Genomic DNA, 72,089 nt, shown 5'->3' with positions numbered 1-72,089 from the left:
TAACCTTTTACACTGCTTAATAGTTCTATATCATTCCCAATTAGTAATATGTCATCTACATATAATATCAGGAATGCTACGAGCTCCCACTCACTTTCTTGTAAATACGAGGCCTCTCCATGACACTTGTATAAACCCGAAGTCTTTGATCACCTTATCAAAGCGTCGGTTCCAACTTCTCGATGCTTGCTTCAGTCCATAAATTGAACGCTGAAGTTTGCATACTTTGTCAGCATTTTTAGGATCGACAAAACCTTTGGGTTGTACCATAAAAACTCTTCCTCAATGTCTCCATTAAGGAACGCCGTTTTGACATCCATCTGCCAAATCTCATAATCGAAAAATGCAGCTATTGCTAACAAAATCCTCACAGATTTTAGCTTCGCTACAGGTGAGAAAGTCTCATCGTAGTCAACACCTTGAATTTGTCGGAAACCCTTTGCGAAAAGTCGAGCTTTATAGACAGTAATATTACCATCAGCATCTGTTTTTTTCTTGAAGATCCATTTATTCTCGACAGCCTTGCGGCTATAAGGTAAGTCTACCAAAGTCCATACTTTGTTATCATACATGGATCCCATTTCGGATTTCATGGATTCTTGCCATTTGATGGAATCTGGGCTCATCATCGCTTCTTCATACGTCGCAGGGACTTCATCATTGTTGTCCACAATCATGACATTTAGACAAGGATCATACCAATCAGGAGTGGCACGTTCCCTTGTCGATCTGCGAGGTTCAGTAGCTATCTCATTTGAAGTTTCATGATCATTATCATTAGCTTCCTCTGTTGCCGGTGTAGGCGGCACAGGAACAACTTCCGATCTTGCGCTACTCGATCAACAAGTGAAGATTCATCAATCTCATCGAGTTCTACTTTTCTTCCAGTCACTTCTTTAGTGAGAAATTCTTTCTCAAGAAAGGTTCCGTTCTTAGCAAAAAAGATTTTGCCTTCGGATTTGTGATAGAAAGTCTACCCTATAGTTTCCTTAGGGTATCCTATGAAGACGCATTTCTCCGCTTTGGGTTCTAGCTTGTCCGGTTGTAACTTTTTTACATAGGCTTCGCAACCCCAAACTTTTAGGAACGACAGACTTAGGTTTCTTATTAAACCATAATTCATACGGTGTCATTTCAACGGATTTTGATGGTGCTCTATTTAAAGTGAATGCGGCTGTCTCTAATGCATAACTCCAAAATGATAAAGGTAAATCAGTAAGAGACATCATAGAACGAACCATATCTAAGAGTGTTCGATTACGACGTTCGGACACACCGTTTCGTTGAGGTGTTCCCGGCGGTGTCAATTGTGAAAGTATTCCGCATTTCTTTAAATGCATGCCAAACTCATAACTCGGATATTCACCTCCGCGATCGGATCGTAGAAATTTAATCTTCTTGTTACGTTGATTTTCTACTTCACTTTGGAATTCCTTAAACTTCTCGAAAGTTTCGGATTTATGTTTCATGAAATAGATATACCCATATCTACTCGGATCATCTGTGAAGGTTAGAACATAACGATAACCACCGCGCGATGCTACACTCATTGGTCCGCACACATCGGTATGTATGATTTCCAATAAGTCGGTAGCTCGCTCCATAATACCGAGAGAATGGAGTCTTAGTCATTTTTCCCATTAGACATGCTTCGCATCTATCAAGTGACTCAAAGTCAAGTGATTCAAGTAATCCATCGGTTTGGAGTTTCTTCATGCGTTTCACTCCAATATGACCAAGACGACAGTGCCACATATAAGTAGAATTATCATTCAGTTTAATTAGCTTAGCATCAATGTTATGTATATGTGTATCACTACTATCGAGATCTAACAGAAATAAGCCATTCTTTTCAGCTGCTCGACCATAAAAGATATTATTCATAAAAATAGAACAACCATTATTCTCTGACTTGAATGAATAACCGTCTTGCATTAAACAAGATCCAGATATAATGTTCATGCTCAACGCGGGTACAAAATAACAATTATTGAGGCTTAAAACTAATCCCGAAGGTAGATGTAGAGGAAGTGTGCCGACGAGCGATCACATCGACTTTGGATCCATTTCCAACGCGCATCGTCACTTCATCCTTTAGTAGTCTTCGTTTATTCTTTAGTTCCTGTTTCGAGTTACAAATATGAGCAACCGAACCAGTATCAAATACCCGGTACTAGTGTGAGAACCAGTAAGATAAACATCTATAACATGTATATCGGATATACCTTCTTTCTTCTTCTTGACAAGGCCGCTCTTCGGATCCGCCAAATACTTGGAGCAATTACGCTTCCGGTGTCCCTTCTCCTTGCGGTAATAGCACTCAGCATCGGGCTTAGGGCCGGTCTTAGGTTTCATAGGAGGCGTGGCAGCTTTCTTGCCACCCTTCTTGAATTTTCCCTTAGACTTGCCCTGTTTCTTGAAGCCTGGTGGTCTTGTTGACCATCAACACTTGGTGCTCTTTCTTGATCTCAATCTCAGCAGATTTCAGCATGGCGAAGAGTTCGGGTAACTCTTTGTTCATGTTCCGCATATTGTAGTTCATCACAAAGTTCTTGTAACTAGGTGGCGGTGATTGAAGGACACGATTAATCCCGATCCGTTAGGAATCACTATTCCCAGATCACTGAGTTTCTTTGCATGCCCGGTCATGGCGAGCATGTGCTCACTAACGGAGCCGCCTTCTTCCATCATGCAGCTGAAGAAGTGTTTCGATGCTTCATAGCATTCCACGGCCGCATGAGTTTCAAAGATAGCTTTCAGCTCATTGACCAACTCATGAGGATCGTGGTGCTCAAAACGTTTTTGAAGATCAGCTTCCAGACTGCACAGGATGGCACACTGAACTTGAGAGTACCGAGTTTTCCGAGTCTCGTAAACATTCTTTACTTCATCGGTTTCAGTTTCTGCCGGAGGGTGACCTAGTGGTGCATCAAGCACATATTGCGAGGCTTCCACCATTGAGGAAAATCCTCACATGACGGAACCAGTCGGTGAAGTTGCTACCGTTGCTCTTAAGCTTTTCTTTCTCTAGGAACTGGTTAAAATTGATTGAGGACGCCATATCTACAACATATATTTGCAATAGTTTAGACTAATGTTTATGACAAATTGAGTTCAAATTTTAATTTAACAAAATTAAAAATCTAGGTGAACTCCCACTCAGAACAATATCCCTCGCATTGTCTTAGTGATCACATGAACCAAATCCACCACACCTAAGTCCGATCATCACGAGACAAGGTGTAATTGTAGGGATTCGTTGCATAGAAAACAAAAAAATTTCCTACCGCGAACACACAATCCAAGCCAAGATGCAATCTAGAAGATGGTAGCAATGAGGGGATTATCGAGTCTCACCCTTGAAGAGATTCCAAAGCCTACAAGATGAGGCTCTTGTTGCTGCGGTAGACGTTCACTTGCCGCTTGCAAAAGCGCGTAGAAGATCTTGATCACGGCGCCACGAACGGGCAGCACCTCCTTACTCGGTCACACGTTCGGTTGTTGATGAAGACGACGTCCACCTTCCCGTTCCAGCGGGCAGCGGAAGTAGTAGCTCCTCTTGAATCAGACAGCACGACGGCGTGGTGTCGGTGGTGGTGGAGAAACCCGGCGGAGCTTCGCTAAGCGTGCGGGATGTGGTGGAGGAGAGAGGGCCGCTAGGGTTTGGGAGAGGGGGCGCCGGCCACTAGGGGGTGCGGCCACCTTGTGGTCTTAGGGTGGTCGGCCCCTCCCCTTGGCCCCTCATTATATAGGTGGAAGCCCCAAGTGTTGGACTACAAGTCTCCGAATAAGACCCGAACCCAAAACCTTCCATGTGATAGGGAAACCTACCCAAGGTGGGAATCCCACTTGGGGTGGGATTCCCCCTTCCATGTGGGGGGTGGCCGGCCCCCTTAGGGGAGTCCACTTGGGACTCCTCCCCCTTAGGGTTGGCCGGCCATGGGAGGTGGAGTCCCTCCGGGACTCCGCCTTCCTTAGTGGTTTCTTCCGGACTTTTCTAGAACCTTCTAGAACCTTCAGTAGAACCTTTCGGATCATTTTAAATCTTATAAAATGACTTCCTATATATGAATCTTATTCTCCGGACCATTCCGGGACTCCTCGTGATGTCCGGGATCTCATCCGGGACTCCGAACAAATATTCGAACTCCATTCCATATTCAAGTTCTACCATTTCAACATCCAACTTTAAGTGTGTCACCCTACGGTTCGTGAACTATGCGGACATGGTTGAGTACTTACTCCGACCAATAACCAATAGCGGGATCTGGAGATCCATAATGGCTCCCACATATTCAACGATGACTTTAGTGATCGAATGAACCATTCACATACGATACCAATTCCCTTTGTCACGCGATATTTTACTTGTCTGAGGTTTGATCATCGGTATCACTTCATACCTTGTTCAACCTCGTCTCCTGACAAGTAATCTTTACTTTCCACCGAGAGGGCCCAGAGTATATCTATCCGTCATCGGGGTGGACAAATCCCACTGTTGATCCATATGCCTCAACTCATACTTTCCGGATACTTAATCCCACCTTTATAACCACCCATTTACGCAGTGGCGTTTGGTGTAATCAAAGTACCTTTCCGGTATAAGTGATTTACATGATCTCATGGTCATAAGGACTAGGTAACTATGTATCGAAAGCTTATAGCAAATAACTTAATGACGTGATCTTATGCTACGCTTAATTGGGTGTGTCCATTACATCATTCATATAATGATATAACCTTGTTATTAATAACATCCAATGTTCATGATTATGAAACTAATCATCTATTAATCAACAAGCTAGTTAAGAGGCATACTAGGGACTCTTTGTTGTTTACATATCAGACATGTATTAATGTTTCGGTTAATACAATTATAGAATGGTATATAAACATTTATCATAAACATAAAGATATATAATAATCACTTTTATTATTGCCTCTTGGGCATATCTCCAACAGTCTCCCACTTGCACTAGAGTCAATAATCTAGATTACATTGTAAGGTACCTAACACCCATGGCATTACGGTGTTGGTCATGCTTTGCCCTAGGGAGAGCTTTAGTCAACGGATCTGCTACATTCAGATCAGTGTGTACTTTGCAAATTTTTACTTCTCCATCTTCGATGTACTCGCGAATCGAATGATAACGCAGCTTGATATGCTTCAGCTTCTTGTGTGACCTTGGTTCTTGTGCATTGGTGATGGCACCCATGTTGTCACAGTAGATGACTAGTGGGTCCAATGCACTAGGAACCACACCGAGCTCTACAATGAACCTCTTCATCCATACCGCTTCGATGAAGCCTCCGAAGCCGCTATGTACTCCGATTCCGTTGAAGACTTCGCCACCGTGCACCGCTTCGAGCTTGCCCGACTTATCTGCAGCACCATTCAATATAAACACGTACCCAGATTGTGACTTAGAGTCATCGGGATCGGTGTTCCAACTTGCATCGGTGTAACTTGTTACAACGAGCTCTTGGTCACCTCCATAACAAAGAAACATATCCTTAGTTCTTTTCAAGTACTTCGAGATATTCTTGACCGCTGTCCAGTGTTCCATTCCTCGGATCACTTTGATATCTGCTTGGTTAAACTAACAGCATGTGCTATATCCGGTCTAGTACATAGCATGGCATACATGATAGAGCCTACTCGCCGAAGCATAGGGATCCGACTCATCCTTTCTCTTTCTTCCGTCGTAGCCGGACCTTGAGTCTTACTCAAGACCTTGCCCAGTAACATAGGTAAAAACCCTTTCTTACTTTCGTCCATTCTAAACTTCTTTAGAATCTTGTCCAGGTATGTACTCTGTGATAGCCCTATTAGGCGTCTTGATCTATCTCTATAGATCTTGATGCCTAATATATACGATACTTCACCAAGGTCTTTGATACGTCTCCGACGTATCGATAATTTCTTATGTTCTATGCCATATTATTGATGATACCTACATGTTTTATGCACACTTTATGTCATATTCGTGCATTTTCTGGAACTAACCTATTAACAAGATGCCGAAGTGCCGATTCTTGTTTTCTGCTGTTTTTGGTTTCAGAAATCCTAGTAACGAAATATTCTCGGAATTGGACGAAACAAAGACCCAGGGGCCTATTTCGCCACGAACCTTCCAGAAGACCGAAGAGCATACGAAGTGGGGCCACGAGGTGGCCAAACCACATGGCGGTGCGGCCAAGGGGGCCCGCGCCGCCTCGTGGTGTGGGCCCCTCGTCGGCCCCCGACTCGCCCTTCCGCCTACTTAAAGCCTCCGTCGCGAAACCCCCGATGCGAAAAACCACGATACGGAAAACCTTCCGCAGACGCCGCCGCCGCCGATCCCATCTCGGGGATTCGGAGATCTCCTCCGGCACCCTGCCGGAGAGGGGATTCATCTCCCGGAGGACTCTACACCGCCATGGTCGCCTCCGGAGTGATGAGTGAGTAGTTCACCCCTGGACTATGGGTCCATAGCGGTAGCTAGATGGTTGTCTTCTCCTCATTGTGCTTCATTGTTGGATCTTGTGAGCTGCCTAACATGATCAAGATCATCTATCTGTAATACTCTATGTTGTGTTTGTCGGGATCCGATGGATAGAGAATACCATGTTATGTTAATTATCAAGTTATTGCATATGTGTTGTTTATGATCTTGCATGCTCTCCGTTATTAGTAGAGGCTCTGGCCAAGTTGATGCTAGTAACTCCAAGAGGGAGTATTTATGCTCGATAGTGGGTTCATGCCCGCATTGACACTCAGGACGATGTGACAGAAAGTTCTAAGGTTGTGTTGTGCTGTTGCCACTAGGGATAAAACATTGATGCTATGTCCGAGGATGTAGTTATTGATTACATTACGCACCATACTTAATGCAATTGTATGTTGCTTTGCAACTTAATACTGGAGGGGGTTCGGACGATAACCTGAAGGTGGACTTTTTAGGCATAGATGCGAGTTGGATGGCGGTCTATGTACTTTGTCGTAATGCCCAATTAAATCTCACTATACTTATCATGCCATGTATGTGCATTGTTATGCCTCTCTATTTGTCAATTGCCCGACCGTAATTTGTTCACCCAACATGCTTTTATCTTATGGGAGAGACACCTCTAGTGAACTGTGGACCCCGGTCCATTCTTTTAATACTGAAATACAAATCTGCTGCAATACTTGTTTTACTGTTTTCTCTGCAAACAATCATCTTCCACACAATCCGGTTAATCCTTTGTTACAGCAAGCCGGTGAGATTGACAACCTCACTGTTTCGTTGGGGCAAAGTACTTTGGTTGTGTTGTGCAGGTTCCACGTTGGCGCCGGAATCCCCGGTGTTGCGCCGCACTACATCCCGCCGCCATCAACCTTCAACGTGCTTCTTGGCTCCTCCTGGTTCGATAAACCTTGGTTTCTTTCTGAGGGAAAACTTGCTGCTGTGCGCATCATACCTTCCTCTTGGGGTTGCCCAACGAACGTGTGAAATACACGCCATCAAGCATATTTTCTGGCGCCGTAGCCAGGGAGATCAAGACACGCTGCAAGGGGAGTCTCCACTTCTCAATCTCTTTACTTTGTTTTTTTCTTGCTTTAATTTATTTACTACTTTGTTTGCTGCATTATATCAAAACACAAAAAAATTAGTTGCTAGTTTTACTTTATTTACTGTCTTGTTTGCTATATCAAAAACACAAAAAAATTAGTTTACTTGCATTTACTTTATCTAGTTTGTTTTATTTACTACTGCTAAAATGAGTAATCCTGAAGTTGAAGTTCGTTCATTTAAGCAACAAGGAGGAGAATGTTTAAAAGATGCTTGGTATAGAATTAGTGATGCCCATAATAGGTGCACTAAGAAACACTCCACCACTATCCTACTCAGGAATTTTTATGTTGGTATCTCTAGCTGGAATAGATATGTTCTTGATTGTCTCGCGGGAGGTAACTTCCTAGGTGCTCCCGTTTTAGAAGCTAGTTGAATTATTGAGAGTTTATTCGGAACACCACCTGTTAATGAAATTAAAATTGAAACCTCCCTTGAGGATGTTATGAAAAAATTGGAAACCATAGAGAAAAAATTTAGTGTTGAAACTAAGTTGGAGATGTTACTTGTTAAAACTGATAAACTTGATAAATCCTTAGGAGGAATTGATGAAAGAATTAGTGTCCTAGGAACTTGTGTTGACCATGATAATCAAATTAATAGGATTGGCAAACTTGAAAAAGCTATGGGAACCTTGGGTTCAACCTTTTCATCTTTACAATTTAGAGAGAAAGCTTATGTGGGAAAGGAGCAAAAGTTTAGGTATGCCTCTAAAGTGCCTAAACCAAAGAAATATTATTATAGGCCTAAAATTGACAAAGCCCCTAGTACCACTGCAAATAGGGAAGCTTATGATGTTGATGCTTCATCTCTCGATGTTACTTGAGATACACTTTCTGCGCCTAGCTGAAAGGCGTTAAAGAAAAGCGCTTATGGGAGACAACCCATGTTTTTACTACAGTATTTTTGTTTCATATTTGAGTCTTGGAAGTTGTTTACTACTGTAGCAACCTCTCCTTATCTTAATTTTATGTTTAGTTGTGCCAAGTAAAGTCTTTGATGGTAAAGTAAGTACTAGATTTGGATTACTGCGCAGTTCCAGATTTCTTTGCTGTCACGAATCTGGGTCTACCTCCCTGTAGGTAGCTCAGAAAATTAAGCCAATTTACGTGCATGATCCTCAGATATGTACGAAACTTTCATTCAATTTGAGCATTTTCATTTCAGCAAGTCTGGTGGCCTAATAAAATCCATCTTTACGGACTGTTCTGTTTTGACAGATTCTGCCTTTTATTTTGCATTGCCTCTTTTGCTATGTTGGATGAATTTCTTTGATCCATTAGTGTCCAGTAGATTTATGCAATGTCCAGAAGTGTTAAGAATGATTGTGTCACCTCTGAACATGTGAATTTTTATTATGCACTAACCCTCTATTGAGTTGTTTCGAGTTTGGTGTGGAGGAAGTTTTCAAGGATCAAGAGAGGAGTATGATGCAATATGATCAAGGAGAGTGAAAGCTCTAAGCTTGGGGATGCCCCGGTGGTTCACCCCTGCATATTATAAGAAGACTCAAGCGTCTAAGCTTGGGGATGCCCAAGGCATCCCCTTCTTCATCGACAACATTATCAGGTTCCTCCCCTGAAACTATATTTTTATTCCGTCACATCTTATGCACTTTGCTTGGAGCGTCGGTTTGTTTTTGTTTTTTTGTTTTGTTTGAATAAAATGGATCCTAGCATTCACTTTATGGGAGAGAGACACGCTCCGCTGTAGCATATGGACAAGTATGTCCTTAGGCTCTACTCATAGTATTCATGGCGAAGTTTCTTCTTCGTTAAATTGTTACATGGTTGGAATTGGAAAATGATACATGTAGTAATTCTAAAATGTCTTGGATAATTTAATACTTGGCAATTGTTGTGCTCATGTTTAAGCTCTTGCATCATATACTTTGCACCCATTAATGAAGAAACACTTAGAGCTTGCTAATTTGGTTTGCATATTTGGTTTCTCTAGAGTCTAGATAACATCTAGTATTGAGTTTTGAACAACAAGGAAGACGGTATGGAGTCTTATAATGTTTACAATATGTCTTTTATGTGAGTTTTGATGTACCGTTCATCCTTGTGTTTGTTTCAAATAACCTTGCTAGCCTAAACCTTGTATCGAGAGGGAATACTTCTCATGCATCCAAAATACTTGAGCCAACCACTATGCCATTTGTGTCCACCATACCTACCTACTACATGGTATTTCTCCGCCATTCCAAAGTAAATTGCTTGAGTGCTACCTTTAAAATTCCATCATTCACCTTTGCAATACATAGCTCATGGGACAAATAGCCTAAGAACTATTGTGGTATTGAATATGTACTTATGCACTTTATCTCTTATTAAGTTGCTTGTTGTGCGATAACCATGCTTCTGGGGACGCCATCAACTATTCTTTGTTGAATATCATGTGAGTTGCTATGCATGTCCGTATTGTCTGAAGTAAGAGAGATCTACCACCTTTATGGTTGGAGCATGCATATTGTTAGAGAAGAGCATTGGGCCGCTAACTAAAGCCATGATTCATGGTGGAAGTTTCAGTTTTGGACACATATCCTCAATCTCATATGAGAATAATAATTGTTGCCATATGCTTATGCATTAAAGAGGTGTCCATTATCTGTTGTCCATGTTGTCCCGGTATGGATGTCTAAGTTGAGAATAATCAAAAGCGAGAAATCCAAAATGTGAGCTTTCTCCTTAGACCTTTGTACAGGCGGCATGGAGGTACCCCATTGTGACACTTGGTTAAAACATGTGCATTGCAAAGATCCGGTAGTCCAAGCTAATTAGGACAAGGTGCGGGCACTATTAGTATACTATGCATGAGACTTGCAACTTGTAAGATATAATTTTCATAACTCATATGCTTTATTACTACCGTTGACAAAATTGTTTCATGTTTTCAAAATAAAAGCTCTAGCACAAATATAGCAATCGATGCTTGCCTCTTTGAAGGACCATTCTTTTACTTTTATGTTGAGTCAGTTCACCTATCTCTCTCCACCTCAAGAAGCAAACACTTGTGTGAACTATGCATTGATTCCTACATATTTGCATATTGCACCTGTTATATTACTCTATGTTGACAATTATCCATGAGATATACATGTTACAAGTTGAAAGCAACCGCTGAAACTTAATCTTCCTTTGTGTTGCTTCAATACCTTTACTTTGATTTATTGCTTTATGAGTTAACTCTTATGCAAGACTTATTAATACTTGTCTTTAAGTACTATTCATGAAAAGTCTTTGCTTTATGATTCACTTGTTTACTCATGTCATTACCATTGTTTTGATCGCTGCATTCACTACATATGTTTACAAATAGTATGATCAAGGTTATGATGGCATATCACTTCAGAAATTATCTTTGTTATCGTTTTACCCGCTCGGGACGAGCGAGAACTAAGCTTGGGGATGCTTGATACATCTCCGACGTATCGATAATTTCTTATGTTCTATGCCATATTATTGATGATACCTACATGTTTTATGCACACTTTATGTCATATTCGTGCATTTTCTGGAACTAACCTATTAACAAGATGCCGAAGTGCTAGTTGATGTTTTCTGCTGTTTTTGGTTTCAGAAATCCTAGTAACGAAATATTCTCGGAATTGGACGAAACAAAGACCCAGGGGCCTATGTCGCCACGAACCTTCCGGAAGACCGAAGAGCATACGAAGTGGGGCCACGAGGTGGCCAAACCACATGGCGGCGCGGCCAAGGGGGGCCCGCGCCGCCCGTGGTGTGGGCCCTCGTCGGCCCCCGACTCGCCTCTTCCGCCTACTTAAAGCCTCCGTCGCGAAACCCCCGATGCGAAAAACCACGATACGGAAAACCTTCCAGAGACGCCGCCGCCGCCGATCCCATCTCGGGGATTCTCGGAGATCTCCTCCGGCACCCTGCCGGAGAGGGATTCATCTCCCGGAGGACTCTACACCGCCATGGTCGCTCTCCGGAGTGATGAGTGAGTAGTTCACCCTCGGACTATGGGTCCATAGCAGTAGCTAGATGGTTGTCTTCTCCTCATTGTGCTTCATTGTTGGATCTTGTGAGCTGCCTAACATGATCAAGATCATCTATCCGTAATACTCTATGTTGTGTTTGTCGGGATCCGATGGATAGAGAATACCATGTTATGTTAATTATCAAGTTATTGCATATGTGTTGTTTATGATCTTGCATGCTCTCCGTTATTAGTAGAGGCTCGGCCAAGTTGATGCTAGTAACTCCAAGAGGGAGTATTTATGCTCGATAGTGGGTTCATGCCCGCATTGACACCGGGACGATGACGAAAGTTCTAAGGTTGTGTTGTGCTTGTTGCCACTAGGGATAAAACATTGATGCTATGTCCGAGGATGTAGTTATTGATTACATTACGCACCATACTTAATGCAATTGTCCGTTGCTTTGCAACTTAATACTCGGAGGGGTTCGGACGATAACTCGAAGGTGGACTTTTTAGGCATAGATGCAGTTGGATGGCGGTCTATGTACTTTGTCGTAATGCCCAATTAAATCTCACTATACTTATCATGCCATGTATGTGCATTGTTATGCCCTCTCTATTTGTCAATTGCCCGACTGTAATTTGTTCACCCAACATGCTTTTATCTTATGGGAGAGACACCTCTAGTGAACTCGTGGACCCCGGTCCATTCTTTTAATACTCGAAATACAAATCTGCTGCAATACTTGCTTTACTCGTTTTCTCTGCAAACAATCATCTTCCACACAATCCGGTTAATCCTTTGTTACAGCAAGCCGGTGAGATTGACAACCTCACTCGTTTCGTTGGGGCAAAGTACTTTGGTTGTGTTGTGCAGGTTCCACGTTGGCGCCGGAATCCCCGGTGTTGCGCCGCACTACATCCCGCCGCCATCAACCTTCAACGTGCTTCTTGGCTCCTCCTGGTTCGATAAACCTTGGTTTCTTTCTGAGGGAAAACTTGCTGCTGTGCGCATCATACCTTCCTCTTGGGGTTGCCCAACGAACGTGTGAAATACACGCCATCAGTCTTTCATTGAAAAACTGTTATTCAAATAACCTTTTACACTGCTTAATAGTTCTATATCATTCCCAATCAATAATATGTCATCTACATATAATATCAGGAATGCTACAGAGCTCCCACTCACTTTCTTGTAAATACGAGGCCTCTCCATGGCACTCGTATAAACCCGAAGTCTTTGATCACCTTATCAAAGCGTCGGTTCCAACTTCTCGATGCTTGCTTCGAGTCCATAAATTGAACGCTGAAGTTTGCATACTTTGTCAAGCATTTTTAGGATCGACAAAACCTTTGGGTTGTACCATATACAACTCTTCCTCAATGTCTCCATTAAGGAACGCCGTTTTGACATCCATCTGCCAAATCTCATAATCGAAAAATGCAGCTATTGCTAACAAAATCCTCACAGATTTTAGCTTTGCTACAGGTGAGAAAGTCTCATCGTAGTCAACACCTTGAATTTGTCGGAAACCCTTTGCGACAAGTCGAGCTTTATAGACGAGTAATATTACCATCAGCATCTGTTTTTCTCTTGAAGATCCATTTATTTTCGACAGCCTTGCGGCTATCAGGTAAGTCTACCAAAGTCCATACTTTGTTATCATACATGGATCCCATTTCGGATTTCATGGCTTCTTGCCATTTGTTGGAATCTGGGCTCATCATCGCTTCTTCATACGTTGCAGGGTCCTCATCATTGTTGTCCACAATCATGACATTTATACAAGGATCATACCAATCAGGAGTGGCACGTTCCCTTGTCGATCTGCGAGGTTCAGTAGTTTCCTCGTTCGAAGTTTCATGATCATTATCATTAGCTTCCTCTGTTGCTGGTGTAGGCGGTACAGGTACAACTTCCGGTACTGCGCTACTCTGATCAACGAGTATAGATTCATCAATCTCATCGAGTTCTACTTTTCTTCCAGTCACTTCTTTAGTGAGAAATTCTTTCTCAAGAAAGGTTCCGTTCTTAGCAACAAAGATTTTGCCTTCGGATCTCGTGATAGAAAGTGTACCCTATAGTTTCCTTAGGGTATCCTATGAAGACGCATTTCTCCGCTTTGGGTTCTAGCTTGTCCGGTTGTAACTTCTTTTCATAGGCTTCGCAACCCCAAACTTTAAGGAACGACAGGCTTAGGTTTCTTATTAAACCATAATTCATACGGTGTCGTTTCAACGGATTTTGATGGTGCTCTATTTAAAGTGAATGCGGCTGTCTCTAATGCATAACTCCAAAATGATAAAGGTAAATCAGTAAGAGACATCATAGAATGAACCATATCTAAGAGAGTTCGATTACGACGTTCGTACACACCGTTTCGTTGAGGTGTTCCTGCAGTGTCAATTGTGAAAGTATTCCACATTTCTTTAAATGCATGCCAAACTCATAACTCAGATATTCACCTCCGCGATCAGATCGTAGAAATTTAATCTTCTTGTTACGTTGATTTTCTACTTCACTTTGGAATTCCTTAAACTTCTCGAAAGTTTCGGATTTTTGTTTCATGAAATAGATATACCCGTATCTACTCAGATCATCTGTGAAGGTTAGAACATAACGATAACCACCGCGCGATGCTACACTCATTGGTCCGCACACATCGGTATGTATGATTTCCAATAAGTCGGTAGCTCGCTCCATCATACCGTAAAATGGAGTCTTAGTCATTTTTCCCATTAGACATGCTTCGCATCTATCAAGTGACTCAAAGTCAAGTGATTCAAGTAATCCATCGGTATGGAGTTTCTTCATGCGTTTCACTCCAATATGACCAAGACGACAAGTGCCACATATAAGTAGAATTATCATTTAATTTAATTCGCTTAGCATCAATGTTATGTATATATGTATCACTACTATCGAGATCTAACATAAATAAGCCATTCTTTTCAGGTGCTCGACCATAAAAGATATTATTCATAAAAATAGAACAACCATTATTCTCAGACTTGAATGAATAACCGTCTTGCATTAAACAAGATCCAGATATAATGTTCATGCTCAACGCGGGTACAAAATAACAATTATTGAGGCTTAAAACTAATCCCGAAGGTAGATGTAGAGGAAGTGTGCCGACAGCCGATCACATCGACTTTGGATCCATTTCCAACGCGCATCGTCACTTCATCCTTTAGTAGTCTTCGTTTATTCTTTAGTTCCTGTTTCGAGTTACAAATATGAGCAACCGAACCAGTATCAAATACCCAAGTACTAGTACGAGAACCAAGTAAGATAAACATCTATAACATGTATATCGATATACCTTCTTTCTTCTTCTTGACAAGGCCGCTCTTCGGATCCGCCAAATACTTGGAGCAATTACGCTTCCAGTGTCCCTTCTCCTTGCAGATAATAGCACTCAAGCATCGGGTTTAGGGCCAGTCTTAGGTTTCATAGGAGGCGTGGCAGCTTTCTTGCCACCCTTCTTGAATTTTCCCTTAGACTTGCCCCTGTTTCTTGAACTCGGTGGTCTTGTTGACCATCAACACTTGGTGCTCTTTCTTGATCTCAATCTCAGCAGATTTCAGCATGGCGAAGAGTTCGGGTAACTCTTTGTTCATGTTCTCGCATATTGTAGTTCATCACAAAGTTCTTGTAACTAGGTGGCAGTGATTGAAGGACACGATTAATCCCCGATCCGTTAGGAATCACTATTCCCAGATCACTGAGTTTCTTCGCATGCCCGGTCATGGCGAGCATGTGCTCACTAACGGAGCTGCCTTCTTCCATCATGCAGCTGAAGAAGTGTTTCGATGCTTCATAGCATTCCACGTCCGCATGAGTTTCAAAGATAGCTTTCAGCTCATTGACCAACTCATGAGGATCGTGGTGCTCAAAACGTTTTTGAAGATCGGCTTCCGGATCGCACAGGATGGCACACCGAACTTGAGAGTACCGAGTTTTCCGAGTCTCGTAAACATTCTTTACTTCATCGGTTTCAGTTCTAGCAGGAGGGTCACCTAGCGGTGCATCAAGCACATATTGCAGGCTTCCACCATTGAGGAAAATCCTCACATGACGGAACCGATCGGTGAAGTTGCTACCGTTGCTCTTAAGCTTTTCTTTCTCTAGGAACTGGTTAAAATTGATTGAGGACGCCATATCTACAACATATATTTGCAATAGTTTAGACTAAGTTTATGACAAATTGATTTCAAATTTTAATTCAATATAATTAAAAATCTAGGTGAACTCCCACTCAAAACAATATCCCTCGCATTGTCTTAGTGATCACACGAACCAAATCCACCACACCTAAGTCCGATCATCACGAGACAAGGTGTAATTTCAATGGCGAACACTCAAAGTGTTCATCATATCAATCATATGATTCATGCTCTACCTTTCGGTATCACGTGTTCCGAGACCATGTCTGTACATGCTAGGCTCGTCAAGGCCACCTTAGTATCCGGATGTGCAAAACTAGCTTGCACCCGTTGTATGCACTTGTTGATTCTATCACACCCGATCATCACGAGATGCTTTGAAACGACAAGTCTTGGCAACGGTGCTACTAAGGATGAACACTTTATTATCTTGATATTTTAGTGAGAGGGATCATCTTATAATGCTACCATCGCGATCTAAGCAAAATAAGATGCATAAAAGGATTAACATCACATGCAGTTCATATGTGATATGATATGACCCCTTTGTCTTTGCGCCTTTGATCTTCATCTCCAAAGCACGGACATGATCTCCATCATCAACGGGCATGATCTCCATCATCGTCGGCGTAGCGTCAAGGTTAATGGCGCCGTCTTCATGATTGTTCTCCATGTAGCAACTATTACAACTTCTTTAAAATACTACTCAACATGAAATTTAAAGACAACCATAAGGCTCCTCGCCGGTTGCCACAATACAATAATGATCATCTCATACATATTCATCATCACATTATGGCCATATCACATCACCAAACCCCGCAAAAACAAGTTAGACGTCTCTAATTTGGTTTGCATATTTTACGTGGTTTAGGGTTTTCAAGTAAGATCTAATCTACCTACGAACATGAACCACAACGGTGATACTAGTGTTGTCAATAGAAGAGTAAATTGAATCTTCACTATAGTAGGAGAGACCGACACCCGCAAAGCCACTTATGCAATACAAGTTGCATGTCGAGCGTGGAGCAAATCTCATGAACGCGGTCATGTAAAGTTAGCCCGAGCCGCTTCATCCCACTATGCCACAAAGATGCAAAGTACTCAAACTAAAGACAACATAAGAATCAACGCCCACAAAACCATTGTGTTCTACTCGTGCAACCATCTATGCATAGACACGGCTCTGATACCACTGTAGGGATTCGTTGCATAGAAAACAAAAAAAATTCCTACCGCGAACACACAATCCAAGCCAAGATGCAATCTAGAAGACGGTAGCAACGAGGGGATTATCGAGTCTCACCCTTGAAGAGATTCCAAAGCCTACAAGATGAAGCTCTTGTTGCTGCGGTAGACGTTCACTTGCCGCTTGCAAAAGCGCGTAGAAGATCTTGATCACGGCGCCACGAACGGGCAGCACCTCCGTACTCGGTCACACGTTCGGTTGTTGATGAAGACGACGTCCACCTCCCCGTTCCGGCGGGCAGCGGAAGTAGTAGCTCCTCTTGAATCCGACAAGCACGACGGCGTGGTGTCGGTGGTGGTGGAGAAACCCGGCGGAGCTTCGCTAAGCGTGCGGGATGTGGTGGAGGAGAGAGGGCCGCTAGGGTTTGGGAGTGGGGGCGCCGGCCACTAGGGGGTGCGGCCACCTTGTGGTCTTAGGGTGGCCGGCCCCTCCCCTTGGCCCCTCATTATATAGGTGGAAGCCCCAAGTGTTGGACTACAAGTCTCCGAATAAGACCCGAACCCAAAACCTTCCATGTGATAGGGAAACCTACCCAAGGTGGGAATCCCACTTGGGGTGGGATTCCCCCTTCCATGTGGGGGTGGCCGGCTCCCTTAGGGAGTCCACTTGGGACTCCTCCCCTTAGGGTTGGCCGGCCATGGGAGGTGGAGTCCCTCCGGGACTCCGCCTTCCTTAGTGGTTTCTTCCGGACTTTTCTAGAACCTTCCATAGAACCTTCCGGATCATTTTAAATCTTATAAAATGACTTCCTATATATGAATCTTATTCTCCGGACCATTCCGGGACTCCTCGTGATGTCCGGGATCTCATCCGGGACTCCGAACAAATATTCGAACTCCATTCCATATTCAAGTTCTACCATTTCAACATCCAACTTTAAGTGTGTCACCCTACGGTTCGTGAACAATGCGGACATGGTTGAGTACTTACTCCGACCAATAACCAATAGCGGGATCTGGAGATCCATAATGGCTCCCACATATTCAACAATGACTTTAGTGATCGAATGAACCATTCACATACGATACCAATTCCCTTTGTCACGCGATATTTTACTTGTCCGAGGTTTGATCATCGGTATCACTTCATACCTTGTTCAACCTCGTCTCCGACAAGTACTCTTTACTCGTACCGTGGTATGTGGTCTCTTATGAACTTATTCATATGCTTGCAAGACATTAGACGACATTCCACCGAGAGGGCCCGGAGTATATCTATCCGTCATCGGGATGGACAAATCCCACTCGTTGATCCATATGCCTCAACTCATACTTTCCGGATACTTAATCCCACCTTTATAACCACCCATTTACGTAGTGGCGTTTGGTGTAATCAAAGTAACTTTCCGGTATAAGTGATTTACATGATCTCATGGTCATAAGGACTAGGTAACTATGTATCGAAAGCTTATAGCAAATAACTTAATGACGTGATCTTATGCTACGCTTAATTGGGTGTGTCCATTACATCATTCATATAATGATATAACCTTGTTATTAATAACATCCAATGTTCATGATTATGAAACTAATCATCTATTAATCAACAAGCTAGTTAAGAGGCATACTAGGGACTCTTTGTTGTTTACATATCACACATGTATCAATGTTTCGGTTAATACAATTATAGCATTGGTATATAAACATTTATCATAAACATAAAGATATATAATAATCACTTTTATTATTGCCTCTTGGGCATATCTCCAACAGTAATTTCAATGGCGAACACTCAAAGTGTTCATCATATCAATCATATGATTCATGCTCTACCTTTCGGTATCACGTGTTCTGAGACCATGTCTGTACATGCTAGGCTCGTCAAGGCCACCTTAGTATCCGCATGTGCAAAATCGGCTTGCACCCGTTGTATGCACTTGTTGATTCTATCACACCCGATCATCACGAGATGCTTCGAAACGACAAGTGTTGGCAACGGTGCTACTAAGGATGAACACTTTATTATCTTGATATTTTAGTGAGGGATCATCTTATAATGCTACCATCGCGATCTAAGCAAAATAAGATGCATAAAAGGATTAACATCACATGCAGTTCATATGTGATATGATATTGCCCTTTTGTCTTTGCACCTTTGATCTTCATCTCCAAAGCACGGACATGATCTCCATCATCTTCGGGCATGATCTCCATCATCGTCGGCGTAGCGTCAAGGTCAATGGCGCCGTCTTCATGATTGTTCTCCCATGTAGCAACTATTACAATTTCTTTGAAATACTACTCAACATGAAATTTAAAGACAGCCATAAGGCTCCTGCCGGTTGCCACAATACAATAATGATCATCTCATACATATTCATCATCACATTATGGCCATATCACATCACCAAACCCTGCAAAAACAAGTTAGACGTCTCTAATTTGGTTTGCATATTTTACGTGGTTTAGGGTTTTCGAGTAAGATCTAATCTACCTACGAACATGAACCACAACGGTGATACTAGTGTTGTCAATAGAAGAATAAATTGAATCTTCACTATAGTAGGAGAGACAGACACCCACAAAGCCACTTATGCAATACAAGTTGCATGTCGAGCGTGGAGCAAATCTCATGAACGCGGTCATGTAAAGTTAGCCCGAGCCGCTTCATCCCACTATGCCACAAAGATGCAAAGTACTCAAACTAAAGACAACATAAGCATCAACGCCCACAAAACCATTGTGTTCTACTCGTGCAACCATCTATGCATAAACCTGGCTCTGATACCACTGTAGGGATTCGTTGCATAGAAAACAAAAATTTTCCTACCACGAGAACGCAATCCAAGCCAAGATGCAATCTAGAAGACGGGAGCAACGAGGAGATGATCGAGACTCACCCTTGAAGATTTCCAAAGCCTACAAGATGAGGCTCTTGTTGCTGCGGTAGACGATCACTTGCCGCTTGCAAAAGCGCGTAGAAGATCTTGATCACGGCGCCACGATCGGGCAGCACCTCCGTACTCGGTTACACGTTCGGTGTTGATGAAGACGACGTCCTTCTCCCCGTTCCAGCGGGCAGCGGAAGTAGTAGCTCCTCCTTGAATCCGGCAGCACGACGGCGTGGTGGCGGTGGCGATGGAGAACTCCGGCGGAGCTTCGCTAAGCGTTGCGGGAGAGGTGGAGGAGGTGGGGCGGCTAGGGTTTGGGAGAGGGGGTGGCCGGCCACTTGAGGGGTGCGGCCAAGCTATGGCTTTGTGGTGGCCGGCCCCTCCCCTCTCGCGCCTCATTATATAGGTGGAACCCCCAAGTGTTGGACTACAAGTCTTCGAATAAGACCCCAACCAAAACCTTCCATGTTGTAGGGAAACCTACCCAAGGTGGGACTCCCACCAAAGTGGGATTCCCACCCTTCCATGAGGGGGGGTGGCCGGCCCCCTTGGTGGAGTCCACCTTGGACTCCCCCCTCTAGGGTTGGTCGGCCATGGGGAGGTGGAGTCCCTCCGGGACTCCTCCTTCCTTAGTGATTTCTTCCGGACTTTTCTAGAACCTTCTAGAACCTTCCATAAATGCACCGGATCATTTTCAAACTTATAAAATGACTTCCTATATATGAATCTTATTCTCCGGACCATTCCGGAACTCCTTGTGATGTCCGGGATCCCATCCGAGACTTCGAAGAATTATTTCGAACTTCATTCCATATTTCAAGTTCTACTATTACAACATCAAACCTTAAGTGTGTCACCCTACGGTTCGCGAACTATGTGGACATGGGTGAGAACTCTCTCCGACCAATAACCAATAGCGGGATCTGGAGATCCATAATGGCTCCCACATATTCAACGATGACTTTAGTGATCGAATGATCCATTCACATATAATACCAATTCCCTTTGTCACGCGATATTTTACTTGTCCGAGGTTTGATCATCGGTATCACTCTATACCTTGTTCAACCTCGTCTCCTGACAAGTACTCTTTACTCGTACCGTGATATGTGGTCTCTTATGAACTTATTCATATGCTTGCAAGACATTAGACGACATTCCACCGAGAGGGCCCAGAGTATATCTATCCGTCATCGGGATGGACAAATCCCACCGTTGATCCATATGCCTCAACTCATACTTTCCGGATACTTAATCTCACCTTTATAACCACCCATTTACGCAGATGGCGTTTGATGTAATCAAAGTACCTTTCCAATATAAGTGATTTACATGATCTCATGGTCATAAGGACTAGGTAACTATGTATCGAAAGCTTATAGCAAATAACTTAATGACGTGATCTTATGCTAAGCTTAATTGGGTATGTCCATTACATCATTTATATAATGATATAACCTTGTTATTAATAACATCCAATGTTCATGATTATGAAACTAATCATCTATTAATCAACAAGCTAGTTAAGAGGCATACTAGGGACTCTTTGTTGTTTACATATCACACATGTATCAATGTTTCGGTTAATACAATTATAGCATGGTATATAAACATTTATCATAAACATAAAGATATATAATAACCATTTTTATTATTGCCTCTTGGGCATATCTCCAACAAAAATGCATGTGTCGATGTACATCGCTTCACTAATCATGATTTTATGTACTTAATTGTGTAATGCGGATGAGCCAGCAATGAATGTAAGTTAAACGATGCAGTGACGAGTACATTGATGGCCTGCAAAGTTTTCTCCAAGTCGCCGCGGCAAACAATCAAGAAGGTTTTGTGTGTTGTCCATGTGCTGTCTGTCAGAATAAGAAGGATTACTCTTCCACGGACACCCTTCACGTCCACCTGCTTCGGTTCGGTTTCATGCACAGCTATAATTGTTGGACCAATCACGGAGAAAAAGGGATTATGATGGAAGACAATGAAGAAGAAGAATAAGAGGATGATGACACGTACATATCCTATGTACCCTGAATACGGTGATACTACAACGGGAGAAGCATAAGATCAGGAGGCATCAAATGAGTCTGCTGATGATCTTGGTCGGGCCATTGCTGATGCAAAGAGAGATTGTGAAACTGAAAAGGAGATGCGGAAGTTCGAGCGGATGTTAGAGGACCACAAGAAATGGTTATACCCAACTTGTGAAGATGGCCAAAAAACTTGATAACACATTGGAATTATTGCAATGAAAGGTAGAGAACGGTGTGACTGACGAGGGATTTAAAAAGTTGCTGAAAATAATAAAGAAGAAACTTCCAAGGGTAACAAATTGTCCACCAATACATACGAAGTGAAGAAGGTTGTCTGCCCATCGTTGGAGATGTCTTTAGAGAAATGCATACAGTATCTAAGGCGTGCATGCCATGCGCCACACTCGATTTGGATTGCATTTAAGAGCACCTCTACCCACGTTTCTCAAAGTGTCGCCAAAAGAGTTGAGTTTTGGAGCGTGTTGCATGTTTAGCTTGGGTCTGCATGCAACCCCATTAAGAATGATAACGTGGGATTTATAGGAAAAGTGGAGAGGTATCGGGTGGGAATGATTTGAGGAGAGAGGCCACGGTTGATATTAAGTCGCGCTAATTAGTGGTTTTCAAAAAAAAAAGGTCACACTAATTAGTGTGCTAAATTAATCTTAGTAATTTACCGCCACGAAGAACCCATTGAGAAACACGCGCGTGCGATATCGGCCTTGAGTGCAGGGCTCTTCTTGACCTCGAAGGCGACGTACATTAGCAGGATTCCCTTAACTTGCCGTGCGATGGATGGTGGGGTGGCAGTGGCGAAGAGGAGGAGGAGGAGCTGGTAGGCGAGTGGGGAGAGATCCTTGACATCGGCTATGAGGATATGTTTCTCTCTCATTAGAATAAGTGAATGTTTAACTTTTAAAATTTATCCTCGAAAGAGTATACCATCATTGATATGCAGATGCTAGGACTACGCCTCCATTTTAAAAGACGAAAGAGTGTATTTCTTTTTCCAATGCACTTTAAAAATAATAGGAAAAATTGCTTCTTCCTCATCAAACGTGAATCAATTCCAGTAATATTCAACACATGGCTTTTTAATTTAGCTAGAGACTAAGAAATTAAAGAGGGGAGAGATGATGACTAACAACTTCCAATGCACTTTCTACTTTACTCTATAATTTATATTAAAATTCGTAGTTGACGGGGGGAGTAGATTCCAATGTTGTATTGTGTGATTGTTCCTGATTTACCTTCAAGCGCGGAAGGCCGAAGCGTTTAAGCAGGGTGGTAGTTTAATTTTTTACGAGAACTTTTCAATTTCTTAGCTCTTGGGATTCCGAGATTCACTTACGTAGTATTCCCAGGTATTAATAATACCAGGTTCCATTGGCAGACGTACTCCTTGGAAATCGACCGTTCGCGCTTTGATAAATTCTTGTAATCAGGAAGCACAGTGTCTCTTTGTTTTCGGTCACGTATTAAATATAACAAGACTGATCGTTTCAGCTAACCAGTCTCTATATATGATCAGGTCAGATCATCATCGGAAGGTAAAGGTTAGGTTCATCTTGCAGAAACCATCCGACATCCGTGTAGCTAAATGGTAATCTTACTTTTTTATCACCATATATGTCTTGTTGGATAATTAGGCACAATTTCCATGATTAATTCCAGAATATAAAACATGATGATAGCAACTACTAACATGTGAAACTCAAACATACTAGATGCATTAATCAACATGAGTAGCAGCAGCGCAAACGGTAAAGCATCCATCGCTAAACAGATCGAGATATGTCGCACGTACCGATCTGGTGGTGGTGGCGGTGGAGGTGTAGCAGACGATGTCGCAGCAGTAACGTTGTTGATGACAACGTTGTTGACGACGGGTCGAAGTAGACGGCGTTGAAGACGACGGTAGGCAGCACCGCCCGACTTGGACGGAAGGCGACCCGTGATGAAGAGCTTGAGCAGTCGCGCAGAGCGTTTCCCAAAAACCTAATTCGCCCTCTCCCGTACAGGATCGCAAGGACGAGCGGTTCCGGAGACCTGCTCTCCCGTTCGCCGATGCACGTCGGCTCGCGGGATGGAGTAGGCTACGATGGCGGCTCAAGCAGAGAGAGGTGGAAACCCTAACTCGTATATTGGATGTGTTTCTGCGGTAGCCGGGCAGGAGATTATATAGGCTCGGGAAACCCTAGGCAACGTGGGCCACGCCCACGTCGCACGAACGTTTCGAGTCGGTTACAGATAGCCCACGATCCGGGAGCGACCCGAACCGACTAACTGCGACGCGTCCGTCTAGGACTCTGTTCGTTTTCCTGAGCTGCAAAAAGTAAGGAAAGTCTCGGCTCGAGGCTCAATCCACTCACCACGAGCGCGGCGCGTGTCGTGACGTGTCGAGTCGAAACGAGACGAGCGAGCGAGGAGGAGGAGGAGCGCGCGCGTGTAGCACTCCTTTTCTCACTCACTTACTAGTGGTGGAACAACCCACCTTATAAGGTGGTCTAACTTCCTCCCAACTTTCCATGTGGGACTAAACTTCCCACCTCTTGCCACTCCCTAGTGAGCTGCCACCAACTTGGGCTCAAACTCACAAGGCTGCCACTATGTGGGCTTTGAGATTTATAGGAAAAACTGAAATCTAATTTGGGCCACTAAAAGTGGGCCCAATATTTCAACAATCCCCCACCAGATCTCAAATCCCCATTTAGAGATTTACCAATACTCATCGCTTGTTTATATACCGAGTGTTTCAGCGGAGACCGTTAAGTTGAACTTCCGCCTAGAACCTTAAGCTACATCCATTCACACTTGAACAATGGACTAAGCCTTGAATTGCAAGTTTTGCGTGAACAGGGTTTCACTCAAAGTCATGACCAGTACATGGCTGCCAGTAGCCTACCCCGCGGGTGAAGCATATGTGTCATACTTCATGGTCTCTTCATGAGTTTACTAGAGATCACCCAAATCTCATAGATTGCGACGTTTAACAATCGGACTCATATAGGTGTGTTATTTCAAGAATGCTCGTAGGACAGCATCTTTGCTAAAATAGCCAACATAAACACATTAAGGCTTTTGCCAACCTGCCTTACAGCAATTGAGAGTTGTGCATCTTCACATAGAGAGGGTTACATAATACTCTCCTCAATTAAACCACTAGTTTGTTCTTCCCAGGTCCTAATTCACGGGATCTCCGATCACAAAGGTTGGGTTACCACTATGGCGTAACATCAACGGGTCTCAAACCCATCTCCTCGATGCACTTTCTATCACATTACGTGATAGTCCCTTTGTAAAGGATCTGCGCAGGTTTTTATCTCGTTTGAATATATGTACGAGTTATTACTCCGGAGTTTCGCAATTTCCCGACGAGACTTCAAACGTCTCTTGACGTGTCTTGATGACTTCGCGTTATCCTTAGAATTGTTCACTTTGACAATCACAGTTTGATTGTCACAATTCAAAAGGATTGCCGGAACAGTGTTTTTCAACCACAGGCAAGACCATCAAGAGCTCACGCAACCATTCTGATTCAACAGTGGTTGTGTCTAAAGCGATAAGTTCTGCTTCCATAGTTGACCTCGTCAATATGGTTTGCTTACAAGATCTCCATGACACTGCGCCACCTCCAAAGGTAAATACATACCCACTTGTGGCGTACGGATCAGCTACATCCGAGATCCAATTCGAATCACTATATCCTTCAAACACAGCTGGGTGCCCTGAATAGTGAATCCCATAACTCATTGTACCACATAGGTAGCGCATGACCCTATCAAGTGCATGCCAATGATCGAGTACCGGGTTTGACATGAACCTACTCAACTTGCTAACAGCAAAAGAGATGTCGGGTCTAGTCGCGCTCGCTAAGTACATGAGTGAGCCAACGATCCGAGAATATCTCAATTGATCTATGGCAATCCTCCGGTTCTTGCGTAGTGTCACACTCGGGATCATAAGGTGTTGAAGAAGGCTTGCTATCAATATAGCCGAACCGGCTCAAGATCTTCTCAACATAATGGGATTGCGTTAGAGTAATCCCATCTCGTTCTTAATCAGCTTGATGTTCAGAATCACATCAGCTTCTCCCAGATCTTTCATATCAAAGCTCTTTGACAAGAAAGACTTGACCTCGTGTATTACTCTCATGTTTGTACCAAATATCAGAATATCATCCACATACAAACACAGTATAACACCTTCGCCCCCACCATGGCGATAGTAAACACACTTGTCAGCCTCATTGACAACAAAGCCTACAGAAGTTAAAGTTCTGTCAAACTTCTCATGCCATTGCTTAGGTGCTTGTTTTAGGCCATATAAAGATTTCAGCAACTTGCACACCTTTCTTTCTTCACCTTTTACTACGAACCCATCAGGCTGATCCATATAGATTTCCTATTCCAACTCTCCATTAATAAAAGCTGTCTTTACGTCCATTTGATGAACGATAAGACCATAGGAGGCAGCCATGGACAGTAGTACTCGAATGGTGGTAAGTCTAGCGACAGGTGAATAGGTGTCGAAGTAATCTTCGCCTTCTCTCTGTGTGTAGCCTTTGGCTACAAGCCGCGCCTTGTACTTCTCAATAGTACCATCAGGTCTTAGCTTCTTCTTGAACACCCATTTGCAGCCCACAGGCTTGCATCCATGGGGTCGTTCTGATAGCTCCCAAGTTCCATTAGAAAGAATCGAGTCCATCTCATTATGGACAGCTTCTTTCCAGTCATCTGCATCTGGAGATGCATATGCCTCTGCAATGGACGTGGGAGTATCATCCACAAGGTACACAATGAAATCATCACCAAAGGATTTTTCAATCCTTCGTCTCTTGCTCCGTTTAGGAGCTTCATTGTCATCCTTCTCATGAACATTCTCATGTGATTGTTCAAAATACTCATTAGATGTACTAGACTCAGGAATTATCTCAGTAGAAATTCTAGCAATGATATGCATATCTTTCATAGGAAACATATTCTCAAAAAATGTTGCATCACGAGATTCCATAATAGTATCAACATGCATATCAGGTACCTCGGATTGAGCTACTAAAAATCTATATCCTACACTCCGAGGAGCATAACCTAGAAAGATACAATCCACTGTCTTTGGTCCAAGTTTGCGCTTCTTAGTAATTGGAATATTGACTTTCGCCAAGCATCCCCATGTGCGCAAATACGAAAGTGATGGTTTTGTCCCAGCCCACTCCTCGTAAGGGGTTTTATCTTTATTCTTGTTAGGAACTCTATTCAGGACATGACATGAAGTCAATAAAGCCTCCCCCCACCATGCCTTAGATAAACCAGCGGTGGCTAACATGGAGTTCACCAAGTCGGTCAGCGTGCGGTTTTTCCTCTCGGCAACCCCGTTTGATTGGGGTGAATAGGGAGGCGTCCTCTCATGAATAATGCCATGTTCCTCACGGAATTCATCAAAGATTTTAGGAAAATATTCGCCACCACGATCCGGACCTAAGACGCTTGATCTTTCTCTCTAGTTGATTTTCAACTTCGGCCTTATAAATTTTAAAGTAGTCTAAAGCTTCATCTTTAGTTCGCAACAAATAAACATAGCAAAATCTAGTCGCATCATCAATCAATGTCATGAAATATCTCTTTCCACCTTTTGTCAACACACCATTCATCTCGCATAGATCAGAATGTATGAGTTCTAGAGGTGCCAAGTTTCTCTCCTCGGCCGCCTTATGGGGCTTCCGAGGTTGCTTTGATTGCACACAACTATGGCACTTAGAACCTTTGGCAATGGTGAATTTCGGAATTAAACTTAAACTGGATAGCCGAGACATTAAACCAAAATTAATGTGACATAAACGAGAATGCCAAACACTGGTATCATCACTAACATTGCCACAAATATGGTTCACAGACTTATTACTGAAATCAGAAAGCGAAAAGCGGAACAAGCCTCCGCACTCATAGCCTTTACCAATAAATTGTCCAAACTTGGAAACAACTACTTTATTCGACTCTAAAACAACCTTAAACCCATCTATGCATAGAAGGGAGCCGCTAACGAGATTCTTGTTCATAGTAGGGACATGCTTGCACGTTCCTCGACTGCACGATCTTCCCCGAAGTGAACTTCAGATCTACCGTGCCAACACCACGAACAGAAGCATGTGACCCATTCCCCATCAAGACGGAAGAATCCCGGGCGACCCATCAGCATTGCTAGCGGTCACCGTGTTGACTTGCCTCCCCTTTTTCTTGCGGTCTGCCCTCTCTGGACAGTCCTTAGAAAAGTGGCCAGCCTCTCCACAGGTAAAGCAGCTCAGATCTGCTTTGTTTATCATCTTCTTCTTCTTGAAGGTTGTAGTCTTCATAGGCTTATTGAAGGAGGGCTTGTTATTCCCTTTGTTCTTGCTGTAGGGTTTCTTCGCACCATGTTGGCGCTAGATCGACCCTCTCCTTTCTCGTATTATCCTTAGCCCGAGCTTTCTCCTCAACATCAAGAGACGCTATCAGATTTTCAACCGATATCTCCCTGTCTCTTGTGTTTGAGAGTTGTGGCAAAGTTCCTCCATGAAGGGGGCAACTTAGCGATGATGCATCCAGCCACAAACTTGTCAGGTAAGGCACACTTAAGGAGTTCAAGCTCTTTCGCAATGCACTGTATCTCATGAGCTTGTTCGACTACAGAACGGTTGTTAACCATCCTGATGTCATGGAAGCTCTCCATGATGTACAGTTCACTGCCTGCATCGGTTGCACCGAACTTAGCATTCAGTGCATCCCAGAGCTCTTTACCATCTGTTAAGTGCATGTACACATCACACAGACGATCAGCAAGAATACTTAGAACGCATCCGACGAAGAGAGTATTGTTTTCCTTGAACTTGTTCTGATCTTGGTCAGATATAGTTCCTTCAGGTAAACCATCAGTAATTTCGAACACTTTCAGATGAGTAAGCCAGAGCATGGCCTTATACCGCCACCTCTTAAAGTGCACACCGGTAAACTTATCCGGCCTCGAGTGCATCGGAAAAACCAGCCATTGTTAACTCAGGAAATTGCCGACAATTAGGTTTTTGGATTGTTGGATAATTAGGCACAATTTCCATGATTAATTCCAGAATATAAAACATGATGATAGCAACTACTAACATGTGAAACTCAAACATACTAGATGCATTAATCAACATGAGTAGCAGCAGCGCAAACGGTAAAGCATCCATCGCTAAACAGATCGAGATATGTCGCACGTACCGATCTGGTGGTGGTGGCGGTGGAGGTGTAGCAGACGATGTCGCAGCAATAACGTTGTTGATGACAACGTCGTTGACGACGGGTCGAAGTAGACGGCGTTGAAGACGACGGTAGGCAGCACCGCCCGACTTGGACGGAAGGCGACCCGTGATGAAGAGCTTGAGCGATCGCGCGAGCGCTTCCCAAAAACCTAATTCGCCCTCTCCCGTACAGGATCGCAAGGACGAGCGGTTCCGGAGACCTGCTCTCCCGTTCGCCGATGCACGTCGGCTCGCGGGATGGAGTAGGCTACGATGGCGGCTCAAGCAGAGAGATGTGGAAACCCTAACTCGTATATTGGATGTGTTTCTGCGGTAGCCGGGCAGGAGATTATATAGGTTCGGGAAACCCTAGGCAACGTGGGCCACGCCCACGTCGCACGAACGTTTCGAGTCGGTTACAGATAGCCCACGATCCGGGAGCGACCCGAACCGACTAACTGCGACGCGTCCGTCTAGAACTCTGTTCGTTTTCCTGAGCTGCAAAAAGTAAGGAAAGTCTCGGCTCGAGGCTCAATCCACTCACCACGAGCGCGGCGCGCGTCGTGACGTGTCGAAACGAGTGGAAACGAGACGAGCGAGCGAGGAGGAGGAGGAGCGCGTGCGTGTAGCACTCCTTTTCTCACTCACTTACTAGTGGTGGAACAACCCACCTTATAAGGTGGTCTAACTTCCTCCCAACTTTCCATGTGGGACTAAACTTCCCACCTCTTGCCACTCCCTAGTGAGCTGCCACCAACTTGTGCTCAAACTCACAAGGCTGCCACTATGTGGGCTTTGAGATTTATAGGAAAAACTGAAATCTAATTTGGGCCACTAAAAGTGGGCCCAATATTTCAACATGTCTCACGTCCAGTACTAGTTCTATACGAGAAGTGCATCTACTGGTATCTTGATCCGCCGATTATACATTGGAATGTTGAAATTAGCTCCACTGAAATGTTGGATAAATTTTCTCCCCCGCTGCTTAAGGGTACCCTTGACATTTTGTTGTTCTTCGTTGAAGGAACCCAAGATGCAGATCAAGTTCATGACTTACAACGTTTGGTTCCAGGAGGACGTTGTGGTCTACAAACGGATGCAGGCCATCGGCCGCCTCGTGGAGACACATCGGCCAGATGTTATTTTCTTCCAGGTAAAATTTCAAGATCAGTGGTTTGTTGATTTATAAGGCTCTGTTCGTTCTCTTACCGAGGCAGCCGTACAGGAAATCACGCGGTACATTCGGTGCATTCTTGAGAGCTTTGCATGGTGGAAGGACTACCAACCAACCACTCGGCCTAGAAACACTATCGAGGGATAGACGGAACTTGATGGTATCTCACTGCTCTATTCCGTACTATACTGCTCCTTCGTACCGACTTGCTTGCACTGCCATGATAGTCACCCTCTAACGCTTTTCTTACAGCTGAGCAAGTTTCCTCTGAAGAACTATCATCACTGGGGGAGAAACAACTTCTCTGCTGGCATTTACCCGATACAGGAAAATGTCAAGCCAATCCACATCATGACGACCCAGCTTGAGGCTGTGCAGTGCTTTGAACGCTACACGCAGGCCAAGGAAGCCGTTAGACTAGTCATAGTGGGGAGTAACATGGAGTAGTAACATGGTGTATGTTACTACCCTATGTTACTACCTTCATAGTGGGTAGTTACATATATGTGGTGTCATGCATGCCATATTTATTAGATTGTAGACTCATCTTGTCTTGAGAAGTGTGATGTTATGGTAACATAGCTAGTTACCACCCTACTCTTTTTCTTCATTTATTGAAATGCCATGTCACCAAAATGCTTTGGGGTGTGTGATGTTACTACCTATGTTACTCCCACTATGAGCAGCCTTAGGGGCTGAGCCACACGGAAAACGTCGTTTTCGGCAGCGACATGAGCTGGGACGACAACATCAACCCGCCGTTCCCTCTCACCGCCGGCTGGGTTGACGCCTGGACTGAACTGAGGGGTCAGGCTATAAAGGGATGGTCTCACCGTGGTATCTGGAATGAAGGCACCAGCGGGTGGACCTACGATGCCGTGGCGAACCCGATGCTTGAGGGCATCTCCAACCGGGAGACCCAAACGGACGCGCTGGGCCGTCCGTTTTGGGCGCGTCCGTTTGGGTCGCGCGCTGCGCCCAACGCGGTAGATTTGGGTCGCGGCGCCCTATGGTATGTTTTTCTTGTAAATTCACTAGAAAAACGCAAAAAAATATTATATAAAATATATAAAATAGTTCAAATGCTCAAAATGTATTACACATTACATAGTCCATGTAATCAAGGATAAAGTATTATTCAAATAAAATGAAAAAACGATACAAATGCTCTAGGCTTCAGGATTTCCTTCATCATTGTTGTTTGCAGCATTGTTGCCTACATGCTGCCACATGTGCTCGACCAAATCAGCCTGAAGCTGGTTGTGTACAGCTAGATCTCGAATTTCATGGTGCGCATGAAGAATGTCCTAAAATGATGCCGGAGCACCTTGAGGAGTAACCAACTCTCCTTGGCCTTCCCAGTCATTATCAAAGAGTGAATCATCCCGCTCTACCTCAACAATCATGTTATGCATGATTACACAAGCGGTCATCACCTCCCACGGAGTTTGCACATCCAGGCTCTGGCAGGGTGCCTGACGATAGCCCAACGAGCTTGGAGGATGCAAACGCCCGCTCGACATCTTTCCGGGCTGCCTCCTGCTCTTTGGCAAACCTTGCCTCCTGCTCTGAGTTGGGGTTTCGGATTGTCTTCACGAGTGTAGCCCAAGGTGGATAGATACCATCGGCAAGGTAGTACCCCTTGGTGTAGTGGTGGCCATTGATCTCAAAATCCACATCAGGGGACTTACCGTACGCTAGCCTATCAAACACCGGAGAGCGCTGCAGCTACATTGATGTCATTGTGCGAGCCAGCCATTCCGAAGAATGAGTGCCAAATCCATGTGTCATGGGAAGCAACAGCTTCAAGAATGACTGTGCACCCCTCAGAATGGCCGCTGTATGCCCCCTGCCAACCAAAGGGGCAGTTCTTCCACTCCCAGTGCATGCAGTCTATGCTGCCAAGCATCCCAAGAAAACCCCTTGAAGCGTTGATCGACAACAGACGAGCCGTGTCCTCTGCATTAGGTTGCCGGAGGTACTGTTCTCCGAACGAACCGATCACTGCTCTGCAGAACCTGTACATCGATTCCAAGCCGGTTGACTCACTCATGCGCGTGTACTCATCTACGAAATCACCGGCAACGCCATATGCGAGCATCCTAATCGCTGCCGTGCATTTCGAGTACGAAGAGAGGCCTACCTTGCCAATTGCATCCACTTTCGCACAGAAGTAGTCGTCGTAGATCTTGACGCCATCCATTATCCGGCGGAACAGCGGCCTGGTCATCCGAAAACGACGGCGAAACAAGGACGGCACGAACAATGGAGTGGGTTGGAAGTAGTCGTTGTATAGCTGGTCGTGGCCGCGTTCTCTTTTGCGGTCCAAGGCGGCCGCGCGCCCCGGCAAGGACCCCCGGTAGACGGGGATTTGCGAGACAATGTGCTCGTGGATGAGCAGCGCAGCATCCGTGAAAAAATCATCGTCGGACTCCTCTTCTGACGACGTGTCGATGAAGTTCTTGAAGTAGTATTCGTCGTCGCTGTCCACCATGATCTGAAAAGGGACACATTTTAGTTCGAGCATTTGAACGAACACCTCGCAGGCGGAGGCGATCCAAATGCTTCTGTAGGGACCCGCAGGCATGGCCGTCTCAGCCGACTTGCGGTCTGGAAACACGGTGCAGGAGAGCTCACCTCCGGCGGAAACAGCGCAGCTGCGAACGGCGGGAGGTGTCGAGACGGTGAGAGGACAACAGCGCCGGCGGCGGCGTCCTCCGACTCTGCTACGACGCGGCGAAAGCAGCGCGGGACCTCGACCTATGCTTCCGCCCCGCTTGCCGGCGTCTCGACGACGATGGCCGGCGTCGACGCGCTCCCAAATCGCCGGTCCGTGGGTGGCGGCGGAGCGGTGGGGAGATGTGTGCGACGGGCTTGTGTTTTGGGAGGCGAGACGAGGCGGGCCGAGGGGCGGACAAGGGGAGGACGCGAGCGACCAGCCTTTCGCGTCCGCGGCCACGCAAACTCGTCCAAGATTTGGGCCGGGTTTGGGTCGTCCCGGACGCCGCGGCCATCCGTTTTAGGGATGGGTCCGCGCGCTGGGACGCGGTTTTGTCCGTTTCGACCCATCCGGACGCGCGGGCGCGGGATGGGTCGCCCGGTTGGAGATGCCCTGACGGGTGCAAGCCGGAGCGGAAGAGGTCGGACAGGTTCGTCTGCAAGCTGAAGGACTATACGTTGGAGAGCATCGAGATGATCGGCACCGAAGTGATCCCGGGTGTTAGAGCATCTCCAGCCGCGTCCCCCAAAGGGATTTGGGGCGCGCCGGACAAAAAAACCGTTCCAGCCGCGTCTCCCAAAGCCCATTTTTGTCCGGCGCGCCCCCATACGGTGTCCGGCGCCCCGAGCCCGTCCCCGTCCCACAGGGGATGCACCGGACACGCCGGACACAACGAAAAACGAGGCGGGGAGTGGCGGGGCCGACCCATCAGCGGCACGGAAGGCTAAAACCCCGTCGCCTACCTTTGGTCAAGCGACGTTAATAGCGTCCCTGTTTTCCCAGGCGACGCAGGGACGCGTCTCGTCGTGCATGGCCACGTGGCCATCCACGCCGGAGTTATTGCGTGCAACCACCCGCTGTCGCCGCTGTTTTAAGACGCCCTGCAGTTCTCGCCGCTCACAATCCTTATCGTCGCTGCCGCCTCCCCCTCCCAGATCTTCTCCTCGCCGCTCCAAAAAATGTCGAGCTCGTCCTCCCGCAAGATCGTCGCGGCGAACGGCTTCGGCCGCGGCAGCCTCACCGTGCCGGAGGCGTGGGCGCTGCACCACACCCGGTATCCAGTCCCTTCGGACATGCGGCTGCCAAGCGGCGGCGGCTGGAAGATGGCCGTGAATGGCATGGGCGTCCCGCCGCCGCCGAAGTTGGGCTCGGATCAATGGAGGGACGCCATCAAGGCCCGGCGGGTTCAACTCACCGCCGAGGAGCGGTTGGATCCGACGTGGGCGGTCGACAACAACGACGCCTGGTGGACGACGTACTCAAGGCGAAGTACGACGTCGAGATGCACAGCACCGACAACCTCGTCGGCGGCCCCAACAACTGGAACAAGGACGGGCGCGCCCTTTTCTGGGGCGTTCCGGGGCGCACCCTCGACAACGTCATCCGCGGCATCCGCAACGGTGCTCCAAGGTTGGAGATGCCGTCGTCACCGCCGCCGTCTCCTCAATGGCAGCCGAGGAGGACGACGTACTCGTCCTCCTCGCACTCTTCTTCCTCGGGACCGGCGCGATCGACGCCGTCCTCGTCGTACCGGTCGGCGCCCTACACCGTCCCCAAACGGGAGGTCAAGGAGGAGCCGGCGACGCCCGTCAACACGAGGCGTGGCGGCAGCGGCAGCCGGCGGCAGCAAGGGAGGCATGGCGGCGCCCTCCTCATCCCAAAGCCGGAGGTGAAGGAGGAGCCGGAGGAAGCGTCGCAGGCGGCGCTGCTGGCGGAGTACGAGCGGCAGCAGCGGCTCATCGCCAGCAGCGACAACCCCGAGCGTCCATGAACGACAAGGACGCCTGGAGGGGCGACCTGGACGCGGCGATCGCCATGTCCATCCGCGACTCCGGCAAGCCGCTGGTGGACCTCACCGACGACGGCGAGGCGGGACTAAGCGGCTTGGTGAAGGACGAGCCTGTCGACGAGCCCGTCGACGAGCGCGTCAAGCAGGAGGTCGTCACCTACGACATGTACAACTTCCAGCAGTACTACGACGCCTCCGGCCGCCGCAAGTGGTTCTAGATTAGGTTTAGTTTAAATTTAGTCAAATTTCGTTCGAATCTATGTAAGTTTGGACGAATCTAATCAAATCTCGTTAAGTTTAAAATTTCCGAAATTTTGTTTGGGGGACGCGACTGGGGAGCGACGTCCCCCAAACGCGGCACGAATAAAATACGTCCCCTAAACGCTCAATCCGACGCGGTTTGGGGGACGCGGTGGAGATGCTCTTATGTCCTTCATCGGTGACGATGGCTTAGCTCGTCCTGTTCTCCCCAGCCATCGCTTCGGCTTGCTGCTCACCATCTCCCCTAAGCAAGACGATTAATTCAGTGGTGTTTATCCAGGGACCAGAGATATCCACCTGCTCATGAGTCATGAGCGATCACAATTCACATCTACTATTGTCCCGAACATTAACGTAAGCAACTAACTAGGAAGCTTCAGCGCGGCGCACGCCACTCCCGTAGGGTGTTAGAGCAGGTCTAACAGACCCCGTAAAAGGGGCAAACCCGTATAATAACCGCCGATTTGAGGGTTCCGTCTAGCACGCCCCGTAAAAACGGCCCCCGCATCGTTTTTTTGCTGTTTTCGAGTACGGGGCGGGTCGTCGCCTCCTACTTGTGCGGGGTGGGAGCGGGGATAGTGGGCGAAACCGGTATCGTCCAGTCCACTGCGCGCGAAGGGTTTCGCTGAAGCCAACCGCCGCCGCCGCTGCCCGATCTCCTCCGCTCCGCCCTTCCCGTCCGGATCCGGCCGCCATGGACCGTCCGCAAGAGCCGCCTACCGCCGGCGGTACACCTCCTTCGGGCGCGGTGGTTGATGTCCCCGTCGGAGGTCCGCCGACCGCCGGCGTCGTGTCGGCCATGATCGCCTCCACCATCCCGTCGAAGAGGAAGAGGATCCCGAAGCAATTTTCGAAGCACCTGCGGCGGCCGCCGATTCACCGGGCGAAGCGCCGCCGGCTGCCAAGAAGGCGGGCCGGATGAAGACCAAGGCGGCCGGGCCGAGGGCGCCGCGCCGGCCAAGGTGCGGACAAAGGCAATCAGCCGCATCGGCCTCGCGCCTCCACCGCCCTCCGAGGTCACGACCCCTCCTCCGTCCGTTCCGGCCGTTGCGCCGCCCGCGCCGCCGCCACCCACCATCGACGTAGACAAGGTGTTCGATGTTGAGTCCACAACATCCTACTTGGACATGCTCAACGAATCCGCGGTGAATTTGGACGCCGGTATCGGTGCATTCGATGGGGAGTGCAACGTTGAAGACTTTGATGACGAGGAGGAGGATGAGGGTGACGAGGAGGAGGTGGTTGAGGTTGATCCGGCTGCCGCCGGTTCTTCGTCGACGCCGAAGCCACGCACGGCGAACTACAGCGAGATCGAAGACGCCATCTTGGTCCGTGCTTGGAGCAAGGTGGGGATGGATGCGTGCACCGGAGTGGACCAAGGCGGCAAGCGCTATTGGCAGCGCATTGAGGATCTGTACCACCAGCTGAAGCCTCGCACGAAGAGCATGACGGACAGATCCTACCGCTCCCTTGAAGGCCGATGGAACATCATCAAGCCGGCTTGTTCTCGTTGGAGTGCTGCCATGGATCAAGTGGCCGACAATCCTCCTAGTGGATGCGTGCCGGAGGACTATGTAAGTTTTCCTTGTGTTGATGATGTGGAAACATCACAAGCTATCCATATTATGTGTTAATGATGTGGGAACATCTCCTCATACTATTGTTGTGCAGCCCAAGTATGCTCAACAACGGTACAAGGACATGGCCGGCTCGAAGAACAAGGAATTTCAATTTCAACATTGCTTTTCCATCCTTCAACATCTTCCTAAGTGGAAGTTGCGGGACAACGAGCCAAAGTGCAAGAAGGAGGCACTTCTCACCATGGATGATGAAGCGAGAGGACATGAGTGGGAGAAACACCGGCAAGCCCGAGGGCAACAAGAAGGCCAAGGAGAGGGTCAAGGTAGAACTTGAAGCAGCTAGCTTCCGGGAGAAGTTGGATCAACTCATGAAGTCCAAGGAGGCATTGACGATGAAGACGTTGGAGACCAAGCTCCTCATCACCGACAAGAAGAGTGAGGTGAAGCTTGCCAAGGTGCAAGCAAGGAGAGAAGATGCCAAGTTGAAGGCCGAGCTTGACATGAAGCTGATCGCAACCAAAGAAGCCAAGGCCATGAAGGAGCTCTTGGCCGAGGAGAGGGAAATCATGATGATGCGCACCGACGGCATGGACGAGGATCAGCTAGCGTGGTGGAACGAGACCAAGGCGGACATCATTGCGAGGAAGAAGGCTGCGCGTCAAGCTCGTGCTCAAGGTGAGTCTCCGGCGAGCGGTGGCGCCGGTGGCGATGGATCCGTTGATGGTTGATCACATTTGGGAACTTCCGTGGCTTGAACATTGCCTATGATCGCGTTGTGATGTTAAAACTATGAATTATGCATCACATATTTTGGATGTGCTATGTTTGATGTGAAATTGTTGTGCAAATTGCTGTCTAAAACCCTATTTTGAGTGCCGAAAACTCGGACGAGCTAGCAGAACCCGTATCCCCACCCCGTAAAACAGAATACTGTTTTACGGGGTGGGGATACGGGTTCTGCTAGCTCGTCCGAGTTTTCGGCCGGTGAAAACCGGATACAAGGCCCTCTACTCGCGTTTTACGGGGCGAAAAATACGGAACCTGTTAGACATGCTCTTACAACGTTTGGTCTCGGGAGGACGTCGCGGTCTACAAAAGGATGCAGGCCATCGACCGCCTTGTTTGCGAGCATTCCCCTGATGTAATTTTCTTCCAGGTAACTAACACGCACGCTAATTTTCTATTGGTTTATCTTCCTGATTGATTTATTTTAGTGTCGACCATCTAAGTGGTGTTCGATGTCCAGGAAATCACGCCGTACATTCTTAGCATTTTTGAGAGCTTCCCGTGGTGGAAAGGATACCAGCCATCACCAGTCTCCTTGGAAGAACAGAAGGAGAAAAACTTCTGTATGATGGTAGTCTCACAAACCCTCTATCGGGCTTTCAGTTTTGTTGTACCAACAGCATGAATTGACATTTGCTAGTCGTTTGCCACAGCTGAGCAAACTTCCCCTTGAGAACTACGCCCGCTGGAATTTCAGCACTATGCCCGCAGGCAGAGTGTACCTAGAGGCTGACATTACCCCTGGATCAACTTCAATGAAGCCAATCCGCATCGCCACGACCCAGCTTGAGTGCCACCTTCATCGATGCACTTCAGGGAGCGGCACACGCAGGCCAAGCTGTCGCCGCCCTGAGCAGCGCTGAGAACGTATGTATGAGCGTCTTTGATTGTACTGTGTTTCGCAAAAAAAAAAAAACGTGGTGTTCGGCGGTCATATGAGCTGGGACGACAACACCGACCTGCCGTTCCCTCTCCCAGCAGGCTGGGTCGATGCCTGGACAAAACTGAGGCCTGTGGGTCAATACAGCAGTTGGACTTACGATAGTTCTGGACCGAAAAGGCCGAGAAGTTCAACGGCTACAAAAATTTCTCAACGATGAAGAAACGGTCAGACCGATTTGTGTGCAGGCTTCGAGACTATACCCTGAAAACAATCGTGCTCATCGGTGATGAAGCCGTTGGGATTCCATATGCGAAGAAATCCGATGGAGGCTACAACGATTGCACTTTTTTCCCAAATATAGGTCGTGCGGAGCTAACGGCGAGTTGTCACCGCGGCTTGGTTCTGACCATTGTCCCAAGGGGGCTTTCTTAAGTTACCAGCAGGGCAGCAGCGCAGGTAGTACTCCGAATATTTGATGGCACCATTCTCGAATAAAAAGATACCTTATGACATTACATTGTATCTCGGATGTCAGATGCTGCCAGTCCACCCTTTTCTGAGAGTCGCCATAGTTGCTCGTTGCCCCCTTGCCCCAGGCGTTCATTAGCATCGCTAAGAAACTCATGTCCATTACTACCTCCATTTCAAAACGATTGATGTTATATGTTTATTTTAAATAAAACTTCTGTAAGTTTGATAGGGTTTAAAGAAAAATAAGGCAATATCTACAACGTATGAACATATAACTCAAACTTCTGCAACTATTGACAGTTTTTAACGAAAAATAAGGCAATATATCTAAAATATCAAATCTATATAGTACGTGCAATATTGTATATATAATAATTAATCTAATAAAAGTAAATTGGTGTTGTATATGCTACTATATTTTTCTGCAAACTTGGTTAAACTTAAAGTAGTTTGATTGAGGACAAACCTGGAATTTCAATTATTTTTTAAGAGATAAGTGACTCCATTCAAGCATAAACTTCCAAAAATGATCTCCGGGCCTCCGCGTCATCCTTGCATGGGCCACTCAGGGGCCTAGCTAGGGTTCTGATAGGGGCATAGGATTGTCTCCTCTTCCTCGTCCGCCGACAGCCAACAACACCTTGCTTATGGAGGCGGCGATGCCTGACATCCATTTCTTCCTCCAGTCGCTTCGTCTCAGGTTGCGGCCCCCATCCACTCGCAAAATGGCCTTTGGCAGTGGACTTTTGGCGGGCCCATGGAGTGCCCTCCCGCGTGTTGCACTAAGAACTGTGGTGTTAGGAAATGTTAGCAGTTAGATCTTAGCATCAGATCTAGGCTAATATAGCAGTTAGGATTTTCCCTAGCATAACTACTTAGTAGTTAGAGTTTTGTCCAATCGTTGTGCATTGTGAAAATTTGCGTCCCTTCCGAACAGACGCATGTAAAGGAACCGACTTGTATTCACGACTGCTGGGGTACTATAAATACCCCAGTTCCATATCAATGAAAGCATACATTCGTTCTCTCTTTATCTCTGTATCTCTTCACGTCATCAGCACTTGCTCTGCCAAAAGTGAGTAGGCCACCGGAGAGAACAGAGAAAAGGTGAGAAAAGAGATGGCTTCCCTGCCGTCTTTGGCTTTTGCCTTCGCTCGTGTTCATGGGCGGATTGACCATCTCTCCAGCCCGGGCGGTCGCCCAGGCTGGCGGCGGACGCCTAGTATCATGTGATGTTCTATAGCATTTTGTCTCAAAAAATGGCATGGTAGGCATGTTTGCCCAGGCTTCTAGAAACTTCTAGGTCCGCCCATGCTCGTGTTGTATCCAGGGAGCATCACCGCCCACGGTTTACTCGAAGGAACTTTTGTCTGGCTGCCGCTCACCGCCAGAGTTTTGGACCGGCCGCCGCTGCTCGTCGCCGGAACTTTGGCCGGAACTTCGGGCGCCGCCACCAACGTCGCCTGAACCGCAATGGTGGCCTCCGCCACCGCAGGGCACCTCTTGTTGCCCCTCGCCGTCGCTACGGTCCAGGTGCCGGCCTCCGCCGCCGCCACAACCATGGCCACCACCGTGGTCATCGCTGGGTGCAGCGCGAGGCCGCCGCCGCCATGTCGGAGGCCGTGCACAAAGCAGTTGTCGGCGCGACAGAAGTCGCCGCCATACCCGAAGCCGTTGCTATTTCGCCGCTTGTCGCTGCGCCGGAGCGCGAAGACGAGGCTTCTGCCTCCAACATCTCGACGGACGTCGACGACCTGCTGCCTCCTCCGCCCGCCTTCACTATCACTCCCATGGAGTGGCTACTGGACGGACCTAGCGTGGGGTGGCTCTTGGACGAGCCCGAGCGCAACTTCAGCGACGAGGAAGACGAGCCAACGCCTCCGCTGCAGTACTATCTGCGCCATGGGTACGTCCCCTGTCTCCCGTCTCTGACGCCCTCCGACGAGGACCCGATGCACTTCGCCCCGCCGGGCTACGGCCCCATGCCGGGGTTTTCTTCCTCGTCGGCCATGGTGCGCAACCAGGAGAAGATTGAAGACGCCGCTCCCGCGGCAGGACACTCGGTCGTCCTCAACCTCAACCTCCTAGCGGCAGAAGAAACGGAGGAGGAAAACGAGGACGCGCCGCCGGCGCCGTCCCTTGCCCTCCGCACGCCCTCGCCGGAGGCCAAGGTGCTTATCCGTCGCTTCACCTCGGCCATGGCGGCTCGCCCCGCAGGAATCCGCAGAGGAACTTGGTGCCCCGAGGCCCTCGGCCTCACCAACCGCATCACGGAACTGCGCCTCAACGAGGCTGCCCACCACTCTTCCTCAGCGGAGGGATCGAGCGGCCACTGAAGAAGTACTAGTTTACTGGCGCTTGTTAGGGAGAAGAGTCGAGAGGATAAGGTGAGGAGGACGACGGGATTTTCTATTCCCCAAGTCGCTCCTCCTTCTTAGAGCATCTCCAGTCGCGTCCCCCAAACCGTCCCCCAAACCGCGCCGGATAGAGCGTTTGGGGGACGTGTTTCGTTCGTGCCGCGTTTGGGGGACGTCGCTCCCCAGCCGCGTCCCCCAAACGCCGCCCCCAAACATTTAAAATATTTTTTCTTGGCATCTTTATTTCAATTTCCACAAACTAATACATAATTGGGAACGTGGTTTACACGAAGACATAGTTTGGAACATGGTTTTCCACAAACTAATACATAATTTGAACCATGGTGGACACAAATATAAAATATTGCAAAGAAACTAAACCTAACTAGGCCGTGCATCGAAGGTTTCCTGTGTTCGCTGCTAAGAAAGAACACTCGAGGGCACACCAGTCACCTAAACCTGGAAAATCCAGCGGGAGGATGGTGCCCTTGTTGGTTCTACCGATGAGGCGAACAGGCAGAAACCTCAGTGCACGTATTCGCTGCGAAGAAACAATACTCAGTCGTCCTCCTCGTCGGTGCTGTCGTCGTGGGAGTCCCTGTCGACGTGGTGGTCCCGGAGGCAGCGCCTCTCGTCGAAGACCTTGACGCTCATGTCCCTGTTGCCGAAGTAGGAGAACACGAGGATGAAGCCGGCTTCGAGGTTGTGGTGGCGCGCGAACTTCTCCCAGCCGATGTTGAGGTACATCTTGCCGCGCGCGTCGTAGATCGCCTTGACGATCCACCGGCAGTAGCCGCACGAATGCTCCCGCAGATGCATCGTGCGCGGGCGTACGCCGCCGACGTACTCGGCGAAGAAGTCCGGCAGCCTCTGGATGCCGCGCGGGTCGCCCTTGAGGACGTGGACGAACTCGAACAGGACGTCCGGCTCCACGTCCATCTCCGACGATGAAGACGACGGCGTGGGAGGCGACGGCGAGCGTTCAGCTATGCCGCGGCCACGACCACGACCACGACCACGGCCGTGGCCGCGAGGTCGGCCTCCGCCTCTACCAGACATAGGGTCGAGTCTTGTTGAGAGATGGTGGCGGCTAGGGTTTGGGAGAGAGGCGCTAGGATTTGTGTGTGAGAGGGACGATGAGAGGCGCCCCTTTTTATAGGCCGGAGGGAGGCGGAGGAGCGGTGGCGCTCATTAACACCGGCACGCGAGCTAGGCGCGACGGGACGCGTCGCTGCGCCCTCTCGCGGGAACTGCACCGTCGTTGCGCGCCAATCAACTTCCGTCGCGAGGTAGGCGACGGTTAGGTTTAAATTAATTGTGCCGCCGACGGGTCGGCCCCGCCACTCCCCGCCTCGCTTGCGTTGTGTCCGGCGTCCCCGGTGCGTCCCCTGTGGGACGGGGACGGGCTTGGGGCGCCGGACACCGTATAGGGGCGCGCCGGACAAAAAAGGGCTTTGGGGGACGCGGCTGGAACGCATTTTCTGTCCGGCGCGCCCCAAATCCCTTTGGGGGGACTGATGACCCACAAGTATAGGGGATCGCAACAGTCTTCGCGGGAAGTAAAACCCAATTTATTGATTCGACACAAGGGGAGACAAAGAATACTTGAAAGCCTTAACAGCGGAGTTGTCAATTCAGCTCGCACTGGAAACAGACTTGCTCGCAAGAGTTTATCGAGTAGTAACAGCTTTATAGCGATAGTAGTAGTGAAATAACAGCAAGCAAAGTAACGAGAGAACAGACAGTAGTGATTATAGTAAACAAGCAGGATTAAAATACTCGTAGGCACGGGGACGGATGAACGGGCGTTGCATGGATGAGAGAAACTCATGTAACAGTCAAAGCAGGGGCATTTGCAGATAATAATAAAACGGTATCCAAGTACTAATCAATCAATAGGCATGTGTTCCAATTATAGTCGTACGTGCTCGCAATGAGAAACTTGCACAACATCTTTTGTCCTACCAGCCGGTGGCAGCCGGGCCTCAAGGGAATCTATCGGATATTAAGGTACTCCTTTTAATAGAGCACCGGAGCAAAGCATTAACACTACGTGAACACATGTGATCCTCACATCACTACCATCCCCTCCGGTTGTCCCGATTTCTGTCACTTCGGGGCCATTGGTTTCGGACAGCGACATGTGTATACAACTTGCAGGTAAGACCATAAACAATGAATATCATGATGAAACAATAACATGTTCAGATCTGAGATCATGGCACTCGGGCCCTAGTGACAAGCATTAAGCATAACAAGTTGCAACAATATCATAAAAGTAACATCTACGGATACTAGGCACTATTCCCTAACAATCTTATGACTATTACATGACCAATCTCATCCAATCCCTACCATCCCCTTCAGCCTACAGCGGGGGAATTACTCACACATGGATGGGGGGAACATGGCTGGTCGATGGAGAAGCGTCGGTGGTGATGATGGCGATGATCTCCTCCAATTCCCCGTCCCGGCGGAGTGCCAGAACGGAGACTTCTGGCTCCTGAGACGGAGTTTCGCGATGTGGCGGCGTTCTGGAGGGTTTCTGGCGACTTCGACTTCTCCCCGTGCGTTTTTAGGTCGAGGCCGATAAGTAGTCCGAAGGAGGGCATCGGAGGCCGGCCGAGGGGGCCACACGCTAGGGCCGCGCGCCCCTCCCGGGCCGCGCCGCCCTAGGGGTGTGGGGCCCTCGGGCCTCCACCCGACTTGCCCTTCCGGCTCCGTGAGTTTTCTCGGGAAAATAGGGCCTTCTGTCAAAATCTCGAGGTTTTTCCCCGAAAGTTGGATTTCTGCACAAAAACGAGACACTAGTAACAGCTTCTGCTGGAAACAGACGTTAGTCCGTGTTAGTTGCATCCAAAATACACAAATTAGAGGCAAAACAATAGCAAAAGTGTTCGGGAAAGTAGATACGTTTTGGACGTATCAACTCCCCCAAGCTTAGCTTATTGCTTGTCCTCAAGCAATTCAGTTAACAACCGAGCGATAAAAGAACTTTCACGAACACATTTGTTCATATGATGTAAATATTCTCATGCTATGGCTAACACTTAGGCGAGTTCATAATAAGATACATGCAAATAAGATCATCCAATAGCTATGTCAATCATGGAAAGGTACCAACAATTAATAATAAGTATCATGAATCATGTATATAAGCAGGATTGCAATGTTCATAAATGAGTATGATAGAGTGGTATCTCGCTTGCCCATATTTTATCAGCAGAAACATAAATGCTCGGGCACCTCTCGAAGTTCATAGAAAGACTAGAAATAGTGATTTTCAAAGATAAAAGCATCAAAGTTATACCACAATTAATCACATTTTGGGACAAGCATATTATACTAAGAATGACAAGTTGTGCTCTCAAGAAAGTACTCAAAGAAAGGATGGAGACTCAATGTAAAAGTAAAAGATTGACCATTCGCAGAGGGAAGCAGGGATTAACATGTGCTAGAGCTTTTCATTTGTAAAACAGGAGTAAAATTATTTTGAGAGGTGTTTGTTGTTGTCAACGAATGGTAATGGGTACACCAACTACCTTGCCAACCGGACTTCCAAGAGCGGCTCCCATGAAGGACGTTATCTCTACCAGCAAGGTAGATCATCCCTCTTCTCTTTTGTTTACACACGTATTTTAGTTTCATTATGGGTGACACTCCCCCAACCTTTGCTTACACAAGCCATGGCTAACCGAAACCTCGGGTGCCTTCCATCAATCACATACCATGGAGGAGTGTCTATTTGCAAAATTAAGTTGCTTACCGATGGATCGGAGCAAAACATGTGAAGAGAATTATTAATGAAGTTTGATTAATCGGGGCCGGGAACCCCATTGCCAGCTCTTTTTGCAAAATTATTGGATAAGCGGATGTGCCACTAGTCCATATGAAAGCCCGTCAAGAGTAAATGACAAGGTTGAAAGTGAAACACCACATACTTCCTCATGAGCTATGAAACATTAACACAAATTGAGAAGCATTTTTGAAGGTTTAAAGGTAGCGCATGAGAATTTACTTGGAATGGTTTGAAATGCCATGCATAGGTATTTATGATGGACACTCTGGAATAACTTGGTTTTCATGTGTTTGGAGGCACGAGCAGCGTTCCCGCTCAGTACAAGTGAAGGCTAGCAAAAGACTAGGGAGCGACAAATCAAGAGAGCAGTAACTGTCATAATCATGCTTGCGGCAAAATAAATTAACCGAGGCATAAAAGTGATAGAAGAACTCGAAGCAATGTAAATCATCGAGGCTTAATTGACTTTTGTTCAGTCATATGCATGCGTGAGCATGTGCCAAGTTAATTCAAACGAATTATTCAGAGGAGGATACCACAATATCATACCTATCTATGAATAAAACAATGCAAGCAAACATCCATGACATGCTACTCATATTAATAAATTGGAGCTAACATGAGAGATCATGAACTACTAGACTTTCTTAAATGACATATACCTCACATGAACCAACTAAGCATGCTCACATGGATGAGTATATGTACAAAAATGAAAACAAATAGAGTTCATACCAGCCTCTCACCACAATCAGATTGTCGTAGATCGTCATTATTGTCTTTTCACTTGTGTAGCTTGGTAATATGAAATAAAAACCATGCTCCAGCCACCGAAGACCATTGAACTCATAAAGAACTTTACAAAACCAAAGAAGAACAGCAAATGTTTTTGGTGTTTTCGAATTTGAGAACAAGAACAAAAGGAAACAAGCAAACAAAGCAAAAACTTTTTGGGTTTTCTTATAGCAAACTAGCAATAGCAAATAAAGCGAAACAAATGCAAGGATAAACAAATGATGAAGAGAAACAACAGAAATAATTTTGGTCTTTTTGTGTTTTAGGAAAGAAACAAAGCAAGAACAAGAAAATGAAAACTAAAAGAAACACAGAAAAGTGAGATGGCAGAAATCTGCCAAAACCCGACAGCAGTACAGAAATCGATTTTTACAAAAATCTTACGTTCCTCAGCTCGAAAAGTGTTCAACTAATGAAAGTTAGATAACAACCTGGGGAACATGCACAAAAAATTGGCAGCTCAAAATAACGTTCTCGCTGTGCGCACGAATTTTTCTAGTAACAGTCCAGAATCTGTTTTCAGGCAGCACTTCCCCAAATATCATCTTCCTCTCATTAGAAAACCACTCAAAGAAACTAAACAAGTATGTACAAGTATCCAGCAACCATAATATGCAAAGAGTGAGTGATGCCGGTATACCTCCCCCAAGCTTAGGCTTTTGGCCTAAGTGGAGATCAACCCCATGGTGCCCATGAAGAAGCACCCTCGTAGCACGAAGATGGATCATATTTCGGGTATGTGCTAGAAGAAGCACCCGGATACGTGACGGTGTAGTCGTAGGAGGGCTCGGCATCCTCGGAGTCATGCTGTTGGTGGAAGTTGTGTATCTTCAGCTTCTCATCCACCTCCTCCTTAGAGCGCGACCATGGTTTCCTGTTGATACTGAACAAATCTGGTTGGGGCAAAGGGACTTCCCTCTCTTCCCCGTCGGCAAACAACACTCTATAAACAATATTATCTAACCTAGAGTCAGCTGTAACAAATTGATGACTCTTCATAGCAGCAATATCAAGCCTCATAGGAGTTATTTTCACATCATTAGGGTCAAGAGGAAGCTCTAAATATGCTAAAATGCGCGAAGCAATAATTCCTCCAAATATGGGCCCCTTGTTAGACAAGCGGCGAGCAACAAGAGCACCAAGATGATAAGGTGTTTCCCCAGTGAGTGCAGCAATTAAGAAACCAAGGTGATAGCTAGATATGTTGCTAGTGTTTTCCCTACCAAGAATGCTAGTACCAATGTAATAAGCAAAATACTTTATGGCGGGGAGTTGAATGTTTCTTATCTTTCCACGCTGAATGGTGCGACAATCATCATTGGTAATCCCTCGATAGAGCTCCAACAATTCCCTTGGGTTGTCCTCAATCTTCCTTGCTGTACCTACAGGGACAATACCCAATGCAGCACAAAAAATTTCCAACTTCATAGTAATAGGTTTACCATAGATCTTGAATGAAACTGTTGGGTGAAAGTGCTTATTGTTGAACTTGAAGCTCTCCACAAAGATTTTAGTGAGCGTGTAGTATTGCTCACTCTCATCTCCCACATAGGTGGTCAAACTTGCCCTACCGACGAGGGTAAAGAAATCATCCAACAACCCTGCATTACTCAAAAAGTCATAGCATGGAAAGGATGCAGCGTTGGGGACTCCATTGTCCTCCTCGGGTGCGAAGCTTGGTGCGATGAGATCCTCATTGTAGGATGGCCTGCATCGGGTAGATGACCTAGAGGGCCTCCCCGTGCTTGTTGTCTCCCCTTGGAACACTTCTCCAAAGTTAAAGTTGTCCATCCCCCTTTTATGAAATTTTTCAACAAACAATATAAAACTTGATTTGGTGACATATAATTGAGGGAAACTACCATAGGAACTTGCTAGAGTACTAATCATGCATCAAAACTAGTTTCTACCACTTAGAACAAGCATGCAAGCTCACTAAACATGTTACCTACAGCAGCAAAATATGCAAGATATACTCCACCAAACAAAATTCTACTTGGAGGGTTGGAGGAGTCACATACCGAAAAGCAAATGTGCCAAATTTCAGACAGAAATCTGGGCTGAGCAAAGAGATCGAGAAATATGGAGTTCTTGAGCAAAAACACGAGTGAGAGGAAGCTGGTGTCGATTTTTTCGGGAGAGGGAAGAGTGTGAGAGGAAGAGATGCTAAAGTGGGGTAAAGGGGGGCCCACACACCAGGGTGGTGCGCCCCCCTTGCTGGCCGCGCCAGCCTGTGGGGTGCCACCCTGGGGTGCCCCACTGGTCATCCCCATGTGCTCCCAGGTGCCTCGTCGAAAAATAGGACCAACGGTATAATTTTTGCGAATTTTTGAAAACTTTGAAAAATGCACATTTCTGGGTATTAAGTTTATTATTACTGGCCAGGAAATTTTTTGAAATCTCCAATTAACTAAGGAACTTTGCAAATTAAAAGTGCTACAGCAACTAGAGCAAGTGGAGGAAGAAAGAGATGTTGTTTACCTCCTCTATGCATATAAAAAGTATTTGTTAACAAGGTTGATCAAGTCTTGCCACCAAATAAATTTTACATAGCATGTGAAGAAATAAACCTCAAATCAATCATGTTACCTTGAATTGTATTGATATGGATCCAATCATAAGAGTTTGATATTCTTCTTTAGGCTCATATATAGGACAATCGATAGTTCCCACTTTGATAGTTCTCACATTAGATATTGTATTAACTCCACATGCTTTTTCAATTCTCTTGGGGAAATAGATGGTGTGCTCCCTATCATCAACATTAAAAGTGACTTTTCCTTTATTGCAATCAATAACAGCCCCTGCGGTGTTAAGAAAAGGTCTCCCAAGAATAATAGACATATTATCATCTTCAGGCATTTCCAACACAACAAAATCAGTTAATATCAAGCGAGTTATTAGTAACTTGAACAGGAACATCCTCACATATACCAACAGGAATAGCAGTAGATTTATCAGCCATTTGCAAAGATATATCAGTAGGTATCAACTTATCTAAGTAAAGTCTCTTATAAATAGAAAAAGGCATAACACTAACACCGGCTCCCAAGTCACATAGAGCAGTTTTAACATAACTATTCTTAATAGAACAAGGAATAGTAGGTATACCTGGGTCGCCCAACTTCTTTGGAACTTTGCCATTGAAAGAGTAATTAGCAAGCATAGTGGAAATTTCCTCATTGGGGATTTTCCTTTTGTTAGTAACAATATCTTTCATATACTTTGAATAAGGAGGCAATTTAATAGCATCAGTCAAAGGGATTTGCAAGAATAAAGGTTTCATCCAATCACAAAATTTATTATAGTGTTTTTCTTCCTTTGATTTTAATTTCTTAGCAGGAAAAGGCATTTGCTTTTGCACCCATGGTTCCCTTTCATTACCATGTTTCTTAGCAATAAAATCTTCTTTAGTATACTTTTTATTTTTATCTTGCTTTTCAGGTTCATCTTCAACCTCTTATTTATCAGAAGCATCATTCTTATCATTATCTTTATTATTATCATGTTCATTACCACTTTCGGTTTCAGCATCGAAATAGAAATACTATTAGGATCATTAACAGGTTCAGAGGATTCTACAACATTCTTATGTTTCTTTTTCTTTTTCTTAGATGGAGCACTAGTTTTAGTTCGTTGAGAATCTTGTTCAACTCTTTTGGGATGTCCCTCACGATATAGAGGATCCTGAGTAGAAACACCACCTCTAGTTGTTACTTCATAAGCATGTTTTTCTTTAGCATTATTTCCCAACAAGTCATTTTGCACTTTAGTGAGTTGATCAATTTGAGTTTGAACCATATGAAAATGTTTAACAAGCATCTTAACATCATTGGAGGTTCTCTCCACAATATCATGCAATTCACTAATAGCTCGAGAATTTTCCATTAAATGATTCTCTACTCTCATATTAAAATTTTCTTGCTTAACAATATAAATATCAAACTCATCTAAGCATTGTGCAGGAGGTTTTGAATACGGAATATCTTCTCTAGTAAAGCGTTCAAGAGAGTGTACCTCAACCATGGATGAAGGGGGAGTTATCTTACATAAATCTTCTATAGGAGGTAAATTCTTCACATCTTCAGGTTTAATCCCCTTCTCCTTAAGAGACTTCTGAGCTTCCCTCATATCTTCATCATTTAATTTAATCATACCCCTCTTCTTCAGTATCGGTGTTGGGGTTGGTTCAGGTGTAGTCCAATCATCATGATTCCGGCCTATTTTAGCCAATAATTCTTCAGCGTCGTCTGGAGTTCTTTTCCTGAAAACACAACCAGCACAACTATCCAGGTATGCCCTAGACTCAATGGTTAGTCCACTATAAAATATATCAAGTAAACCATGCTTTTCCAAATCATGGTCAGGCCGAGCTCTAATAAGAGAGCAAAATCTCGCCCAAGCCTTAGGCAATTTCTCTCCATCTTCCTGGTCAAAATTATAAATTCTCTGCAAAGCAATATGTTGAGCACTAGCAGGAAAGTATTTCCGGAAGAAAACATCAAGCAATTTTTTGGACTTTTAATAGAATTAGGTGGCAAACTATTATACCAAGTTTTAGCGTCATCCTTTAATGAGAATGGAAAGATTTTAGCAACAAAGTAAGTACGCTTCTTAACATCATCAGAAAACAAGCTACTCAGAGTAGATAACTCAATCATGTGTTCAACAAGCACTTTCTTTTTCGAGTACCACAAAAGGGTGTTTTCTCAACAATAGCTATATGAGATAGGTCAAGAGAAAAATCATAATCTTTACCCTTAATGTTTATAGGAGATGTGGCAAATTTAGGATCGGGAGACGAGTTTATATCTAACAACATGTTCTCGCAAGCAACTTTTTAATTTTTCTTGCATCGGTAGTAGCATTGCATTTTTCAATAAAATCATCATCAAGTTCCACATAATCTTCATCAAGATCATCACTAGAGTATTCAACGAGACTCGGGTGAATTAACGAGTGTAACAGCATTTTCATTAGGAGTTTCAGTATTTTCAATTTGTCTAGACCTAGCAATTGTAGCATCTAGAAAAGATCCTAACGAACCATCATTATCAAGCACAGTAGAAGCATCATCACAATTATAAGAGGAATTTTCAGATTCGAGCGAAGTACCGAGCATTTGAAGCTTGTGGTGGTGAAACAAGTTTACTTATCACGGATGGTGAATCAAGAGCAGCAGAGGTACTCGAGTTGTACCTTTTCTTGTAGTGGATGGTAATATGGCGACCTTAGTATCGCGAGGTTTACCCATGATGGAGAATTTGCAGCGAACAATATCAATCCAAGTGAACTTCCAAATAAAGCTATGCTCCCCGGCAACGGTGCCAGAAAATAGTCTTGATGACCCACAAGTATAGGGGATCGCAACGGTCTTCGCGGGAAGTAAAACCCAATTTATTGATTCGACACAAGGGGAGACAAAGAATACTTGAAAGCCTTAACAGCGGAGTTGTCAATTCAGCTGCACACTGGAAACGAGACTTGCTCGCAAGAGTTTATCGAGTAGTAATAGTTTGATAGCGATAGTAGTAGTGGAATAACGAGCGGCAAAGTAACGAGAGACAGCGGTAGTGATTATAGTAAACGAGCAGGATTAAAATACTGTAGGCACAGGGACGGATGAACGGGCGTTGCATGGATGAAAGAAACTCATGTAACAGTCAAAGCAGGGGCATTTGCAGATAATAATAAAATGGTATCCAAGTACTAATCAATCAATAGGCATGTGTTCCAATTATAGTCGTACGTGCTCGCAATGAGAAACTTGCACAACATCTTTTGTCCTACCAGCCGGTGGCAGCCGGGCCTCAAGGGAATCTCTTGGATATTAAGGTACTCCTTTTAATAGAGCACCGGAGCAAAGCATTAACACTCCGTGAACACATGTGATCCTCACATCACTACCATCCCCTCTGGTTGTCCCGATTTCTGTCACTTCGGGGCCATTGGTTCCGGACAGTGGCATGTGTATACAACTTGCAGCTAAGACCATAAACAATGAATATCATGATGAAACAATAACATGTTCAGATCTGAGATCATGGCACTCGGGCCCTAGTGACAAGCATTAAGCATAACAAGTTGCAACAATATCATAAAAGTAACATCTACGGATACTAGGCACTATGCCCTAACAAATTTATGACTATTACATGACCAATCTCATCCAATCCCTACCATCCCCTTCAGCCTACAGCGGGGGAATTACTCACACATGGATGGGGGAAACATGGCTGGTCGATGGAGAAGCGTCGGTGGTGATGATGGCGATGATCTCCTCCAATTCCCCGTCCCGGCGGAGTGCCAGAACGGAGACTTCTGGCTCCCGAGACGGAGTTTCGCGATGTGGCGGCGTTACGGAGGGTTTACGGCGACTTCGACTTCTCCCCGTGCGTTTTTAGGTCGAGGCCGATAAGTAGTCCGAAGGAGGGCGTCGGAGGCCGGCCGAGGGGCCACACGCTAGGGCCGCGCGCCCCCTCCGGGCCGCGCCGCCCTAGGGTGTGGGGCCCTCGGGTCTCCACCGACTTGCCCTTCGGCTCCGTGAGTTTTCCGGGAAAATAGGGCCTTCTGTCAAAATCCCGAGGTTTTTCCTGAAAGTTGGATTTCTGCACAAAAACGAGACACCAGAACAGTTCTGCTGAAAACAGCGTTAGTCCGTGTTAGTTGCATCCAAAATACACAAATTAGAGGCAAAACAATAGCAAAAGTATTCGAAAAAGTAGATACGTTTTGGACGTATCAGGGACGCTTTGGGGGACGCGGCTGGAGATGCTCTTAGCTTCTAGACGCTGAGTCACTGATTCAAACCCACGTGTTGGGCATAAAGAAAAAAATTATTTACGTGAAATTGCACGAAAAGTCCTTTTAGAACATCAGCACCAATGCTCCTGCCATGTGGAGATCTCCTACACCGTTGGTTTTCTTAATCGATTCATCCATGTGTCCGTATAGTTCCAGTATAGGGATAGTTTGGTTCTGGTATATGGGGCTGTAGAGCAGTAGCAACCCTGTAATTCGCTGGGCTGTTCATTTATGAGGGGACACATGCGAGGCAACTGTGCGCGACACGCTGTGTGTAGTCTGCCGTACTTCTGTGTTGGGCAGGTTTATTAAATTCCAAATCAGGAGGTAGTTGTATGGCCTTGCTCTGGCTCAGCTTCAGTGTGGTTACAATAGGATGGGGATTCAGTGACTGGCTGTAGGCCAGTCACGACGTAACTGGAACGCATCGGCCGGACATTCTCCATCCAATGGTTCTAATCAAGTGATTCGAAAATTTTGTCAAATTTGTTTTTTTTGCTGCGTTTAAAATACAAAATATTTTTGGTTGAAAATTTTTCATACTTACAACATGATTCGTTGGTAATATGTATCATTTTTTATTTTGAATTTTTTGATAATTTTTAAAATAAAAATTCAAAATCATCAAAAAATTCAAAATAAAAAATCTACATATTGCCAACGAATCATGTTGTAAGTACGAAAAATTCTCAATCAAAAATACTTTATATATTGAACGCAGCAAAAAAGATAAATTTGACAAAGTTTTCGAATCACTTGATTAGAGCCATTGGATGGAAAATATCCGGGCGATGCGTGTACAGTTACGCCGTGACTGGCCTACAATCCCCATCCGTTACAATAACCGGCTTCTAGTGTGAACACGGCAACTTCTAGTGTTTTACAAAAGAAAATAAAACGTTGATGTTCAATCATTGCTGCACCGCAAAGTGTGGTATATTTTCAGTTTTCTCATTTTTCTTGTTTGTTATTACTAAAATTAAATCACTATTTCACATTCAGTATAACGAACTGTTCTAAATAAACTGTCGTGTCAACTAAAATTTAGAGTATATCCACTCGTTGGTGTCCCCGGTCCAAAATTCGGCGCAAAACAGCATCGGATTTTAGGCAATTTGGGCTCGGAGAGCGCCGAACTTCCAGTCGTCCCCAAACTAGGCCGGCTGGAGGTTTGAATTACTGCCCAATTTCTATCAAAACAAAGCAAAATTCGGCTAAAAGTTAGGCTAACTACGGGGTTTCCATTATCCGGTGCAAAATAGCGTCGGATTAGAGGCAATTTTGGCCTCAGGATCGCCAAACTCCCAGTCGCCCCCCATCTAGGCCGGCTGGAGGTTTGAAGTACATCCCAATTTCTGTCAAAACAAAGCAAGATTTGGCTAAAATTTAGGCTAACTGCTAGGATTTCATTAATGATAGGGGAGTTCGATAGATTTCGTCAAATTCATACATGTATTCGAATTTGACTTAGTTTAGGCTACATAAAAAAATTAAATACACACATATATATAGGCGTTCTACATGCCGAGCTGCATGTACAACGCTGTGTGGTCGCCGCCGTTGCCGTCGTTCGACACGCGGCTACATCCCGCCATTGTTGTCTTTGTCGAGGAGGATGATGCCGACGCATGAAAGGGTTTGTGGCGCCGAGCGCGGAGGCGTGGCCGGCTCGGGATTCATCGGCGCCAGGGACGGCGATCCCTTACTATTGTCGATGTTATTCACACGCAATTGCTTCACAATATCTTTGGTATACTTATCCATATGACGATGATACCGTGAGTGCAATTTTTGACAACAAGAGAGTGGTGTTTGGCACATGAGAGCATATGATTCCCCTATTTTGAAATGCATGTTAAACATATTTTCATTTTTAAAAAAAAATTGAAATGAAAATTTTGCATCTACATCTTCAGGTGCTACGTGTTCACAAAGTCGTTTCACGAAAAATTGACTTGTTGTGTGGCGTGTGTAAAAAAATTTCAATGCTAAAAATAAGGCTTTTCAGAAGATAAATTTTCACTTTTTACATAGACCACAAAAAATATTGATTCCTCGTAAAACTTAACGAATGCATATATATTATGAAGATGTACATGTAGAAAAAAATTTCAAAAATTTACAACATTTTAAAATATAACTTCTTGACAAAGGAAGCATATATACCTGAAAGTCTGGAACCAAATTGAATTTCCGCATGATCAACTCTATCCTAAGCAACATACTAGCCATTGTCTAGACTGCACGGAATATACCGCTCCAAACTCTGTTCGAATCAGCTGGATAGCCCACACCCACCCAAATTAATAAACTGGTCCTACTCATCGATGAGAAATGTGCCACCAAAGCTGGCACACCGAATCTGTTGGTCCTAGTATGGCAGCATCCCACCTACCTACTGTCTTCAGCCTATGTATCCCATCGTATTTTCATATTCCAGCTGCTTGTATTCAATAGAAATGGATTTTGGCACAGATTTCGAGGCCCAAGGCAGCGAACCACGCACAGCCACCTGCCGAGAGCACTGGTGCTCAGGAGCATGAAATCCCCTTCCGAAATTGCATCTGTATATCTACCTCTGTAACGGGCAACCCTAGCTGGCGGTCACCCGTCCAAGCTAAAGGGAGCGGTCAGTTTTGGACAAAGGAAAAAAATTCCATTTTAGGTATATTTTGGACTGTAGTGATTGGTATTTCTGGAAAGTATTCCGATTTCAAATCCGTTTTCACCTATGAACCGGTCTCGACGAGATCTTCGAAACTAGCACCCATGTTAATATGTTTCGACAACTTTTTTTTCGGGCTAAAAGTTATCAACCCTAAAATACTGAACTTATCAACCCTGAAATACGAAATTTATCAACCGTAAATTCAAAAACTTACCAACGCGAAAAATTAATTCCATACCAAGTATTTTGAAAAAAATAGTAATATAAGAAATTTTTATTTATGGTAAAATTTCCTTTTTTAGCAAAACATTTTGACTAAATTTTTTATACACGGAAAATTCTGCATGCATGCACTATTCACTGATGTCAGTGGAATCTTTTCCAAATTTGAATATTTAAAATGTTTTATCTTTCAAACGACAACTCCAATTTAAGATTCGCTTTCACCAATAAATCCGTCTTAACGAGATCTTTAAAACTAGCACCCATGTTATCGACAACTTTTTTTCCGAGCTAAAAGTTATCAACCCTAAAAAACCGTCATTTATCAACCCAGTGCCCCGTTATTTATCAACGGTAAAATATAAAAACTATCAACCCTAGAAAGTAAAACTTGTTTAGAATACATTTTTTTAGCTTACCATCTATCAACCTGGTAACCTATTATTTATCAATGGTAAATATAAATAACTATCAACTCTAAAAAGTTAAATTCATTTAGAATATTTTGCAACTTTTTTTTTGTTTACAAGCTATCAACCCGATGCCCCATTATTTATCAACGGTAATTATAAATAACTATCAACCCTAAAAATGTTAATTTCACTTAGAATATTTTAGCATCCATTTTTTTAGTTTACAAAGCTATCAACCCGGCGCCCCGTTATTTATCAACGGTAAAAATAAAAACTACCAACCCTAAAAAGTATTTCATTTAGAATATTTTAGCGACTCTTTTTTAGCTTACCATTTATCAACCCGGTAACATATTATTTATCAGTGGTAAAAAAAATAACTATCAACTCTAAAAAGTTAAATTAGAATATTTTAGCAACTATTTTTTTGTTTTCAAGCTACTAACCCGGTCCCCATTATTTATCAACGGTAATTATAAATAACTATCAACCCAAAAAATGTTAATTTCACTTAGAATAGTTTAGCATCCATTTTTTTAGTTTACAAAGCTATCAACCCGACGCCCCGTTATTTATCAATGGTAAAAATAAAAACTACCAACCCTAAAAAGTATTTCATTTAGAATATTTTAGCGACTCTTTTTTAGCTTACTGATACGTCTCAAACGTATCTATAATTTCTTATGTTCCATGCTACTTTATTAATGATACTCACATGTTTTATACACGTTATATGTCATATTTATGCGTTTTCCGGAACTAACCTATTGACGAGATGCCGAAGGGCTGATGGCGTGTAACTCACACGTTCGTTGGGAACCCCAAGAGGAAGGTATGATGCGCACAGCAGCAAGTTTTCCCTCAGAAAGAAACCAAGGTTTATCGAACCAGGAGGAGCCAAGAAGCACGTTGAAGGTTGATGGCGGCGGGATGTAGTGCGGCGCAACACCGGGGATTCCGGCGCCAACGTGGAACCTGCACAACACAACCAAAGTACTTTGCCCCAACGAAACGAGTGAGGTTGTCAATCTCACCGGCTTGCTGTAACAAAGGATTAACCGTATTGTGTGGAAGATGATTGTTTGCAGAGAAAACAGTAGAAACAAGTATTGCAGCAGATTTGTATTTTAGTATAAGAGAATGGACCGGGGTCCACAGTTCACTAGAGGTGTCTCTCCCATAAGATAAAAACATGTTGGGTGAACAAATTACAGTCGGGCAATTGACAAATAGAGAGGGCATAACAATGCACATACATGTCATGATAAGTACGAGTGAGATTTAATTGGGCATTACGACAAAGTACATAGACCGCCATCCAATTGCATCTATGCCTAAAAAGTCCACCTTCGAGGTTATCGTCCGAACCCCCTCCAGTATTAAGTTGCTAAACAACGAGACAATTGCATTAAGTATGGTGCGTAATGTAATCAATAACTACATCCTCGGACATAGCATCAATGTTTTATCCCTAGTGGCAACGAGCACAACACAACCTTAGAACTTTCGTCATCTGTCCCGGTGTCAATGCGGGCATGAACCCACTATCGAGCATAAATACTCCCTCTTGGAGTTAAGAGCAAAAAGCTGGCCGAGCCTCTACTAATAACGGAGAGCATGCAAGATCATAAACAACACATATGCAATAACTTGATAATTAACATAACATGGTATTCTCTATCCATCGGATCCCGACAAACACAACATAGAGTATTACGAGATAGATGATCTTGATCATGTTAGGCAGCTCACAAGATCCAACAATGAAGCACAATGAGGAGAAGACAACCATCTAGCTACGCTATGGACCCATAGTCCAGGGGTGAACTACTCACTCATCACTCCGAGAGCGACCATGGCGGTTTAGAGTCCTCCGGGAGATGAATCCCCTCTCCGGCAGGGTGCCGGAGGAGATCTCCGAATCCCCCGAGATGGGATTGGCGGCGGCGGCGTCTGCGGAAGGTTTTCCGTATCGTGGTTTTTCCGCCTCGGGGTTTCGCGACGGAGGCTTTAAGTAGGCGGAAGGGCGAGTCGGGGGCCGACGAGGGGCCCACACCATAGGGCGGCGCGGGCCCCCTTGGCCGCGCGGCCCTATGGTGGCGGCGCCTCGTCGCCCCACTTCGTATCCCTTTCGGTCTTCCGGAAGGTTCGTGGCAAAATAGGACCCCGGGTCTTGATTTCGTCCAATTCCGAGAATATTTTGTTACTAGGATTTCTGAAACCAAAAACAGCGAAAACGACGAATCGGCACTTTGGCATCTTGTTAATAGGTTAGTTCCAGAAAATGCACGAATATGACATAAAGTGTGCATAAAACATGTAGGTATCATTAATAATATGGCATGGATCATAACAAATTATCGATACGTCGGAGACGTATCAAGCATCCCCAAGCTTAGTTCTGCTCGTCCCGAGCAGGTAAAACGATAACAAAGATAATTTCTGAAGTGACATGCCATCATAACCTTGATCATACTATTTGTAAACATATGTAGTGAATGCAGCGATCAAAACAATGGATATGACATGAGTAAACAAGTGAATCATATAGCAAAGACTTTTCATGAATAGTACTTCAAGACAAGCATCAATAAGTCTTGCATAAGAGTTAACTCATAAAGCAATAAATCAAATAAAGGTATTGAAGCAACACAAAGGAAGATTAAGTTTCAGCAGTAGCTTTCAACTTGTAACATGTATATCTCATGGATAATTGTCAACATAGAGTAATATAACAAGTACAATATGCAAGTATGTAAGAATTAATGCACAGTTCACACAAGTGTTTGCTTCTTGAGGTGGAGAGAGATAGGTGAACTGACTCAACATAAAAGTAAAAAGAATGGTCCTTCAAAGAGGAAAGCATCGATTGCTATATTTGTGCTAGAGCTATTATTTTGAAAACATGAAACAATTTTGTCAACGGTAGTAATAAAGCATATGAGTTATGAAAATTATATCTTACAAGTTGCAAGCCTCATGCATAGTATACTAATAGTGCCCGCACCTTGTCCTAATTAGCTTGGACTACCGGATCTTTGCAATGCACATGTTTTAACCAAGTGTCACAATGGGGTACCTCCATGCCGCCTGTACAAAGGTCTAAGGAGAAAGCTCGCATTTTGGATTTCTCGCTTTTAATTATTCTCAACTTAGACATCCATACCGGGACAACATGGACAACAGATAATGGACTCCTCTTTAATGCATAAGCATGTGGCAAAAATTATTATTCTCATATGAGATTGAGGATATATGTCCAAAACTGAAACTTCCACCATGATTCATGGCTTTAGTTAGCGGCCCAATGTTCTTCTCTAACAATATGCATGCTCCAACCATTAAGGTGGTAGATCTCTCTTACTTCGGACAAGACGGACATGCATAGCAACTCACATGATATTCAACAAAGAATAGTTGATGGCGTCCCCAGTAAACATGGTTATCGCACAACAAGCAACTTAATAAGAGATAAAGTGCATAAGTACATATTCAATACCACAATAGTTTTTAAGCTATTTATCCCATGAGCTATATATTGCAAAGGTGAATGATGGAATTTTAAAGGTAGCACTCAAGCAATTTACTTTGGAATGGCGGATAAATACCATGTAGTAGGTAGGTATGGTGGACACAAATGGCATAGTGGTTGGTGATACGTCTCCGACGTATCGATAATTTCTTATGTTCTATGCCATATTATTGATGATACCTACATGTTTTATGCACACTTTATGTCATATTCGTGCATTTTCTGGAACTAACCTATTAACAAGATGCCGAAGTGCCAGTTCTCGTTTTACGCTGTTTTTGGTTTCGAAATCCTAGTAACGAAATATTCTCGGAATTGGACGAAACGAAGACCCAGGGGCCTATTTTTCCACGGACCTTCCAGAAGACCGAAGAGCATACGAAGTGGGGCCACGAGGTGGCGACACCACATGGCGGCGCGGCCAAGAGGGGCCCCGCGCCGCCCTATGGTGTGGGCCCCTCGTCAGGCCCCCGACTCTGCCCTTCCGCCTACTTAAAGCCTCCGTCGCGAAACCCCTGATGCGAAAAACCACGATACAGAAAACCTTACCGAGACGCCGCCGCCGCCGATCCCATCTCGGGGGATTTCGGAGATCTCCTCCGGTACCTCGCCGGAGAGGGGATTCATCTCCCGGAGGACTCTACACCACCATGGTCGCCTCCGGAGTGATGAGTGAGTAGTTCACCCCTGGACTATGGGTCCATAGCAGTAGCTAGATGGTTGTCTTCTCCTCATTGTGCTTCATTGTTGGATCTTGTGAGCTGCCTAACATGATCAAGATCATCTATCCGTAATTCTATATGTTGTGTTTGTCGGGATCCGATGGATAGAGAATACCATGTCATGTTAATTATCAAGTTATTACATATGTGTTGTTTATGATCTTGCATGTTCTCCGTTACTAGTAGAGGCTCGGCCAAGTTTTTGCTTTTAACTCCAAGAGGGAGTATTTATGCTCGATAGTGGGTTCATGCCTCGCATTGACACCGGGACGAGTGACGGAAAGTTCTAAGGTTGTGTTGTGCTTGTTTCCACTAGGGATAAAACATTGGCGCTATGTCCGAGGATGTAGTTGTTGATTACATTACGCACCATACTTAATGCAATTGTCCGTTGTTAGCAACTTAATACTGGAGGGGTTCGGACGATAACCCGAAGGTGGACTTTTTAGGCATAGATGCTGTTGGATGGCGGTCTATGTACTTTGTCGTAATGCCCAATTAAATCTCACTATACTTATCGTGTCATGTATGTGCATTGTTATGCCCTCTCTATTTGTCAATTGCCCGACTGTAATTTGTTCACCCAACATGCTTTTATCTTATGGGAGAGACACCTCTAGTGAACTCGTGGACCCCGGTCCATTCTTTTAATACTGAAATACAAATCTGCTGCAATACTTGTTTTTACTATTTTCTCTGCAAACAATCATCTTCCACACAATACGGTTAATCCTTTGTTACAGCAAGCCGGTGAGATTGACAACCTCACTCGTTTCGTTGGGGCAAAGTACTTTGGTTGTGTTGTGCAGGTTCCATGTTGGCGCCGGAATCCCTGGTGTTGCGCCGCACTACATCCCGCCGCCATCAACCTTCAACGTGCTTCTTGGCTCCTCCTGGTTCGATAAACCTTGGTTTCTTTCTGAGGGAAAACTTGCTGCTGTGCGCATCATACCTTCCTCTTGGGGTTGCCCAACGAACGTGTGAAATACACGCCATCAGTTGGCTCAAGGATTTTGGATGCATGAGAAGTATTCCCTCTCGATACAAGGTTTAGGCTAGCAAGGTTATTTGAAACAAACACAAGGATGAACGGTGCAGCAAAACTCACATAAAAGAAATATTGTAAACATTATAAGATTTTACACCGTCTTCCTTGTTGTTCAAAACTCAATACTAGATATTATCTAGACTCTAGAGAAACCAAATATGCAAACCAAATTAGCAAGCTCTAAGTGTTTCTTCATTAATGGGTGCAAAGTATATGATGCAAGAGCTTAAACATGAGAACAACAATTGCCAAGTATAACATTATCCAAGACATTTTAGAATTACTACATGTAGTATTTTCCAATTCCAACCATATAACAATTTAACGAAGAAGAAACTTCGCCATGAATATTATGAGTAGAGCCTAAGGACATACTTGTCCATATGCTACAGCGGAGCGTGTCTCTCTCCCACAAAGTGAATGCTAGGATCCATTTTATTCAAACAAAACAAAAACAAAAACAAACCGACGCTCCAAGCAAAGTGCATAAGATGTGACGGAATAAAAATATAGTTTCAGGGGAGGAACCCGATAATGTTGTCGATGAAGAAGGGGATGCCTTGGGCATCCCCAAGCTTAGACGCTTGAGTCTTCTTAGAATATGCGGGGGTGAACCACCGGGCATCCCCAAGCTTAGAGCTTTCACTCTCCTTGATCATATTGCATCATACTCCTCTCTTGATCCTTGAAAACTTCCTCCACACCAAACTCGAAACAACTCATTAGAGGGTTAGTGCACAATAAAAATTAACATGTTCAGAGGTGACACAATCATTCTTAACACTTCTGGACATTGCATAAAGCTACTTGGACATTAATGGATCAAAGAAATTCATCCAACATAGCAAAAGAGGCAATGCAAAATAAAAGGCAGAATCTGTCAAAACAGAACAGTCCGTAAAGATGGATTTTATTAGGCCACCAGACTTGCTAAAATGAAAATGCTCAAATTGAATGAAAGTTGCGTACATATCTGAGGATCATGCTCGTAAATTGGCTTAATTTGCTGAGCTTCCTACAGGGAGGTAGACCCAGATTCGTGACAGCAAAGAAATCTGGAACTGCGCAGTAATCCAAATCTAGTACTTACTTTTCTATCAAAGACTTTACTTGGCACAACAAAACTAAAAACTAAGATAAGGAGAGGTTGCTACAGTAGTAAAAAACTTCCAAGACTCAAATATAAAACAAAAATACTGTAGTAAAAACATGGGTTGTCTCCCATAAGCGCTTTTCTTTTACGCCTTTCAGCTAGGTGCAGAAAGTGTATCTCAAGTAACATCAAAAGATGAAGCATCAACATCATAATTTGTTCTAATAATAGAATCATAAGGTAACTTCATTCTCTTTCTAGGGAAGTGTTCCATACCTTTCTTGAGAGGAAATTGATATTTAATATTACCTTCCTTCATATCAATAGTAGCACCAACGGTTCGAAGAAAAGGTCTTCCCAATATAATGGGGCAAGATGCATTGCATTCAATATCCAAGACAACAAAATCAACGGGGACAAGGTTATCGTTAACCATAATATGAACATTATCAACTCTCCCCAAAGGTTTCTTTTTAGCATTATCAGCGGGATTAACATCCAAATAACAATTCTTCAATGGTGGCAAGTCAAGCATATCATAGACTTTCTCATGCATAACAGAAATACTTGCACCAAGATCACATAAAGCATTACAATCAAAATCTTTGACTCTCATTTTAATGATGGGCTCCCAACCATCCTCTAGCTTTCTAGGAATAGAAGTTTCAAGTTTTAGTTTCTCTTCTCTAGCTTTTATGAGAGCATTTGTAATATGTTTTGTGAAAGCCAAGTTTACAGCGCTAGCATTGGGACTTTTAGCAAGTTTTTGTAAGAACTTTATAACTTCAGAGATGTGGCAATCATCAAAATATAAATCATTACAATCTAAAGCAATGGGATTATCATCCCCAAGGTTGGAAAAAATTTCAGCAGTTTTATCACAGGCAGTTTCAGCAGTTTTAGCAGTTTTAGGTAATTTTGCGCGCTTTGCACTAGGAGTAGAAACATTGCCAACACCAATTATTTTACCATTGATAGTAGGAGGTGCAGCAACATGTGAATCATTAGCATTGCTAGTGGTGGTAATAGTCCAAACTTTAGCTACATTTTTCTCTTTAGCTAGTTTTTCATTTTCTTCTCTATCCCACCTAGCACGCAGTTCAGCCATTAATCTTATATTCTCATTAATTCTAACTTGGATGGCATTTGCTGTAGTAACAATTTTATTTTCAATATCCCTATTAGGCATAACTTTCGATTTCAAAAGATCAACATCGAGAGGCAAGACTATCAACTCTAGAAGCAAGAATATCAATTTTATTGAGCTTTTCCTCAACAGATTTGTTAAAGGCAGTTTGTGTACTAATAAATTCTTTAAGCATAGCTTCAAGTCCAGGGGTGTATTCCTATTATTGTTGTAAGAATTCCCATAAGAATTAGCATAACCGTTACCATTATTATAAGGATATGGCCTATAGTTATTACTAGAATTGTTCCGATAAGCATTGTTGTTGAAATTATTATTTTTAATGAAGTTTACATCAACATGTTATTCTTGGGCAACCAATGAAGCTAATGGAACATTATTAGGATCAACATTAGTCCTATCATTCGCAAGCATAGACATAATAGCATCAACCTTATCATTCAAGGAAGAGGATTCTTCAACAGAATTTACCTTCTTACCTTGTGGAGCTCTTTCCGTGTGTCATTCAGAGTAATTAACCATCATATTATCGAGGAGCTTTGTTGCTTCACCAAGAGTGATGGACATAAAGGTACCTCCAGCAGCTGAATCCAATAAATTCCGCGAAGAAAAATTTAGTCCTGCATAGAAGGTTTGGATGATCATCCAAGTAGTCGAGTCCATGGGTTGGGCAATTTTTAACCAAAGATTTCATTCTTTCCCAAGCTTGAGCAACATGTTCATTATCCAATTGTTTAAAATTCATTATGCTACTCCTCAAAGATATAATTTTAGCAGGGGGATAATATCTACCAATAAAAGCATCCTTGCATTTAGTCCAGGAATCAATACTATTCTTAGGCAGAGATAGCAACCAATCTTTAGCTCTTCCTCTTAATGAGAAAGGAAATGTGGAGACCCCGGACTAGCTGTCCGAAATTCCCTGTTATGTATACAGTTCACGATCCCATGATCAGTGCGCCGTGAACACATAACCGAACTGATATCAAGTTACACCATCCATTACAAAGCGGAATAAGAAAATTACAACATGGTCACATGACCGATAATTACATAATAGTCTCGAAGGGCCTAACTAAACATCAGAGTAGCATCATCACTTCAGCAGCGCAGTACCCAAGTCATCTGCCATAAACCCTACAGGCAACTGACGGGGAAGACGTTCCTAGCTCGCATAGACGTCGTCAACTCCTTCTTCATCCGGCGTGTTCCTCCAAGTCCGGCCAAGTAAATAGCCGGGGACAAAGCCGTGAGTACATTTGGAATTGTACTCGCAAACCATCACGAAGGTACTTTGCAAGAGTGCAAGATAACAAGTGCTAATCTAAGATGACAAGAGGGAAGAGCTAATTTCTCTTGTGGAAATAGCATGAGAAAGAGAAATAGTTTCTCTTGTGGATGTAGCATCCCAACATCACAGTTGAAGGGGACACTAAGAAGATCATATGACATCTCTATATCTTTGTTAAAGAAGATACTTCAAAAGATAGACTACGGCATCTATATATCTTAATTGAAGAAGAGTCTCTCTACATGAAACACTAGGAAGGGTCACCCAATTTTTGTTTCATTTTCCTCGACCATCTCCATATGGTCGGCAACAGCTTTTCCATACCCTTCCGGTACATCCAACACACACATTTCCTTTGGAAATCATTTTCTAAACCAAAACTCGACACAGCTCGGTAACGGCCATCCCAACCGTCCATGACCGCGGACGCGGCTATTCGAATAGTTTTAACTCTGCAGAGTGTGCGCACTTTCCCCACAAGATCTGATAAATCCGCCGGGATCATCCCCGATTCGTCATACGAAAGTATGCGGGTCTCGGATAATCAGTCGAAGCCTTTCGCCCATTCAACTTAGCAAGAGGTCCTACCCTATGGAGTGTGTACCTCCCGGCACCGTGGCAGCTCACCTCCTCTTGAGCGTGGCTCCACCGCCAAGCCAGGAGACCCATAGTGTCTTCCGGACGGGTCAGCCCCGAAGGCCTCCCGTTATACGATTGTCTCCAACTACGACAACCCGGACTCGGGGTAACCGTACCCTTGTATAGTTGTGCGGTGCCTCATGCTAAGAAGAACAAACGTCAAGCTAAGCCCCGTGCCCACGTTGGAGTAGTGTGGTTGCGCGGGTTAATTGTTCCGGGCGAATACAGAGAATCATGTGTCGTTTTCTCAAAAACCCAAGTCACACACACATTTCCTCTTTCCAACCATCTTTGTCAAGATCCTTTCCTTTCATAAAACATACGCTTGGGTAAGATTGCCTCACCCAAGGTTTTCATAAACATTTACAACAAGGTAAACCTTGAGGGGTTCCCAACCTAAAGTTTCATGAGTTGACTAATACAACACTATGGCCGAGATGAGGGTCATCACACCATTGAGGGTATGAAAAAGAGGTATTGGAGTGTATCATACTTGCTTGAGCTAAGCATGTATTATGACAACATAAGAGGAAGTATACTTTCAGATTTGTGGTCGTTGTTTAACCCAATCAATAGATAGGGATGAGAATTTACCAACACCAACACCATTTAGGGAATTAGGCATACTCATCACAATTTGAGAATACACCAAGATCATGGTATTGATACCTCTACACTAGAAGGTGGTGTAGTATGAATTTTGTCCCGAGGTGGAACATGTTCAAGCTAAAAATAGAAAACAAGTTGGATAGCAATGGCCATGATACCATACACCCAACCAATTACCAAGACCTTGACAAGATAAAACTACTAGAGGTACCATGCTTGCATCCAAGCATAGATGACAACAATATGGAGATCATCACACATAGAACCAAGATGCTAATGATAGCAACAAGATGACATCCAAGAGACATCACATTAGAGATCAAAAGATGGCTTGCCTTGGTTGGCTTGTCCCTGGTCCTCTTCAAAACCTTCTCCAAAATCCTCCCCTTCAACTTCACCCTCGTTCGTATCTATCGTCGCAAAAGTAAATAACACATACATTCAATACATAGTTCAAGAATCAAAGGTCAAGTAAGAAAAAGTGAAAATATGCAGGGGAGTGGTTTGGTAATAACAAAACATAGGTTGGTTATTTTTAAAACAAAGTAGTGTCAAAGGTTTGGAATAATTCAAAAAGATTTTTAATTCTAACATTGCATGTGACACACAAACACTCACAAAAAGAGTTAAAATTTCATGAACAGAGACTAATGATATTTTTCCTAGATGGACAGTAACAAAAGAAGATTAAAACATTTGGAATCACTCAAAAATATTAATCCCACAATTTTAGGAATTACAAATACCAAACATTAACCAGAGAACATGTTTAATGCATTAAAAATCGTACAAAAATCCTAAAAATACAAGGCCAGTGGCATTGGAAAGGTATTGAAATTTGTGATCCAATGCAATTGGTTTCATCGAATTTGGGTGATTAAAACTCGAGTTATTAGCAATTTGAGTTGTCTGGTTTTTCCCACAATTTACAGGGTTTTTAAACTAAATAGAGTGGGCGGGAAACGTTCCTGGGCCGTAATGGAAAAGAAGAGTGGGCCGACCCAGGAGAGAAGTCCAGGTGGCAGGAGGGAATAAAGCAAAAATAAAAAGAAAAGGGGAGAGGGGCCCTGAGTGGGCCAGGCCGGTGCATGGCCAGCATGGCCACTTGGGCCACGCAGCCCTTGGATGCCGATCGGGCGACCTGGCCATCGTCGTTTTCACGACGCCCTGCAGGGACGCGGGCGGGCACGGCAGAGAAGAAAGGCGGGTCAGGGGCTCACCGGCGGGAAGGCTGGGGGCGACGGCGGGTTCTGGCGGGGTTGCGGCGGGTCGAGGGCGTCCCTGGGCGAGCCCGGCAGCTTCTTCTCCGTCCGCAACAGCCTGGTTCGTCGTCCTCCTCTCCGCAAGTCTCCACGGACAACCATCGATGGCAGCTTTCTCCGGCGGTCCTGGACGTCGAGGGAGAGGTGGGTTAGCACGGGAAGAACCAGGGGAACGTTTTGGAGAGGAAGGAAAGAGCCCAGGTCGTCGGGGGCGAGCTCCTCCCGCTCGCTTCCTCACGGTGACCACGCCGGTGTTCTTCTTCTCCGGCGAGCAGCAGTGGGAGAGGAGCATTGTGGTGCTCTTGCGAGTCTCAGAGGCATGGGAGGAAGTGGTGGGAGTGAGAGGAGAGGGCTGTGGCTCGGGTAGCTTTTATAGGCGAGCGGGAAGCGTGGGTGGTGGTTTTGGCCAATGGAAGGGCGGGCGTGTGGTGCCATCGGCCAATGGGTGCGAGCATGGTGACGTCGGGGCGGTGCGGGAGGGTGACGTTGTAGGGCTTGCGTCAGCAAGAAGCGCGGGAGAGGGGAGGGTCGAGCGGGAGAGGGGTTTTGCGTGCGTGTGTTCCTCTCTGTTTCGGTTTAGGGTTTGGGTGGGGTTGGGCTGTAGTCTGCTCGGTTTGGGCTCGTTTTGGGAGAGAGGAGAGGGTCCAGGGTGGTGTCTTTGGTGGCTTAGGGTCGGGCCAGAGGTGGTGCACCGGCTGGTGCTAAGAGAAGTGGCCCAGCCATGGAGTTTGGAAAAAGAGAAAATCCACAAGCGTTTTTGGGAGGGAGGAAGAGAGAGATGAGATGGTTAAAAGATATGGTGTGATTCTTACCATCAAGTGCAAGCTAGGCAAAGGTTGCATCAAGATTTTGAAAAGAAAAGCTAAGGTGAGAGGAAGGTGGTGGTGGTGATGGTAGTGCGTCATAGAGGAGTGAGTTGTGGTTGAATGAATACAAGTTGGTAATTAAAATTTTGAATTTGAAAGAATGGGTCTTTCCCACTATGAGAGTTGATCACATAAAGATAGGGTTTTGTTTTTAATTTTCCTTTGAAAATTTTGAAGGAGACAAGAAGATATTTTAAAAATAATTTAGGTCTACTTGCATATCCATGCATAGTAGATTTTTCCCAAATTTAAGCGATACCAAAAATGAAAGCAAGGTCATGTGTACCATTAACATGCATTTTGGGTATAACGAAAAAAATAAAAATAAAGGGAAATAAATTTAGAAGAAGATTATTTTTGAATGAGAAATATATGATATGACACATCAATCACATCTCCTAATTTATTCTAAAAAAAATATTCTGAAAAGGATTTGATATATGTAGAAATATTTTTGATAGAGAAATGGAAGACAAAGAGGTTTAGGGTTTTAGGGGATTGATCAATAAAGATGAATGGTCTTGGGAGGATAGATGAAAAATGAAGATTTAGTCATTGGTTGGACAAATGATAATCTACCTAGATTAAGTAAAGGTGGAGGAGTGAGGTTAAAGGATGGATCATTGAGACGTGTTAGTGGAAAAGACAATGCCATGGATATTTGATCACATATCAAATAGTCCTAAAATTTTGCTGCGGTGTATATGGCCTTTATTTGAAAAAAAAGAACCTTACTTGGAGTATTTGAAGAAATAAAAAGGAGGGTTTTGGGGAGTGAATGATCCATAGAGAAAATAGAAAATAGGGATCATTCTATTTTATTATAGGTAACCAAAGCTGCATATAAAACCCTTATAATCTTTTTTTTGAAGTCACACAAGATGAGAGTAAACCATTTGTGTTAAAACAAAATAACTTTAGAAACCATTTTGTGATACTATGTTCTAAGGTGATCATAGCCAATTTTAAGAAAAATAAAGGTTTTTGGAAAGATCCTTTGAATTTAAGATTTTGAGTCATAGGACAAAACAAAAGAAGGTTTTGGGGCTTAGGTCAAAAGGTTTCAATTTTTTTAAAGAGAGGAGGTTGAGGTAATACAAGAGTGACCATACTCAGCTATTTCTCTTGAGACTTGTATTATGTGAGTTTGGGGTATTTATGGGAATATACCAAGCATAGGGTTTTATGCATTGGTAGAGAAAGGAAAAAGAATTTCCAGGACCACACAAGTGTCTTTTTAGGTGAGTTGCTAGGTTGCTTTACCACTAGAGGTGTTGTTCTTTGGGGTAGCTCAAGACAATACTCAACAAGCAAATCAAGACAATTCATCTACCAACAGATCAAGGCAATTCATCATAATAAACAGATCAAGGCAATTCCTCTTAATTAGTCTAAAGAAAAAGTTTTTGTTCCCCCTAATTTTTGCAACATGAACAAATAAACAAGGTTGCAAAAGTGGGGCGTTACAGATTCTTCCACCCTTTAAATAATCTCGTCCCGAGATTACTGAGCGCAGAACTAGAGGGGTTGTAAAGTTTAACCAAAGTCAGACTCCATTCTTCTGTAGACGTGCCGTTGTAGAGAAGGTCGTTGCTTCATCTTCTGGGAGACATGATGGATTTCGGCCGATGGCGAGCTTCATGAAGAGGTTGACTACTCCATGCGGGTGTTGGATCCGTAGTTTCTTAACGATCCTAGAGGGGGTTCAAGGCTGTGGGAGGGTTAGTGCACCCAACGGTGCTTGAGCAGAGCTGAAAACTTTTTAGAGTTAGCTTGATTTTAGTGGAAGACGAAGTCTTCCACCCTTAAGATTGTTCAGTGGGGTTCCTGAAATCATAGAGCCTCAGCCACTGGTCTTGTCGGGCGCTTCTTGGAGAAGCCATTGATCTTTTGAGTTGAACATCTTCAGGGAGCGAGGTGCAGTCCACAGCTTCAAGGGGAGTTAGTGCATCCCAAGTTTCCAACGGTGTGTTAGAAAGGTTTAAAATGTTAGGGTTAGCTCCAACTTTTAGTGGAAGACGAAGTCTTCCACCCTTAAGATTTTTCATCGGGCTTTCGGAAAAACCCAGAGCGTCTGCCTTGCGGTCCTGTCGGGGGCTTCTGAAGAAGTCGTCGATCTTCCTTGTTCAGTTGAAGAATCTTCGGGGCGACGTGCAGACCATAACTTCAAGAGGCACTCACGTGTTAACTAAACCATATGGGACGCGCGGTGAGTAAGTAAAATGCCTGGTTCGTATCCGTATGAAGCCGCAACAAGGGTTATTGGAGACAATCTTCAGCTTGCGGGTCGGTGTTGACTTATATCAGCTAAGAAGGGGCGGGCAATTTACACTCAATCTCGAGTCTTCCGGTATCTTCATGAGCTTCACTTGATGATGACCAGATGAACCATGTGATGTAGCTTGGCTTTGACGCTGTTGTCCTCTCAGCTTGTTAGACGGCGTGTTAGAGGGTGGTTTCAAGAAGATATCCTTGAGGTTAGTGCGGTTATGCTCTAAGGTTAGACCAAATTAGTATGTATTCTCGCCGAGGTGCAGTCACTTTGGAAGATATGGGCGTCTGCTTTCTTGGCGTAGTAGAGATGCTTCAGCTGATCTTAAAGGTAGTTAGCGTAGATAGGGTCTGGGTTAGGTTTTTCTGTTGAAAATCAACTGCTAACGGGTTTGGAGTTAGAGTCTTCCGTTAACCTATCCAACTAACTAGCAGTTAGCAATACATCGGCGAGGTAGAAGAGGGTGAAAATATCCTAGGGAGGCTTTCTAAGCTAGGTTTTCACACCAAGAGGGATTTTCAGACCTAAAGACCAAGACAATCATACGACAAACAGATAAAAAACACTCAAGGCAGCACACTAGGGAACTACAAGCAATCAACACACCAAACAAGGCACTCTAAGTATCTAGGGATACCTAATACGTGGGGGTAGCTCAATTTAAGCGACTGAGTTTGTCCTATCCATCCTATTGGTTTGGGGCTGGTCACATATGTTGGCGTCTTCATCTTGTCAGCATCAGCTTCAACTTGGATCATTGTAGCAGTTGGTGGTGAAGGGGCTGGGTGTTGAGCCGTTGATGTCGAAGTGGAGGCGGAAACTGTGTAGAACTTCTAGTCTCGACATCCCGGAAACATGAGGTCTTTGAAGAGGTAGCTATTGAGGTGCTCCCGAAGTCGGCAACTTCTGGTGGCTGGCCTAAAAATTACTAGTCAAGAAACTGAGGACTTGATCCCTGACGACTGCAAAAAGTGCATGTCCACGGAGGAACAGGGTCAGCTCCTTGACAGACTTTGGTGATAACCAAAGACATGATCTTATTATTCTTTTATCTGCACACTAAGTCGGCCTCCAATCTTCAACAGCTGCTGTTGGACATTTCAAGAGTCTTCCTGAGGGATTGATCCATCTTCGAGTGCGAGTCTCCGGTCTGAGTTGGGGGCATCGTCCAATACCTAGTTTTGGAACAAGGTGAGGTAGTAGAGTCAAAAGTTTTCAAATTCTTTGGAAATCAAAGCGGAGAGATAAGAATTTAGAAGCTTTGAATAAATAAGAAAATTAGAAGCTATTCTTCCGTTTACTAAAGATGGAAATTTGATTTCTGTAAATAGTTTTTTCCAAGTACTAGTTTCCTAACTAACGTCCATGCTAACTAAGGTCTCCTACAGTCAGGATAGCTCTGATACCAGCTCTGTGGGGACCCCGGACTAGCTGTCCGAAATTCCCTGTTATGTATACGAGTTCACGATCCCATGATCAGTGCGCCGTGAACACATAACCGAACTGATATCAAGTTACACCATCCATTACAAAGCGGAATAAGAAAATTACAACATGGTCACATGACCGATAATTACATAATAGTCTCGAAGGGCCTAACTAAACATCAGAGTAGCATCATCACTTCAGCAGCGCAGTACCCAAGTCATCTGCCATAAACCCTACAGGCAACTGACGGGGAAGACGTTCCTAGCTCGCATAGACGTCGTCAACTCCTTCTTCATCCGGCGTGTTCCTCCAAGTCTGGCCAAGTAAATAGCCAGGGACAAAGCCGTGAGTACATTTGGAATTGTACTCGCAA

The sequence above is a fragment of the Lolium rigidum genome, chromosome 7 (assembly GCF_022539505.1).
Source record: "Lolium rigidum isolate FL_2022 chromosome 7, APGP_CSIRO_Lrig_0.1, whole genome shotgun sequence".
Taxonomy (NCBI): domain Eukaryota; kingdom Viridiplantae; phylum Streptophyta; class Magnoliopsida; order Poales; family Poaceae; genus Lolium; species Lolium rigidum.
This window is presented reverse-complemented; position numbering follows the sequence as displayed.